We start from the raw sequence: 72,089 nt of genomic DNA on the forward strand, positions 1-72,089 counted from the left end.
CAATGTTCTTGAAGGACAGTGTTGACACGGTTCAGGGAGCATTGTGGTGAGAAAGGCGATGGAGAATTGTGCTGACAGGGATCATGGGGCATTGTGATGACAAGGGTCATGGAACATTGTGATGAAAGCGGTCATGGAACATTGTGATGAGAAAGTTCTTGAAGCAGTGTGATGGCAAGGGCATGGAGCATTGTGATGACATTGTTAATATAGAATAGAGATGGCAGGTGGCGTGGAGCATTGTGTTGACACGGGCTTGGGGCATTGTGATGAGAAGTGATCTAGAGCATTGTGCTGACAAGCACATGGTGCATTGTGAGGACAGGGGTCCTGGAGCATTGTGATGACAATTGTTGTAGAACATTGTGATGACAGGGATCATGCAGCATAGTGATGAAAGGGGCCATGGAGCATTGTGATGTCAGGGGACATGGAGCATTGTGATGACAAGTGTCATGGATCATTGTGATGACACGGCCATGGAACATTATGATGACAAGAATTCTGGAGCATTGTGATAAAAAGGGCATGGAGCATTGTGATTAGAGTGGCCATGGAGCATTCTGATGACAACGGCATGGAGCATTGTGATGACAAGGGTCATCGAGCATTGTGATGACAGTGGTCATGAAGCATTGTGATGAATGTGGTCATGGATAATTGTGATGACAAGTGTCCTGGAATATTGTGATGACACCAGTCATGTAGCATTGTGATGACAAGGGCCATGGCGAGTTGTGCTGACAGCTTTCATGGGGCATTGTGATGACAGTGGTCATCTAGAATTGTGAAGATAGATATCATGGAGCACTGTGATGACAGGGGCCATGGAGCCTTGTGATGACAGGGGTCATGGGACATTGTAATGACAAGTGTCATGGAGCATTGTGATGACAAGGACATGGAGCATTATAATGACAAGAGTTCGGGAGCATTGTGATGATATTTGTCATATAGCATTGTGATAACAGGTGTCATGGAACATTGTGATAACAAGGTACTTGAAGCACTGTGTTGGCACGGTTCAGGGAGCATTGTGATGGGAAAGGCCATGGAGCATTGTGATGACAGGTGTCATGGGGCATTGTGATGACAAGTGTCATGGAACATTGTGATGAAAGGGGTCATGGAACATTGTGATGACAAAGTTCTTGAAGCAGTGTGATGACAAGGGCATGGAGCATTGTGATGACATGGGTAATATAGAATTGTGATGGCAGGGGGCGTGGAGCATTGTGTTGACACGGGCATGGGGCATTGTGATGGGAAGTGATCTAGAGCATTGTGATGACAAGTGCATGAAGCATTTTGATGACAGGGGCCAAGGAGCATTGTGCTGACAAGGGCATGGTGCATTGTGATGACAGGGGTACAGGAGCATTGTGATGACAATTGTCGTAGAACATTGTGATGACAGGGATCATGGAGCATAGTGATGAAAGGGGCCATGGAGCATTGTGATGTCAGGGGACATGGAGCATTGTGATGACAAGTGTCATGGATCACTGTGATGACACGGCCATGGAACATTATGATGACAAGAATTCTGGAGCATTGTGATTAAAAAGGGCATGGACCATTGTGATTAGTGGGGCCATGCAGCCTTCTGATGACAACGGCATGGAGCATTGTGATGACAAGGGTCATCGAGCATTGTGATGACCGTGGTCATGAAGCATTGTGATGAATGTGGGCATGGATCATTGTGATGCCAAGTGTCGTGGAATGTTGTGATGACACCATTCATGTAGCATTGTGATGACAAGGGCCATGGCGAGTTGTGCTAACAGGTTTCATGGCGCATTGTGATGACAGTGGTCATCTAGAATTGTGAAGAAAGATATCATGGAGCACTGTGATGACAGGGGCCATGGAGCATTGTGATGACAGGTGTCATGGGACTTTGTGTTGACAGTGGTCATGGAGCATTGTGAAGAAAGGGAGCATGGAGCAATTGGATTTCAGGGGCCATGAAAAATTGTGAATACATAGGCCATGGAGTATTCAGATGAATGTGGTCAAGGATCATCGTGACGACAAGTGTCTTGGAATATTGTGATGACAAGGTTCATGGAGCATTGTAATTACAAGGGCCATGGCGAAATGTGAAGACAGGTGTCCTTGGGCATTGTGATGACAGTGGTCATCTAGAATTGTGAAGAATGTTATCATGGAGCACTGTGATGACAGGGGCCATGGAGCATTGTGATGACAGGTGTCATGGGGCATTGTGATGACAAGTGTCATGGAGCATTGTGATGACAAGAATTCTTGAGCATTGTGATAAAAAGGTCATGGAGCATTGTGATTAGAGGGGCCATGGAGCATTCTGATGACAACGGCATGGAGCATTTTGAGGACAAGGGTCATCGAGCATTGTGATGACAGTGGTCATGAAGCATTGTGATGAATGTGGTCATGGATCATTGTGATGACAAGTGTTCTGGAATATTATGATGACACCATTCATGTAGCATTGTGATGACAAGGGCAATGGCGAGTTGTGCTGACAGGTTTCATTGGGCATTGTGATGACAGTGGTCATCTAGAATTGTGAAGATGGATATCATGGAGCACTGTGATGAAAGGGGCCATGGAGCCTTGTGATGACAGGGGTCATTTGACATTGTAATGACAAGTGTCATGGAGCATTGTGATGACAAGGACATGGAGCATTACAATGACAAGAGTTCTGGAGCATTGTGATGACAACGGCAGGGAGCATTGTGATGCCAAGGGTCATCGAGCATTGTGATGACAGGAGTCATGGGGCATTGTGATGTCAAGGGGCATAGAGCATTTTGATGAATAGGGTCCTGGGGCCATGGGATGATAGTGGTTATGGAAAATTTTGATGACAGTGGTCATGCAACATTGTGATGACAAGGGTCATGGATCATTTTGAATACAGGGATCATTGAACATTGTGATGACAAGTGTCATGCAGCATTGTGATGACAGGCGTCATGGAGCATTGTGAAAACAAGGGCATGGAGCATTGTGATAATATGGGTCATATAGCATTGTTATAACAGGTGTCACGGAACATTTTGATAAGAAGGTTCTTGAAGCACTGTGTTGACACGGTTCAGGGAGCATTGTGATGAGAAAGGCCATGGAGCATTGTGATGACAGGGGCCATGGGGCATTGTAACGACAAGGGTCATGGCACATTGTGATGAAAGGTGTCATGGAACATTGTGATGACAAAGTTCTTGAAGCAATGTGATGACAAGGGCATGGAGCATTGTGATGACATGGGTAATATAGAATTGTGATGGCAGGGGGCGTGGAGCATTGTGTTGACACGGGCTTGGGGCATTGTGATGAGAAGTGGTCTAGAGCACTGTGATGACAAGGGCATGAAGCATTTTGATGACAGGGGCCAAGGAGCATTGTGCTGACAAGGGCATGGTGCATTGTGATGACAAGTGGCATGGAGCAGTGTGATGAAAGGTGCACAGGAGCATTGTGAGGAAAGGGGTCATGGATCATTGTGATTGGAAGAGCCATGGAACTTTGTGATGACAAGGGTCATGGAGAAATGTGACGTCATGGATCATGGACACTTGTGTTGACACGGTCATGGATCTTTGTGATGACAAGAGTTCTAGAACATTGTGATGGAAAGGGCATAGAGAATTGTGATGAAGGGGGTCTTGGAGCACTGTGATTAAAGGGGTCATGGAGCATTGTGATGAAAGCCTTCATGGTCATTGCGATTACAGGCGTCAGGGGTATTGTGATGATAAGGGCATGGTGCATTGTGATGACAATGGTCATGGAGCATTTTGATGAAAGGGTACATGTGGCATTGTAACGACAAGACCCTTGGAGCATTGTGATGAAAAATGTCATGGAGCATGGTGATGAATGTTGTCATGGAGCACTGTGATGAAAAGCACCAGGGATCACTGTGATGACAAGGGCCATGGAGCATTGTGATGACAAGTGTCGTGGAGCATTGTGATGACAGGGGTCATGGGGCATTGTGATGACACGGTTATGGAATATTGTGATGACAAGAGTTCTGTAGCACTGTGATGAAAAGGGAATGGAGCATTGTGATGACATGTGTCATGGAGCATTGTGATGACAATTGTTCTAGAACATTGTGATGACAGGGATCATGGAGCATATTGATGAAAGGGGCCATGGAGCATTGTGATGACAGGCGTCATGGGACATTGTGTTGACAGTGGTCATGGCACATTGTGAAGAAAGGGAACATGGAGCAATTGGATATCATGGGCCATGAAAAATTGTGAATACATAGGCCATGGAGTATTCAGACGGATGTGGTCAAGGATCATTGTGATGAGAAGTGTCCTGGAATATTGTGATGACACGGTTCATGGAGCATTGCGATGACAGGGGCCATGGCGAAATGTGAAGACAGGTGTCATGGGGCATTGTGATGACAGTGGTCATCTAGAATTGTGAAGAAAGATATCATGGAGCACTGGGATGACAGGGGCCATGGAGCATTGTGATGACAGGGGTCATGGGATATTGTGATGAAAAGTGTCATGGAGCATTGTGATAATAAGGACATGGAGCATTATGATGACAAGAGTTCTGGAGCATTGTGATGCCAAGGTTCATCGAGCATTGTGATGACAGAGGTCATGGAGCATTGTGATGATAAATGCCATGGAGCATTGTGATGACAGGAGTCATGGGGCATTGTGATGTCAAGGAGCATGGAGTATTTTGATGAATAGGGTCCCGGAGCCATGGGATGAGAGTGGTTATGGAAAATTTTGATGACAGTGATCATGCATCATTGTGATGACAAGGGTCAGGGATCATTGTGATTACAGGGATCTTAGAATATTCTGATGCCAAGTGTCATGCAGCATTGTGATGACAGGCGTCATGGAGCATTGTGATAACAAGGGCATGGAGCATTGTGATGAAGGGGGTCTTGGAGCACTGTGATTTTAGGGGCCATGGAGCATTGTGATGACAAATCCATGGCACATTGTGGTGAAAGGCTTCATAGTCATTGTGATTACTGGCGTCAGGGAGGACTGTGATGATAGAGGCATGGTGCTTTTTGATGACAATGGTCATGGAGCATTTTGATGAAAGGGGACATGAGGCATTGTAACGAAAAGACCCTTGGAGCATTGTGAAGAAAAAGGTCATGGAGCATGAGGATGAATGCTGTCATGGAACACTGTGATGAAAAGCACCAGGGGTCACTGTGATGACAAGGGCCAGGGAGCATTGTGATGGCAAGTGTCGTGGAGCATTGTGATGACAGGGGTCATGGAGCATTGTGATGACACGGTTATGGAATATTGTGATGACAAGAGTTCTGTAGCACTGTGATGAAAAGGGAATGGAGCATTGTGATGACAGGGGTCATGGAGCATTGTGATGACAATTGTTCTAGAACATTGTGATGACAAGGATCATGCAGCATAGTGATGAAAAGGGCCATGGAGCATTGTGATCACAGGGGTCATGGAGAATTTTGATGACAAGTGTCATGGATCATTGTGATGACACGGCCATGGAACATTATGATGACAAGAATTCTGGAGCATTGTGAAAAAAAGGGCAAGGACCATTGTGATTAGAGGGGCCATGCAGCATTCTGATGACAACGGCATGGAGCATTGTGATGACAAGGGTTATCGAGCATTGTGATGACAGTGGTCATTAAGCATTGTGATGAAAGTAGTCATGGATTATTGTGATGGCAAGTGTCTTGGAATATTGTGATGACACCATTCATGTAGCATTGTGAAGACAAGGGCCATGGCGAGTTGTGCTGACAGGATTCATGGCACATTGTGATGACAGTGTTCATCTAGAATTGTGAAGAAAGATATCATGGAGCACTGTGATGACAGGGGCCATGGAGCATTGTGATGACAGGGGTCATGGGACATTGTGATGACAAGTGTCATGGAGCATTGTGATGACAGGGACATGGAGCATTATGATGACAAGAGTTCTGGAGCATTTTGATGACAACAGCAGGGAGCATTGTGATGCCAAGGGTCATCGAGCATTGTAAGGCCGGGGTCATGGAGCATTGTGATGACAAATGCCATGGAGCATTTTGATGACAGGAGTAATGGGGCATTGTGATGTCAAGGGGCAGCGAGCATTTTGATGAATAGGTTCCTGGAGCCATGGGATATGAGTGGTTATGGAAAATTTTGATGTCACGGATCATGCAACATTGTGATGACAAGGGTCATGAATCATTGTGATTACAGGGATCATTGAACATTGTGATGCCAAGTGTCATGCAGCATTGTGATGACAGGCGTCATGGAGCTTTGTGATAAAAAGGGCATGGAGCTTTGTGATGATATGGATCATATAGCATTGTCATAACTGGTGTCATGGAACATTGTGATAATAAGGTCGTTGAAGCACTGTGTTCACACGGTTCAGGGAGCATTGTTATGTCTAAGGCCATGGTGCATTGTGATGTCAGGAGTCATGGGGCATTGTGATGACAAGTGGTCATGGATCATTTTGATGACAATTGTTCTAGAACATTGTGATGACAGGGATCATGGAGCATATTGAAGAAATGGACCATGGGGCATGGTGATCACAGGGGTCATGGGGAATTGTGATAAGTGTCATGGATCATTGTGATGACACGGCCATGGAACATTATGATGACAAGAATTCTGGAGCATTGTGATAAAAAGTGCATGGACCATTGTGATTAGAGGGTCCATTCAGCATTGTGATGACAACGGCATGGAGCATTGTGATGACAAGAGCATGGAGCATTGTGATGATATGGGTCATATAGCATTGTGATAAAGGTGTCATGGAACATTGTGATAACAATGTTCTTGAAGGACAGTGTTGACACGGTTCAGGGAGCATTGTGGTGAGAAAGGCGATGGAGAATTGTGCTGACAGGGATCATGGGGCATTGTGATGACAAGGGTCATGGAACATTGTGATGAAAGCGGTCATGGAACATTGTGATGAGAAAGTTCTTGAAGCAGTGTGATGGCAAGGGCATGGAGCATTGTGATGACATTGTTAATATAGAATAGAGATGGCAGGTGGCGTGGAGCATTGTGTTGACACGGGCTTGGGGCATTGTGATGAGAAGTGATCTAGAGCATTGTGCTGACAAGCGCATGGTGCATTGTGAGGACAGGGGTCCTGGAGCATTGTGATGACAATTGTTGTAGAACATTGTGATGACAGGGATCATGGAGCATAGTGATGAAAGGGGCCATGGAGCATTGTGATGTCAGGGGACATGGAGCATTGTGATGACAAGTGTCATGGATCATTGTGATGACACGGCCATGGAACATTATGATGACAAGAATTCTGGAGCATTGTGATAAAAAGGGCATGGAGCATTGTGATTAGAGTGGCCATGGAGCATTCTGATGACAACGGCATGGAGCATTGTGATGACAAGGGTCATCGAGCATTGTGATGACAGTGGTCATGAAGCATTGTGATGAATGTGGTCATGGATAATTGTGATGACAAGTGTCCTGGAATATTGTGATGACACCAGTCATGTAGCATTGTGATGACAAGGGCCATGGCGAGTTGTGCTGACAGGTTTCATGGGGCATTGTGATGACAGTGGTCATCTAGAATTGTGAAGATAGATATCATGGAGCACTGTGATGACAGGGGCCATGGAGCCTTGTGATGACAGGGGTCATGGGACATTGTAATGACAAGTGTCATGGAGCATTGTGATGACAAGGACATGGAGCATTATAATGACAAGAGTTCGGGAGCATTGTGATGATATTTGTCATATAGCATTGTGATAACAGGTGTCATGGAACATTGTGATAACAAGGTACTTGAAGCACTGTGTTGGCACGGTTCAGGGAGCATTGTGATGGGAAAGGCCATGGAGCATTGTGATGACAGGTGTCATGGGGCATTGTGATGACAAGTGTCATGGAACATTGTGATGAAAGGGGTCATGGAACATTGTGATGACAAAGTTCTTGAAGCAGTGTGATGACAAGGGCATGGAGCATTGTGATGACATGGGTAATATAGAATTGTGATGGCAGGGGGCGTGGAGCATTGTGTTGACACGGGCATGGGGCATTGTGATGGGAAGTGATCTAGAGCATTGTGATGACAAGTGCATGAAGCATTTTGATGACAGGGGCCAAGGAGCATTGTGCTGACAAGGGCATGGTGCATTGTGATGACAAGTGGCATGGAGCAGTGTGATGAAAGGGCTCATGGATCATTGTGATTGGAAGAGCCATGGAACATTGTGAGGACAAGGGTCATGGAGAATTGTGATGTCATGGATCATGGACCCTTGCGTTGACACGGTCATGGAACATTGTGATGACAAGAGTTCTAGAGCATTGTGATGAAAAGGGCCTGGAGCATTGTGATGAAGGGGGTCTTGGAGCACTGTGATTATAGGGGCCATGGAGCATTGTGATGACAAAGCCATGGCGCATTGTGAGGAAAGGCTTCATGGTCATTGCGATTACAGGCGTCAGGGAGCTTTGTGATGATAGGGGCATGGTGCAATGTGATGACAATGGTCATGGCGCATTGTGAAGAAAGGGGACATGGAGCAATTGGATTTCAGGAGCCATGAAAAATTGTGAATACATAGGCCATGGAGTATTCAGATGAATGTTGTCTAGGATCCTTGTGACGACAGGTGTCCAGGAATATTGTGATGACACGGTTCATGGAGCATTGTGATGACAAGGGCCATGGCGAAATGTGAAGACAGGTGTCATGAGACATTGTGATGACAGTGGTCATCTAGAATTGTGAAGAAAGATATCATGGAACACTGTGATGACAGGGGCCATGGAGCATTGTGATGACTAGTGTCGTGGAGAATTGTGATGAGAGGTGTCATGGAGCATGGTGATGACACGGTAATGGAATATTGTGATGACAAGAATTCTGTAGCACTGTGATGAAAAGGGAATGGAGCATTGTGATGACAAGCATCATGGAGCATTTTGATGGCAATTGTTCTAGAACATTGTGATGACAGGGATCATGGAGCATAGTTCTGAAAGCAGCCATGGATCATTTTGATGACAAAGCCATGGTGCATTGTGATGAAAGGCTTCATGGTCATTGCGATTACAGGCGTCAGGGAGTATTGTGATGATTGGGGCATGGTGCATTGTGATGACAAAGGTCATGTAGCATTTTGATGAAAGGGGAAATGTGGCATTGTAACGACAAGACCCTTGGAGTATTGTGATGAAAAAGGTCATGGAGCATGGTGATGAATGTTGTAATGGAGCACTGTGATGAAAAGCACCAGGGATCACTGTGATGACAGGGGTCATGGAACATTGTGATGACAAGTGTCGTAGAGCATTGTGATGACAGGGCTCATGGAGCATTGTGATGACACGTGTCATGGAGCATTGTGATGACAATTGTTCTAGAACATTGTGAAGACAGGAGCCATGGAGCATTGTGATGACAGGCGTCATGGGACATTGTTTTGACAGTGGTCATGGCGCATTGTGAAGAAAGGGAACTTGGAGCAAGTGGATTTCAGGGGCCATGAAAAATTGTGAATACCTAGGCCATGGAGTATTCAGATGAATGTGGTCATGGATCATTGTGATGACAAGTGTCCTGGAATATTGTGATGACAAGGTTCATGGAGCATTGTGATCACAAGGGCCATGGCGAAATGTGAAGACAGGTGTCATGGGAAATTGTGATGACAGTGGTCATATAGAATTGTGAAGAAAGATATCATGGATCACTGGGATGACAGGGGCCATGGAGCATTATGATGACAGGTGTCATGTGGCTTTGTGATGACAAGTGTCATGGAGCATTGTGATGACAAGAATTCTGGAGCATTGTGATAAAAAGGGCATGGAGCATTGTGATTAGAGGGGCCATGGAGCATTCTGATGACAACGGTATGGAGCATTTTGATGACAAGGGTCATCGAGCATTGTGATGACTGTGGTCATGAAGCACTGTGATGAACGTGGTCATGGATCATTGTGATGGCAAGTGTCCTGGAATATTGTGATGACACCATTCATGTAGCATTGTGATGACAAGGGCAAAGGCGAGTTGTGCTGACAGGTTTCATGGGGCATCGTGATGACAGTGGTCATCTAGAATTGTGAAGAAAGATATCATGGAGCACTGTGATGACAGGGCCATGGAGCCTTGTGATGAGAGGGGTCATGGAACATTGTGATGACAAGTGTCATGGAGCATTGCGATGACAAGGACATGGAGCATTATAATGACAAGAGTTCTGGAGCATTGTGATGACAACGGCAGGGAGCATTGTGATGCCAAGGGTCATCGAGCATTGTGATGACAGTGTTCATTGAGCATTGTGATGATAAACGCCATGGAGCATTGTGATGACAGGAGTCATGGGGCATTGTGATGTCAAGGGGCATGGAGCATTTTGATGAATAGGGTCCTGGGGCCATGGGATGAGAGTGGTTATGGAAAATTTTGATGACAGTGATCATGCCACATTGTGATGACAAGGGTCATGAATCATTGTGATTACAGGGATCATTGAACATTGTGATGCCAAGTGTCATGCAGCATTGTGATGACAGGCGTCATGGAGCATTGTGATAACAAGGGCATAGAGCATTGTGATGATATGGTTCATATAGCATTGTGATAACAGGGGTCATGGAACATTGTGATAACAAGGTACTTGAAGCACTGTGTTGACACGGTTCAGGGAGCATTGTGATGAGAAAGGCCATGGAGCATTGTGATGACAAGTGTCATGGAACATTGTGATGAAAGGGGTCATGTAACATTGTGATGACAAAGTTCTTGAAGCAGTGTGATGACAAGGGCTTGCAGTATTGTGATGACATGGGTAATATAGAATTGTGATGGCAGGGGGGGTGGAGCTTTGTGTTGACACGGGCATGGGGCATTGTGATGAGTAGTGATCTAGAGCATTGTGATGACAAGGGCCTGAAGCATTTTGATGACAGGGGCCAAGGAGCATTGTGCTGACAAGGGAATGGTGCATTGTGATGACAGGGGTCCTGGAGCATTGTGATGACAATTGTTCTAGAACATTTTGATGACAGGGATCATGGAGCATAGTGATGAAAGCGGACATGGAGCATTGTGATGTCAGGGGACATGGAGCATTGTGATGACAAGTGTCATGGATCATTGTGATGACACGGCCATGGAACATTATGATGACAAGAATTCTGGAGCATTGTTGTTAAAAAGGGCATGGACCATTGTGATTAGTGGGGCCATGCAGCCATCTGATGAAAACGGCATGGAGCATTGTGATGACTAGGGTCATCGAGCATTGTGATGACAGTGGTCATGAAGCATTGTGATGAATGTGGTCATGGATCAATGTGATGGCAAGTGTCGTGGAATATTGTGATGACACAATTCATGTAGCATTGTGATGACAAGGGACATGGCGAGTTGTGCTGACAGGTTTCATGGTGCATTGTGATGACAGTGGTCATCTAGAATTGTGAAGAAAGATATCATGGAGCACTGTGATGACAGGGGCCATGGATCATTGTGATGACAGGTGTCATGGGACATTGTGTTGACAGTGGTCATGGAGCATTGTGAAGAAAGGGAGCATGGAGCAATTGGATTTCAGGGGCCATGAAAAATTGTGAATACATAGGCCATGGAGTATTCAGATGAATGTGGTCAAGGATCATTGTGACGACAAGTGTCCTGGAATATTGTGATGACAAGGATCATGGAGCATTGCGATGACAAGGGCCATGGCGAAATGTGAAGACAGGTGTCCTTGGGCATTGTGATGACAGTGGTCATCTAGAATTGTGAAGAACGTTATCATGGAGCACTGTGATGACAGGGGCCATGGAGCATTGTGATGACAGGTGTCAGGGGCATTGTGATGACAAGTGTCATGGAGCATTGTGATGACAAGAATTCTGGAGCATTGTGATAAAAAGTTCAGGGAACATTGTGATTAGAGGGGCCATGGAGCATTCTGATGACAACCGCATGGAGCATGTTGATGACAAGGGTCATCGAGCATTGTGATGACAGTGGTCATGAAGCATTGTGATGAATGTGGTCATGGATCATTGTGATGACAAGTGTCCTGGAATATTGTGATGACACCATTCATGTAGCTTTGTGATGACAAGGGCAAAGGCGAGTTGTGCTGACAGGTTTCATGGGGCATTGTGATGACAGTGGTCATATAGAATTGAGAAGAAAGACATCATGGAGCACTGTGATGACAGGGCCATGGAGCCTTGTGATGACAGGGGTCATGGGACATTGTGATGACAAGTGTCATGGAGCATTGTGATGACAACGACATGGAGCATTATAATGACAAGAGTTCTGGAGCATTGTGATGACCACGGCAGGGAGCATTGTGATGCCAAGGGTCATCGAGCATTGTGATGACAGGGTTCATGGAGCATTGTGATGATAAACGCCCTGGAGCATTGTGATGACAGCAATCATGGGGCATTGTGATGTCAAGGGTCATGGAGCATTTTGATGAATAGGGTCCTGGGGCCATGGGTTGACAGTGGTTAAGGAAAATTTTGATGACAGTGATCATGCAACATTGTGATGACAAGGGTCATGGATCATTGTGATTACAAGGATCATTGAACATTGTGATGCCAAGTGTCATGCAGCATTGTGATGACAGGCGTCATGGAGCATTGTGATAACAAGGGCATGGAGCATTGTGATGAGATGGGTCATATAGCATTGTGATAACAGGTGTCACGGAACATTTTGATATGAAGGTTCTTGAAGCACTGTGTTGACACGGTTCAGGGAGCATTGTGATGAGAAAGGCCATGGAGCATTGTGATGACAGGGGTCATGGGGCATTGTGATGACACGGGTCATGGATCATTGTGATGAAATGGGTCATGGAACATCGTAATGACAAAGTTCTTGAAGCAGTGTGATGACAAGGGCATGGAGCATTGTGCTGACATGGGTAATATAGAATTGTGATGGCAGGGGGCGTGGAGCATTGTGTTGACACGGGCATGGGGCATTGTGATGAGAATTGATCTAGAGCATTGTGATGACAAGGGCATGAAGCATTTTGATGACAGTGGCCAAGGAGCATTGTACTGACAGGGCATGGTTCATTGTGATGACAAGTGGCATGGAGCAGTGTGATGAAAGGGGCACAGGAGCATTGTGACGAAAGGGCTCATGGATCATTGTGATTGGAAGAGCCATGGAACATTGTGATGACAAGGGTCATGGCGAATTGTGATGTCATGGATCATGGACCCTTGTGTTGACACGGTCATGGAACATTGTGATGACAAGAGGTCTAGAGCATTGTGATGAAAAGGGCATGGAGCATTGTGATGAAGGGGGTCTTGGAGCACTGTGATTATAGGGGCCATGGAGCATTGTGATGACAAGTGTCATGGGACATTGTGTTGACAGTGGTCATGGAGCATTGGGAAGAAAGGGAACATGGAGCAATTGGATTTCAGGGGCCATGAAATATTGTGAATACATAGGCCATGGAGTATTCAGATGAATGTGGTCAAGATTCATTGTGACGAAAAGTGTCCTGGAATATTGTGATGACACGGTTCATGGAGCATTGCGATGACAAGGGCCATGGCGAAATGTGAAGACAGGTGTCATGGGGCATTGTGATGACAGTCATCATCTAGAATTGTGAAGAAAGTTATCATGGAGCACTGTGATGACAGGGGCCATGGAGCATTGTGATGACAGGTGTCATGGGACATTTTGATGACAAGTGTCATGGAGCATTGTGATGACAAGGACATGGAGCATTATGATGACAAGAGTTCTGGAGCATTGTGATGACAACGGCAGGGAGCATTGTAATGCCAAGGGTCATCGAGCATTGTGATGACAGGGGTCATGGAGCATTGTGATGCCAAATGCCAGGGAGCATTGTGATGACAGGATTCATGGGGCATTGTGATGTCAAGGGTCATGGAGCATTTTGATGAATAGGGTCCTGGGGCCATGGGTTGACAGTGGTTAAGGAAAATTTTGATGACAGTGATCATGCAACATTGTGATGACAAGGGTCATGGATCATTGTGATTACAAGGATCATTGAACATTGTGATGCCAAGTGTCATGCAGCATTGTGATGACAGGCGTCATGGAGCATTGTGATAACAAGGGCATGGAGCATTGTGATGATATGGGTCATATAGCATTGTGATAACAGGTGTCACGGAACATTGTGATAAGAAGGTTCTTGAAGCACTGTGTTGACACGGTTCAGGGAGCATTGTGATGAGAAAGGCCATGGAGCATTGTGATGACAGGGGTCATGGGGCATTGTGATGACACGGGTCATGGATCATTGTGATGAAATGGGTCATGGAACATCGTAATGACAAAGTTCTTGAAGCAGTGTGATGACAAGGGCATGGAGCATTGTGCTGACATGGGTAATATAGAATTGTGATGGCAGGGGGCGTGGAGCATTGTGTTGACACGGGCATGGGGCATTGTGATGAGAATTGATCTAGAGCATTGTGATGACAAGGGCATGAAGCATTTTGATGACAGTGGCCAAGGAGCATTGTACTGACAGGGCATGGTGCATTGTGATGACAAGTGGCATGGAGCAGTGTGATGAAAGGGGCACAGGAGCATTGTGACGAAAGGGCTCATGGATCATTGTGATTGGAAGAGCCATGGAACATTGTGATGACAAGGGTCATGGCGAATTGTGATGTCATGGATCATGGACCCTTGTGTTGACACGGTCATGGAACATTGTGATGACAAGAGGTCTAGAGCATTGTGATGAATAGGGCATGGAGCATTGTGATGAAGGGGGTCTTGGAGCACTGTGATTATAGGGGCCATGGAGCATTGTGATGACAAGTGTCATGGGACATTGTGTTGACAGTGGTCATGGAGCATTGGGAAGAAAGGGAACATGGAGCAATTGGATTTCAGGGGCCATGAAATATTGTGAATACATAGGCCATGGAGTATTCAGATGAATGTGGTCAAGATTCATTGTGACGAAAAGTGTCCTGGAATATTGTGATGACACGGTTCATGGAGCATTGTGATGACAAGGGCCATGGCGAAATGTGAAGACAGGTGTCATGAGACATTGTGATGACAGTGGTCATCTAGAAATGTGAAGAAAGATATCATGGAACACTGTGATGACAGGGGCCATGGAGCATTGTGATGACAGGTGTCATGTGGCATTGTGATGACAAGTGTCATGGAGCATTGTGATGACAAGAATTCTGGAGCATTGTGATAAAAAGGGCATGGCGCATTGTGATTAGACGGGCCATGGAGCAATCTGATGACAACGGCATGGAGCATTTTGATGACAAGGGTCAACGAGCATTGTGATGACTGTGGTCATGAAGCACTGTGATGAACGTGGTCATGGATCATTGTGATGGCAAGTGTCCTGGAATATTGTGATGACACCATTCATGTAGCATTGTGATGACAAGGGCAAAGGCGAGTTGTGCTGACAGGTTTCATGGGGCATCGTGATGACAGTGGTCATCTAGAATTGTGAAGAAAGATATCATGGAGCACTGTGATGACAGGGCCATGGAGCCTTGTGATGAGAGGGGTCATGGAACATTGTGATGACAAGTGTCATGGAGCATTGTGATGACTAGGACATGGAGCATTATGATGACAAGAGTTCTGGAGCATTGTGATGACAACGGCAGGGAGCATTGTGATGCCAAGGGTCATCGAGCATTGTGATAACAGGGGCCATGGAGCATTGTGATGACAATTGTTCTAGATCATTGTGATGACAATTGTTCTAGATCTTTGTGATGACAGGGATCATGGAGCATAGTAATGAAAGAGGAAATGGAGCATTGTGATGACAGGGGACATGGAGCATTGTGATGACAAGTGTCATGGATCACTGTGATGACACGGCCATGGAACATTATGATGACAAGAATTCTGGAGCATTGTGATAAAAAGGGCATGGACCATTGTGATTAGAGGGGCCATGGAGCATTCTGAAGACAACGGCATGGAGCATTGTGATGACAAGGGTCATCGAACATTGTGATGACAGTGGTCATGAAGCATTGTGATGAATGTGGTCATGGATCATTGTGATGACAAGAGTTCTAGAGCATTGTTTTAAAAATGGCATTGAGCATTGTGATGAAGGGGGTCTTGGAGCACTGTGATTATAGGGGCCATGGAGCATTGTGATGAAAGGCTTCATGGTGATTGCGATTACAGGCGTCAGGGGTATTGTGATGATAGGGGCATGGTGCATTGTGATGACAATGGTCATGGAGCATTTTGATGAAAGGGGACATGTGGCATTGTAACGACAAGACCCTTGGAGCATTGTGATGAAAAAGGTCATGGAGCATGGTGATGAATGTTGTCATGGAGCACTGTGATGAAAAGCACCAGGGATCACTGAGATGACAAGGGCCATGGACCATGGTGATGACTACTGTCGTGGAGCATTCTGATGACAGGTGTCATGGAGCATGGTGATGACACGGTTATGGAATATTGTGATGACAAGAATTCTGTAGCACTGTGATGAAAAGGGAATGGAGCATTTTGATGACAAGCATCATGGAGCATTTTGATGACAGATGTAATGGGACATTGTGTTGACAGTGGTCATGGAGCATTGTGAAGAAAGGGGGCATGGAGCAATTGGATTTCAGGGGCCATGAAAAATTTTGAATACATAGGCCATGGAGTATTCAGATGAATGTGGTCAAGGATCATTGTGACGCCAAGTGTCCTGGAATATTGTGATGACAAGATTCACGGAGCATTGCGATGACAAGGGCCACGTCGAGTTGTGCTGACAGGTTTCATGGGGCATTGAGATGACAGTGGTCATCTAGAATTGTGAAGAAAGATATCATGGAGCAGTGTGATGACAGGGACCATGGAGCCTTGTGATGACAAGAGTTTTGGAGCATTGTGATGACAAAGCCATCGCGCATTGTGATGAAAGGCTTCATGGTCCTTGCGATTACAGTCGTCAGGGAGTATTGTGATGATAGGGGCATGATGCATTGTGTTGACAATGGTCATGGAGCATTTTGATTAAACGGGACATGTGGCATTGTAACGACAAGACCCTTGGAGCATTGTGATGAAAAAGATCATGGAGCATGGTGATGAATGTTGTCATTGTGCACTGTGATGAAAAGCACCAGGGATCACTGTGATGACAAGGGCCATGGAGCATTGTGATGACAGGTGTCATGGAGCATTGTGATGACAATTGTTCTAGAACATTGTGTTGACACGGATCATGGAGCATAGTGATGAAAGCGGCCATGGAGCATTGTGATGACAGGCGTCATGGGACATTGTATTGACAGTAGTCATGGCGCATTGTGAAGAAAGGGAACATGGAGCAATTGGATTTCAGGGGCCATGAAAAATTGTGAATACATAGGCCATGGAGTATTCAGATGAATGTGGTCAAGGATCATTGTGACGACAAGTGTCCTGGAATATTGTGATTACACGGTTCTTGGAGCATTGTGATGACAAGGGCCATGGCGAAATGTGAAGACAGGTTTCATGAGACATTGTGATGACAGAGGTCATCTAGAATTGTGAAGAAAGATATCATGGAACACTGTGATGACAGGGGCCATGGAGCATTGTGATGACTAGTGTCGTGGAGCATTGTGATGACAGGTGTCATGGAGCAGGGTGATGACACGGTTATGGAATATTGTGATGACAAGAATTCTGTAGCACTGTGATGAAAAGGGAATGGAGCATTGTCATGACAAGCATCATGGATCATTTTGATGGCAATTGTTCTAGAACATTGTGATGACAGGGATCATTTAGCATAGTTCTGAAAGCAGCCATGGAGCATTTTGATGACAAAGCCATGGCGCATTGTGATGAAAGGCTTCATGGTCATTGCGATTACAGGCGTCAGGGAGTAATGTGATGATAGGGGCATGGTGCATTGTGTTGACAATGGTCATGGAGCACTTTGATGAAAGGGGACATGTGGTATTGTAACGACAAGAACCTTGGAGCATTGTGATGAAAAAGGTCATGGGGCAGGGTGATGAATGTTGTCGTGGAGCACTGTGATGACAAGCGCCATGGAGCATTGTGATGACAAGTGTCGTGGAGCATTGTGATGACAGGGGTCATGGAGCATTGTGATGAAACGGTTAAGGAATATTGTGATGACAAGAATTCTGTAGCACTGTGATGAAAAGGGAATGGGGCTTTGTGATGACAATTGTGCTAGAACATTGTGATGACAGGGATCATGGATCATAGTGTTGAAAGTGGCCATGGAGTATTGTGATGTCAGGGGACATGGAGCATTGTGATGAGAAGTGTCATGGATCATTGTGATGACACGGCCATGGAACATTATGATGACAAGAATTCTGGAGCATTGTGATAAAAAGGGCATGGACCATTGTGATTAGAGTGGCCTTGGAGCATTCTGATGACAACGGCATGGAGCATTGTGATGACAAGGGTCATCGAACATTGTGATGACAGTGGTCATGAAGCATTGTGATGAATGTGGTCATGGATCATTGTGATGACAAGTGTCGTGGAATATTGTGGTGACACCATTCATGTAGCATTGTGATGACAAGGGCCATGTCAGGTTGTACTGGCAGGTTTCATGGCACATTGTGATGACAGTGGCCATCTAGAATTGTGAAGAAAGATATCATGGAACACTGTGATGAAAAGGGCCATGGATCATTGTGATGACAGGGATCATGGGACATTGCGATGACAAGTGTCATGGAGCATTGTGTTGACAAGTACATGGAGCATTATGATGACAAGATTCCTGGAGCATTGTGATGACAACAGCAGGGAGCAATGTGATGCCAAGAGTCATTGAGCATTGTGATGACAGGGGTCATGGAGCATTGTAATGACAAATGCCATGGAGCATTGTGATGACAGGAGTCATGGGGCATTGTGATGTCAAGGGGCATGGAGCATTTTGATGACTACGGTCCTGGAGCCATGGGATGAGAGTGGTTATGGAAAATTTTGATGACAGGGATCATGCAACATTCTGATGACAAGGTTCATGAAACATTGTGATTACAGGGATCATTGAACATTGTGATGCCAAGTGTCATGCAGCATTGTGATGACAGGCGTCAAGGAGCATTGTGATAACAAGGGCATGGAGCATTGTGATGATATGGGTCATATAGCATTGTGATAACAGGTGTCATGGAACATTGTGATAACAAGGTTCTTGAAGCACTGTGTTGACACAGTTCAGGGAGCATTGTGGTGAGAAAGGCCATGGAGCATTGTGATGACAGGGATCACGGGGCATTGTGATGACAAGTGTCATGGAACATTGTGATGAAAGGGGTCATTGAACATTGTGATGACAAAGTTCTTGAAGCAGTGTGATGACAAGGGCATGGAGCATTGTGATGACATGGGTAATATAGAATTGTGATGGCAGGTGGCGTGGAGCATTGTGTTGACACGGGCATGGAACATTGTGATGACAAGAGTTCTAGAGCATTGTGATGACAAGGGCATGAAACATTTTGATGACAGGGGCCAAGGAGCATTGTGCTGACAAGGCATGGTGCATTGTGATGCCAAGTGGCATGGAGCAGTGTGATGAAAGGTGCACAGGAGCATTGTGAGGAAAGGGGTCATGGATTATTGTGAGTGGAAGAGCCATGGAATATTGTGATGACAAGGGTCATGGAGAATTGTGATGTCATGGATCATGGAACCTTGTGTTGACACGGTCATGGAACATTGTGATGACAAGAGTTCTGGAGCATTGTGATGAAAATGGCATGGAGCATTGTGATGAAGGTGGTCTTGGAGCACTGTGATTATAGGGGCCATGGAGCATTGTGATGACAAAGCCATGGTGCATTGTGATGAAAGCCTTCATGGTCATTGCGATTACAGGCGTCAGGGAATATTGTGATAATAGGGGCATGGTGCATTGTGATGACAATGGTCATGGAGCATTTTGATGAATGGGGACATGTGGCATTGTAACAACAAGACCCTTGGAGCATTGTGATGAAAAAGATCATGGAGCATGGTAATGAATGTTGTCATGGAGCACTGTGATGAAACGCACCGGGGGTCAATGTGATGACAAGGGCCTTGAAGCATTGTGATGACAAGTGTCATGGAGCATTGTGATGACAGGGGTCATGGAGCATTGAGATGACACGGTTATGGAATATTGTGATGACCAGAATTCTGTAGCACTGTGATGAAAAGGGAATGGAGCATTGTGATTACAGGGATCATGGAGCATAGTGATGAAAGGGGCCATGGAGCATTGTGATGACAGGCATCATGGGACATTGTGTTGACAGTGGTCATGGAGCATTGTTAGAAAGGGAACATGGAGCAATTTGATTTCAGGGGCCATGAAAAATTGTGAATACATAGGCCATGGAGTATTCAGATGAATGTGGTCAAGGATTATTGTGACGAAATGTGTCCTGGAATATTGTGATGACACGGTTCATGGAGCATTGCGATGACAAGGGCCATTGCGTAATGTGAAGACAGGTGTCATGGGGCATTGTGATGACAGTGGTCATCTAGAATTGTGAAGAAAGATATCATGGAGCACTATGATGACAGGGGTCATGCAGCATTGTGATGACAGGTGTCATGGGGCATTGTGATGACAAGTTTCATGGATCATTGTGATGACAATTTTATGGAACATTATGATGAAAGGAATTCTGGAGCATTTTTATAAAAAGGGCATGGACCATTGTGATTAGAAGGGCCATGCAGCATTCTGATGACAACGGCATGTAACATTGTGATGACAAGGTCATCGAGCATTGTGATGACAGTGGTCATGAAGCTTTGTGATGAATGTGATCATGGATCATCGTGATGACAAGTTTCGTGGAATATTGTGATGACACCATTCATGTAGCATTGTGAAGACAAGGGCCATGGCGAGTTGTGCTGACAGGTTTCATGGCGCATTGTGATGACTGTGGTCATCTAGAACTGTAAAGAAAGATATCATGGAGCACTGTGATGACAGGGGTCCGGGAGCATTGTGTTTACAGGGGGCATGGGACATTGAGATGACAAATGTCATGGAGCATTATGATGAGAAGGACATGGAGCATTATGATGACAAGAATTCTGGAGCATTGTGATGACAACGGCAGAGGGCATTTTGATGCCAAGGGTCATCGAGCATAGTGAAGACATGGGTCATGGAGCATTGTGATTACAAATGCCATGGAGCATTGTGATGACAGGAGTCATGGGGCATTGTGATGTCAAGGGGCATGGAGTATTTTGATGAATAGTGTCCTGGAGCCTTGGGATGAGAGTGGTGATGGAAAATTTTGATGACAGGGATCATGCAACATTGTGATGACAATACTCATGTATCATTGTTATTACAAGGATCATGGAACATTGTGATGCCAAGTATCATGCAGCTTTGTGATGACAGGCGTCTTGGAGCATTGTGACAACAAGATTCTTGAAGCACTGTGTTGACACGGTTCAGGGAGCATTGTGATGAGAAAGGCCATGGAGCATTGTGATGACAGGGGTCATGGGGCATTGTGATGACAAGTGTCATGGAACATTGTGATGAAAGGGGTCATGGAACATTGTGATGACAAAGTTCTTGAAGCAGTGTGATGACAAGGGCATGGAGCACTGTGATGACATGGGTAATATAGAATTGTGATGGCAGGGGGCGAGGAGCATTGTGTTGACACGGGCATGGAACATTGTGATGACAAGAGTTCCAGAGCATTGTGATGAAAAGGGCATGGAGCATTGTGATGAAGCGGGTCTTGGATCACTGTGATTATAGGGGCCATGGAGCATTGTGATGACAAAGCCATGGCGCATTGTGTTGAAAGGCTTCAGGGTCATTGTGATTACAGGCGTCAGGGAGTATTGTGATGATAGGGGCAGGGTGCAATGTGATGACAATGGTCATGGAGCATTTTAATGAAATGGGACATGTGGCATTGTAACGACAAGAACCTTGGAGAATTGTGATGAAAAAGGTCATGGAGCATGGTGATGAATGTTGTCATGGAGCACTGTGATGAAAAACACCAGGGGTCACTGTAATGACAAGGGCCATGGAGCATAGTGATGACAAGTGTCGTGGAGCATTGTGATGACAGGTGTCATGGAGCATTGTGATGACACGGTTATGGAATATTGTGATGACAAGAATTCTGTAGCACTGTGATGAAAAGGGAATGGAGCGTTTTGATGACAGGGGTCATGGAGCATTGTGATGACAATTGTTCCAGAACACTGTGATGACAGGGATCATGGTACATAGTGATGAAAGGGGCCATGGAGCATTGTGATCATACGGGTCATGGAGCATTTTGATGACAAGTGTCATGGATCATTGTAATGAAACGGCCATGGAACATTATGATGACAAGAATTCTGGAGCATTGTGATAAAAAGGGCATGGACCATTGTGATTAGAGGGGCCATGCAGCATTCTGATGACAATGGCATGGAGCATTGTGATGACAAGGGTCATCGAGCATTGTGATGACAGTGGTCATGAAGCATTGTGATGAATGTGGTCATGGATCATTGTGATGGCAACTGTCCTGGAATATTGTGATGACACCATTCATTTTGCATTGTGATGACAAGTGCCATGGCGAGTTGTGCTGACAGGTTTCATGGCACATTGTGATGACAGTGGTCATCTAGAATTGTGAAGTAAGATATCATGGAGCACTGTGATGACAGGGGACATGGAGCATTGTGATGACAGGTGTCATGGGACATTGTGATGACAAGTGTCATGGAGCATTGTGATGACAAGAACATGGAGCATTATGATGACAAGATTTCTGAAGCATTGTGATGACAACGGCAGGTAGCACTGTGATGCCAAGTTTCATCGAGCATTGTGATGACAGTGGTCATGGAGCATTGTGATGACAAATGCCATTGATCATTGTGATGACACGGCCATGGAACATTATGATGACAAGAATTCTAGAGCATTGTTATAAAAAGGGCATGGACCATTGTGATTAGAAGGGCCATGGAGCATTCTGATGACAACGGCGTGGAGCATTGTGATGACAAGGGTCATCGAACATTGTGATGACAGTGGTCATGAAGCATTGTGATGAATGTGGTCATGGATCATTGTGATGGCAAGTGTCCAGGAATACTCTGATGACACCATTGATGTAGCATTGTGATCACAAGGGCCATGGCGAATTGTGCCGACAGGTTTCATGGTGCATTGTGATGACAGTGGTCATCTAGAATTGTGAAGAAAGATATCATGGAGCACTGGGATGACAGGGGTCATGGAGCATTGTGATGACAGGGGTCATGGGACATTGTGATGACAAGTGTCATGGAGCATTGTGATGACAAGGACATGGAGCATTATGATGACAAGAGTTCTGGAGCATTTTGATGAAAATGGCCGGGAGCATTGTGTTGCCAAGGGTCATCGAGCATTCTGATGACAGGAGTCATGGGACATAGTGATGACAAGGGCATGGAGCATTATGATGACAAAGCCATGGTGCATTATGATGAAAGGCTTCATGGTCATTGCGATTACAGGCGTCAGGGAGTATTTTGATGATAGGGGCATGGTGCATTGTGATGACAATAGTCATGGAGCATTTTGATGAAAGAGGACATGTGGCTTTGTAACGACAAGAACCTTGGAGAATTGTGATGAAAAAGGTCATGGAGCCTGGTGATGAATGTCGTCATGGAGCACTGTGATGAAAAGCATCAGGGGTCACTGTGATGGCAAGGGCCATGGAGTATTGTGATCACAGGTGTCATGGAGCATTGTGATGACAAGGACATGGAGCATTATGATGACAAGAGTTCTGGAGCATTGTGATGACAACGGCAGGGAGCCCTGTGATGCCAAGGGTCATCAAGCATTGTAATGACAGGGGACATGGAGCATTGATATGAAAAATGCCATGGAGCATTGTGATGACAGGATTCATGGGGCATTGTGATGTCAAGGGGCACAGAGCATTGTGATGAATAGGGTCCTGGAGCCATGGGATGAGAGTGGTGATGGAAAATTTTGATGACAGGGATCATGCAACATTGTGATGTCCAGGGTCATGGATCATTGTGATTACATAGATCATTGAACATTGTGATGCCAAGTGTCATGCAGCATTGTGATGACAGGCGTCATGGAGCATTGTGATATGAAGGGCATGGAGCATTGTGATGATATGGGTCATATAGCATTGTGATAACAGGTGTCATGGAACATTGTGATAACAAGGTTCTTGAAGCACTGGGTTGACACGGTGCAGGGAGCATTGTGATGAGCAAGGCCATGGAGCATTGTGATGACAGGTGTCATGGGGCATTGTGATGACAAGTGTCATGGAACATTGTGATGAATGGGGTCATGGAACATTCTGATGACAAAGTTCTTGAAGCAGTGTGATGACAAGGGCATGGAGCATTGTGATGACATGGGTCATATAGAATTGTGATGGCAGGGGGCGTGGAGCATTGTTTGGACACGGGCATGGGGCATTGTGATTAGAAGTGATCTAGAGCATTGTGATGACAAGGGCATGAAGCATTTTGATGACAGGGGCCAAGGAGCATTGTGCTGACAAGGGCATGGTGCATTGTGATGACAAGTGGCATGGAGCAGTGTGATGAAAGGGGCACAGTAGCATTGTGAGGAAAGGGGTCATGGATCATTGTGATTGGAAGAGCCATGGAACATTGTGATGACAAGTGTCATGGAGAATTGTGATGTCACGGATCATTGACCCTTGTGTTGACACGGTCATGGAACATTGTGATGACAAGAGTTCTAGAGCATTGTGAAGAAAAGGGCATTGAGCATTGTGATGAAGGGGGTTTTGGAGCACTGTGATTATAGTGGCCATGGATCATTGTGATGACAAAGCCATGGAGCATTGTGGTGAAAGGCTTCATGGTCATTGTGATTACAGGTGTCAGGGAGTATTGTGATGATAGGGGCATGGTGCATTGTGATGACAATGGTCATGGAGCATTTTGATGAAAAGGGACATGTGGTTTTGTAACGACAAGACCCTTGGAACATTGTGATGAAAAAGGTCATGGTGCATGGTGATGAATGTTGTCATGGAGCACTGTGATGAAAAGCACCAGGGGTCACTGTGATGACAAGGGCCAAGGAGCATTGTGATGACAAATGTCGTAGAGCATTGTGATTCCAGTGGTCATGGAGAATTGTGATGACAAGGTTATGGATATTGTGACGATCAGAGTTCTGTAGCACTGTGATGAAAATGGAATGGAGCATTGTAATTACAGTGGTCATGGAGCATTGTGATGACAATTGTTCTAGATCATTGTGATGACAGGGATCATGGAGCATAGTGATGAAAGGGGCCATGGAGCATTGTGATGACAGGGGTCATGGGGCATTGTGATGACAAGTGTCATGGAGCATTGTGATGACACGGCTATGGAACATTATGATGACAATAATTCTGCAGCATTGTGATCATAAGGGCATGGAACATTGTGATTAGAGGGGCCATGCAGCATTCTGATGACAACGGCATGGAGCATTGTGATGACAATTTTCATTGAGCATTGTGATGACAGTGGTCATGAAGCATTGTGATGAATGTGGTCATGGATCATTGTGATGGCAAGTGTCATGGAATACTCTGATGACACCATTGATGTAGCATTGTGATGACAAGGGCCATGGCGAATTGTGCCAACAGGTTTCATGGTGCATTGTGATGACAGTGGTCATCTAAAATTGTGGAGAAAGATATCATGGAGCACTGTGATGACAGGGGCCATGGAGCATTGTGATGACAGGGGTCATGGGACATTGTGATGACAAGTGTCATGGAGCATTGTGATGAAAAGGACATGGAGCATTATGATGACAAGAGTTTTGGAGCATTTTGATGACAACGGCAGGGAGCATTGTGTTGCCTAGGGTCATCGAGCATTGTGATGACAGTGGTCATGGGACATAGTGATGACAAGGGCATGGAGCATTATGATGACAAAGCCAAGGTGCATTGTGATGAAAGGCTTCATGGTCATTGCGATTACAGGCGTCAGGGAGTATTTTGATGATAGGGGCATGGTGCATTGTGATGACAATGGTCATGGAGCATTTTGATGAAAGAGGACATGTGGCTTGGTAACGACAAGATCCTTGGAGCATTGTGATGAAAAAGGTCATGGAGCATGGTGATGAATGTCGTCATGGAGCACTGTGATGAAAAGCACCAGGGGTCACTGTGATGACAAGGGCCATGGAGCATTGTGAGGACAAGTGTCATGGAGCATTGTGATGACAGGGGTCATGGAGCATTGTGATGAAAATTGTTCTAGAATATTGTGATGACAGGGATCATGGAGCATAGTGATGAAAGTGTCCATGGAACATTGTGATGACAGGCCTCATGGGACATTGTGTTGACAGTGGTCATGGAGCACTGTGAAGAAAGGGAACATGTAGCAATTTGAATTCAGGGGCCATGAAAAATTGTGAATATATAGGCCATGGAGTACTCAGATGAATGTGGTCAAGGATCATTGTGACGACAAGAGTCCTGTAATATTGTGATGACACGGTTCATGGAGCATTGCGATGTCAAGGGCAATGGAGAAATGTGAAGACAGGTGTCATGGGGCATTGTGATGACAGTGGTCATCTAGAATTGTGAAGAAAGATATCATGGAGCAGTGTGATGAGAGGGGCCATGGAGCATTGTTATGAGAGGTGTCATGGGGCATTGTGATGACACGGCCATGGAACATTATGATGACAAGAATTCTGGAGCATTGTGATAAAAAGGGCATGGACCATTGTGATTAGAGGGGCCATGGAGCATTCTGATGACAACCGCATGGAGCAATGTGATGACATGTGTCATCGAGCATTTTGATGACAGTGGTCATGAAGCATTGTGATGAATGTGGTCATGGATCATTGTGATGACAAGTGTCGTGGAGCATTGTGATGACAGGGGTCATAGAGCATTGTGATGACACGGTTATGGAATATTGTGATGACCAGAATTCTGTAGCAATGTGATAAAAAGGGAATGGAGGATTGTGATTACACGGGTCATGGGGCATTGTGATGACAAGTGTCATGGAACTTTGTGATGAAAGGGGTCATGGAACATTGTGATGACAAAGTTCTTGAAGCAGTCTGATGACAAGGGCATGGAGCATTGTGATGACATGGGTAATATAGAATTGTGATGGCAGGGGCCGTGGAGCATTGTGTTGACACGGGTATGGGGAATTGTGATTAGAAGTGATCTAGAGCATTGTGATGACAAGGGCATGAAGCATTTTGATGACAGGCGTCAAGGAGCATTGTGCTGATAAGGGCATGGTGCATTGTGATGACAAGTGGCATGGAGCAGTGTCAGGAAAGTGTCACAGGAGCATTGTTAGGAATGGGGTCATGGATCATTGTGTTTGGAAGAGCCATGGAACATTGTGATGACCAGGGTCATGTAGAATTGTGATGTTATGGATCATGGACCCTTGTGTTGACACGGTCATGGAACATTGTGATGACAAGAGTTCTAGAGCTTTGTGATGAAAAGGGCATGGAGCATTGTGATGAAGGGGGTCTTGAAGCACTGTGATTATTGGGGCCATGGAGGATTGTGACGACAAAGCCATGGCACATTGTGATGAAAGGCTTCATGGTCATTGCGATTACAGGCGTCAGGGAGTATTGTGATGACAAGGGTCATCGAGCATTGGGAAGACAGGGGCCATGGAGCATTGTGATGACAATTGTTCTAGATCATTGTGATGACAGGGATCATGGAGCATAGTAATGAAAGAGGAAATGGAGCAATGTGATGAGAGGTGTCATGGGGCATTGTGATGACAAGTGTCATGGAGCATTGTGATGACACGGCCATGGAACATTATGATGACAAGAATTCTGGAGCATTGTGATAAAAAGGGCATAGACCATTGTGATTAGAGGGGCCATGGAGCATTCTGATGACAACCGTATGGAGCAATATGATGACAAGAGTCATCGAGCATTTTGATGACAGTGGTCATGAAGTATTGTGATGAATGTGGTCATGGATCATTGTGATGACAAGTGTCCTGGAATATTGTGATGACACCATTCATGTAGCACTGTGATGACAAGGGCCATGGCGAGTTGTGCTGACAGGGTTCATGGCACATTGTGATGACAGTGGTCATCTAGAATTGTGAAGAAAGATATCATGGAGCACTGTGATGACAGGGGCCATGGAGCATTGTGATGACAGGGGTCATGGGACATTGTGATGACAAGGAAATGGAGCATTATGATGACAAGAGTTCTGGAGACTTGTGATGACAACGGCAGGGAGCACTGTGATGCCAAGTGTCATCGAGCATTGTGATAACAGGGGCCATGGAGCATTGTGATGACAAATGCCATGGAGCATTGTGATGACAGGAGTCATGGGGCATTGTGATGTCAAGGGGCACAGAGCATTGTGATGAATAGGGTCCTGGAGCCATGGGATGAGAGTGGTGATGGAAAATTTTGATGACAGGTATCATGCAACATTGTGATGAAAAGGGTCATGGATCATTGAGATTACAGGGATCACTGAACATTGTGATGCCAAGTGTCATGCAGCATTGTGATGACAGGCGTCATGGAGCATTGTGATGCCAAGGGCATGGAGCATTGTGATGATATGTGTCATATAGCATTGTGATAACAGGTGTCATGGAACATTGTGATAACAAGGTTCTTGAAGCACTGGGTTAAAACGGTTCAGGGAGCATTGTGATGAGAAAGGCCATGGAGCATTGTGATGAGAGGTGTCATGGGGCATTGTGATGACAAGTGTCATGAAACATTGTGAAGAAAGTGATCATGGAACATTTTGAGGACAATGATCTTGAAACAGTGTGATGACAAGGGCATGGAGCATTGTGATGACATGGGTAATATAGAATTGTGATGGCAGGGGGCGTGGAGCATTGTGTTGACACGGGTATGGGGCATTGTGATTAGAAGTGATCTAGAGCATTGTGATGACAAGGGCATGAAGCATTTTGATGACAGGGGTCAAGGAGCATTGTCCTGACAAGCGCATGGTGCATTGTTTTGACAAGTGGCATGGAGCAGTGTCAAGAAAGTGGCACAGGAGCATTGTTAGGAATGGGGTCATGGATCATTGTGATTGGAAGAGCCATGGAACATTGTGATGACCAGGGTCATGGAGAATTGTGATGTCATGGATCACGGACCCTTGTGTTGACACGGTCATGGAACATTGTGATGACAAGAGTTCTAGAGCATTGTGATGAAAAGGGCATGGAGCATTGTGATGAAGGGGGTTTTGGAGCACTGTGATTATAGGGGCCATGGATCATTGTGATGACAAAGCCACGGCGCATTGTGATGAAAGGCTTCATGGTCATTGCGATTACAGGCATCAGGGATTATAGTGATGATAGGGGCATGGTACATTGTGATGACAATGGTCATGGAGCATTTTGATGAAAGGGGACATGTGGCATTGTAACGAGAAGACCCTTGGAGCACTGTGATGAAAAAGGTCATGGAGCATGGTGATGAATATTGTCATGGAACACTGTGGTGAAAAGCTCCAGGGGTCACTGTGATGACAAGGGCCAAGGAGCATTGTGATGACAAGTGTCGTAGAGCATTGTGATTCGAATGGTCATGGAGAATTGTGATGACACGGTTATGGAATATTGTGATGACCCGAATTCTATAGCACCGTGATGAAAATGGAATGGTGCATTGTGATTACAGGGGTCATGGAGCATTGTGATGACAATTGTTCTAGATCATTGTGATGACAGGGATCATGGAGCATAGTGATGAAAGGGGCCATGGAGCATTGTGATGACAGAGGTCATGGGGTATTGTGATGACAAGTGTCATGGAACATTGTGATGACACGGCTATGGAACATTATGATGACAAGAATTCTGGAGCATTGTGATAATAAGGGCATGGAACATTGTGATTAGAGGGGCCATGCAGCATTCTGATGACAATGGCATGGAGCATTGTGATGACAATTTTCATTGCGCATTGTGATGACAGTGGTCATGAAGCATTGTGATGAATGTGATCATGGATCATTGTGATGGCAAGTGTCCTGGAATACTCTGATAACACCATTGATGTAGCATTGTGATGACAAGGGCCATGGAGAATTGTGCCGACAGGTTTCATGGTGCATTGTGATGACAGTGGTCATCTAGAATTGTGAGGAAAGATATCATGGAGCACTGTGATGACAGGGGCCATGGAGCATTGTGATGACAGGGGTCATGGGACATTGTGATGACAAGTGTCATGGAGCATTGTGATGACAAGGACATGGAGCATTATGATGACAAGAGTTCTGGAGCATTTTGATGACAATGGCAGGGAGCATTGTGTTGCCAAGGGTCATCGAGCATTGTGATGACAGGGGTCATGGGACATAGTGATGACAAGGGCATGGAGCATTATGATGACAAAGCCATGGTGCATTGTGATGAAAGGCTTCATGGTCATTGCGATTACAGGCGTCAGGGAGTATTTTGATGATAGGGGCATGGTGCATTGTGATGACAATGGTCATGGAGCATTTTGATGAAAGAGGACATGTGGCTTTTTAACGACAAGACCCTTGGAGCATTGTGATGAAAAAAGTTCATGGAGCCTGGTGATGAATGTCGTCATGGAGCACAGTGATGAAAAGCACCAGGGGTCACTGTGATGACAAGGGCCATGGAGCATTGTGATGACAAGTGTCATGGAGCATTGTGATGACAGGGGTCATGGAGCATTGTGATGACACGGTTATGGAATATTGTGATGACCAGAATTCTGTAGCACTGTGATGAAAAGGGAATGGAGCATTGTGATTACAGGGGTCATGGAGCATTGTGATGAAAATTGTTCTAGAATATTGTGATGACAGGGATCATGGAGTATAGTGATGAAAGGGTCCATGGAACATTGTGATGACAGGCCTCATGGGACATTGTGTTGACAGTGGTCATGGATCACTGTGAAGAAAGGGAACATGTAGCAATTTGATTTCAGGGGACATGAAAAATTGTGAATACATAGGCAATGGAGTACTCAGATGAATGTGGTCAAGGATCATTGTGACGACAAGAGTCCTGTAATATTGTGATGACACGGTTCATGGAGCATTGCGATGTCAAGGGCAATGGAGAAATGTGAAGACAGGTGTCATGGGGCATTGTGATGACAGTGGTCATCTAGAATTGTGAAGAAAGATATCATGGAGCAGTGTGATGAGAGGGGCCATGGAGCATTGTGATGAGAGGTGTCATGGGGCATTGTGATGATAAGTGTCATGGAGCATTGTGATGACACGGCCATGGAATATTATGATGACAAGAATTCTGGAGCATTGTGATAAAAAGGGCATGGACCATTGTGATTAGAGGGGCCATGGGGCATTCTGATGACAACCGCATGGAGCATTGTGATGACAAGTGTCATCGAGCATTTTGATGACAGTGGTCATGAAGCATTGTGATGAATGTGGTCATGGATCATTGTGATGACAAGTGTCCTGGAATATTCTGATGACACCATTCATGTAGCATTGTGATGACAAGGGCCATGGCGAGTTGTGCTGACAGGTGTCATGGCGCATTGTGATGACAGTGGTCATCTAGAATTGTGAACAAAGATATCATGGAGCACTGTGATGACAGGGGCCATGGAGCATTGTGATGACAGGGGTCATGGGACATTGTGATGACAAGGAAATGGAGCATTATGATGACAAGAGTTCTGGAGCATTGTGATGACAACGGCAGGGAGCATTGTGATGCCAAGTATCATCGAGCATTGTGATGACAGGGGCCATGGAGCATTGTGATAACAAATGCCATGGAGCATTGTGATGACAGGAGTCATGGGGCATTGTGATGTCAAGGGGCACAGAGCATTTTGATGAATAGGGTCCTGGAGCCATGGGATGAGAGTGGTTATGGAAAATTTTGAAGACAGGTATCATGCAACATTGTGATGACAAGGGTCATGGATCATTGTGATTACAGGGATCATTGAACATTGTGATGCCAAGTGTCATGCAGCATTGTGATGACAGGCGTCATGGAGCATTGTGATACCAAGGGCATGGAGCATTGTGATGATATGGGTCATATAGCATTGTGATAACAGGTGTCATGGAACATTGTGATAACAATGTTCTTGAAGCACTGGGTTGACACGGTTCAGGGAGCACTGTGATGAGAAAGACCATGGAGCATTGTGATGACAGGTGTCATGGGGCATTGTGATGACAAGTGTCATGGAACATTGTGATGAAAGTGGTCATGGAACATTTTGAGGACAAAGTTCTTGAAGCAGTGTGATGACAAGGGCATGGAGCATTGTGATGACATGGGTAATATAGAATTGTGATGGCAGGGGGCGTGTAACATTGTGTTGACACGGGTATGGGGCATTGTGATTAGAAGTGATCTAGAGCATTGTGATGACAAGGGCAAGAAGCATTTTGATGACAGGGGTCAAGGAGCATTGTGCTGACAAGGGCATGGTGCATTGTGATGACAAGTGGCATGGAGCAGTGTCAGGAAAGTGGCACAGGAGCATTGTTAGGAATGGGGTCATGGATCATTGTGATTGGAAGAGCCATGGAACATTGTGATGACAAGGGTCATGGCGAATTGTGATGTCATGGATCATGGACCCTTGTGTTGACACGGTCATGGAACATTGTGATGACAAGAGTTCTAGAGCTTTGTGATGAAAAGGGCATGGAGCATTGTGATGAAGGGGTTCTTGAAGCACTGTGATTATAGGGGCCATGGAGCATTGTGATGACAAAGCCATGGCACATTGTGATGAATGGCTTCATGGTCATTGCGATTACAGGCGTCAGGGAGTATTGTGATGACAAGGGTCATCGAGCATTGTGATGACAATTTTCATGAAGCATTCTGATGAATGTGGTCATGGATCGTTGTGATGACAAGTGTCCTGAAATATTGTGATGACACCATTCATGTAGCATTGTGATGACATGGGCCATGGCGATTTGGGCTGACAGGTTTCATGGCGCATTGTGATGACAGTGGTCATCTAGAATCATGAAGAAAGATATCATAGAGCACTGTGATGACAGGGGTCATGGAGCATTGTGATGACAGCGTTCATGGGACATTGTGATGAAAAGTATCACGGAGCATTGTGATGACAAGGACATGGAGCATTATGATGACAAGAGTTCTGGAGCATTGTGATGACAACGGCAGGGGGTATTGTGATTCCAAGTGTCAACGAGCATTGTGATGACAGGGGTTATGGAGCATTGTGATGACAATTGTTCTAGAACATTGTGAAGACAGGGATCATGGAGCATAGTGATGAAAGGGGCCATGGAGCATTGTGATGACAGGCCTCATGGGACAATTTGTTGACAGTGGTCATGGAGCATTGTTAGAAAGGGAACATGGAGCAATTTGATTTCATGGGCCATGAAAAATTGTGAATACATAGGCTATGGAGTATTCAGATGAATGTGGTCAAGGATCATTGTGACAAAAAGTGTCCTGGAATATTGTGATGACACGGTTCATGGAGCATTGCGATGACAAGGGCCATGGCGAAATGTGAAGGCAGGTGTCATGGGGCTTTGTGATGACAGTGGTCATGTAGAATTGTGAAGAAAGATATCATGGAGCACTGGGATGACAGGGGCCATGGAACATTGTGATGACAGGGGTCATGGGGCATTGTGATGACACGGCCATGGAACATTATGATGACAAGAATTCTGGAGCATTGTGATAAAAAGGGCATGGACCATTGTGATTAGAGGGGCCAAGGAGCATTCTGATGACAACGGCATGGAGCAATGTGATGACAAGTGTCATCGAGCATTTTGATGACAGTGGTCATGTAGCATTGTGATGAATGTGGTCATGGATCATTGTGATGACAAGTGTCCTGGAATATTGTGATGACATCATTCATGTAGCATTGTGATGTCAAGGGCCATGGCGAGTTGTGCTGATAGGTTTCAGAGCGCATTGTGATGACAGTGGTCATCTAGAATTGTGAAGAAAGATATCATGGAGCACTGTGATGACAGGGGCCATGGAGCATTGTGATGACAGGGGTCATGGGACATTGTGATGACAAGGAAATGGAGCATTATGATGACAAGAGTTCTGGAGCATTGTGATGACAACGGCATGGAGCATTGTGATGCCAAGTGTCATCGAGGATTGTGATGACAGGGGCCATGGAGCATTGTGATGACAAATGCCATGGAGCATTGTGATGACAGGAGTCATGGGGCATTGTGATGTCAAAGGGCACCGAGCATTTTGATGAATAGGGTCCTGGAGCTATGGGATGAGAGTGGTTATGGAAAATTTTGATGACAGGGATCATGCGACATTGTGATGACAAGGGTCATGGATCATTGAGATTACAGGGATCATTGAACATTGTGATGCCAAGTGTCATGCAGCATTGTGATGACAGGCGTCATGGAGCATTGTGATACCAAGGGCATGGAGCATTGTGATGATATGGGTCATAAAGCATTGTGATAACAGGTGTCATGGAACATTGTGATAACAAGGTTCTTGAAGCACTGGGTTGACACGGTTCAGGGAGCATTGTGATGAGAAAGGCCAAGGAGCATTGTGATGACAGGGGTCATGGGGCATTGTGATGACAAGTGTCATGGAACATTGTGATGAAAGTGGTCATGGAACATTTTGAGGACAAAGTTCTTGAAGCAGTGTGATGACAAGGGCATGGAGCATTGTGATGACATGGGTAATATAGAAATATGATGGCAGCGGGCGTGGAGCATTGTGTTGACACGGGTATGGGGCATTGTGATTAGAAGTGATCTAGAGCATTGTGATGACAAGGGCATGAAGCATTTTGATGACAGGGGCCAAGGAGCATTGTGCTAACAAGGGCATGGTGCATTGTGATGAAAGGGGCAGAGGAGCATTGTGAGGAAAGGGGTCATGGATCTTTGTGATTGGAAGAGCCATGGAACATTGTGATGACAAGTGTCATGCGGAATTGTGATGTCACGGATCATGGACCCTTGTGTTGACACGGTCATGGAACATTGTGATGACAAGAGTTCTAGAGCATTGTGATGAAAAGGGCATGGAGCATTGTGATGAAGGGGGTTTTGGAGCACTGTGATTATAGGGGCCATGGAACATTGTGATGAAAAAGCCATGGCGCATTGTGATGAAAGTCTTTATGGTCATTGTGATTACAGGCGTCAGGGAGTATTGTGATGATAGGGGCATGGTGCATTGTGATGACAATGGTCATGGAGCATTTTGATGAAAAGGGACATGTGGTTTTGTAACGACAAGACCCTTGGAACATTGTGATGAAAAAGGTCATGGTGCATGGTGATGAATGTTGTCATGGAGCACTGTGATGAAAAGCACCAGGGGTCACTGTGATGACAAGGGCCAAGGAGCATTGTGATGACAAGTGTCGTAGAGCATTGTGACTCCAGGGGTCATGGAGAACTGTGATGACACGGTTATGGAATTTTGTGATGACCAGAATTCTGTAGCAGTGTGATGAAAATGGAATGGAGCATTGTGATTACAAGGGTCATGGAGCATTGTGATGACAATTGTTCTAGATCTTTGTGATGACAGGGATCATGGAGCATAGCGATGAAAGGGGCCATGGAGCATTGTGATGACAGGGGTCATGGGGCACTGTGATGACAAGTGTCATGGAGCATTGTGATGACACGTCTATGGAATATTATGATGAAAAGAATTCTGGAGCATTGTGATAATAAGGGCATGGAACATTGTGATTAGAGGGGCCATGCAGCATTCTGATGACAACGGCATGGAGCATTGTGATGACAATTTTCATTGAGCATTGTGATGACAGTGGTCATGAAGCATTGTGATGAATGTGGTCAAGGATCATTGTGATGGCAAGTGTCCTGGAATATTGTGATGAAACCATTCATGTAGCATTGTGATGACAAGGGCCATGGCGAGTTGTGCTGACAGGATTCATGGTGCATTGTTCTGTCAGTCGTCATCTAGAATTGTGAAGAAAGATATCATGGAGCACTGTGATGACAGGGGCCATGGAGCATTGTGATGACAGGGGTCATGGGACATTGTGATGACAAGTGTCATGGAGCATTGTGATGACAAGGACATGGAGCATTATGATGACAAGAGTTCTAGAGCATTGTGATGTCAATGGCAGGGAGCATTGTGAAGCCTAGTGTCATCGAGAATTGTGATGACAGGGGTCATGGGACACTGTGATGACAAGGACATGGAGCATGATGATGACAAAGCCATGGCGCATTGCGATGAAAGGCTTCATGGTCATTGCGATTACAGGCGTCAGGGAGTATTGTGATGATAGGGGCATGGTGCATTGTGATGAAAATGGTCATGGAGCATTTTGATGAAAGGGGACTTGTGGCATTGTAACGACAAGACCCTTGGAGCATTGTGGTGAAAAAGGTCATGGAGCATGGTGATGAATGTTGTCATTGAGCACTGTGATGAAAAGCACCAGGGGTTACTGTGATGACATGGGCCATGGAGCATTGAGAGGACAAGTGTCGTGGAGCATTGTGATGACACGGTTATGGAATACTGTGATGACAAGAATTCTGTAGCACTGTATTGAAAAGGGAATGGAGCATTGTGATGACAGGGGTCATGGAACTTTGTGATGGCAATTGTTCTAGAACATTGTGATGACAGGGATCATGGAGCATAGTGATGAAAGGGGCCATGGAGCATTGTGATGACAAAGCCATGGCGCCTTGTGATGAAAGGCGTCATGGTCATTGCGATTACAGTCGTCAGGGAGTATTGTGATGATAGGGGCATGGTGCATTGTGATGACAATGGTCATGGAGCATTTTGATGAAAGAGGACATGTGGCTTTGTAACGACAAGACCCTTGGAGCATTGTGATGAAAAAGGTCATGGAGCATGGTGATGAATGTTGTCATGGAGCACTGTGATGAAAAGCACTAGGGGTCACTGTGATGACAAGGGACATGGAGCATTGTGATGACAAGTGTCGTGGAGCATTGTGATGACAGGGGTCATGTAGCATTGTGATGGCAAGTGTCCTGGAATATTGTGATGACACCATTCATGTAGCATTGTGATGACAAGGGCCATGGCGAGTTGTGCCGACAGGTTTCATGGCGCATTGTCATGACAGTGGTCATCTAGAATTGTGAAGAAAGATATCATGGAGCACTGTGATGACAGGGGCCATGGAGCATTGTTATGACATGGGTCATGGGACATTGCGATGACAAGTGTCATGGAGCTTTGTGATGACAGGGGTCATGGAGCATTGTGGAGACAAGGTTCTTGAAGCACTGGGTTGACACGGTTCAGGGAGCATTGTGATGAGAAAGGCCATGTAGCATTGTGATGACAAGGGTCATGGGGAATTGTGATGCCATGGATCATGGACCCTTGTGTTGACACGGTCATGGAACATTGTGATGACAAGAGTTCTAGAGCATTGTGATGAAAAGGGCATGGAGCATTGTGATGAAGGGGGTTTTGGAGCACTGTGATAATAGGGGCCATGGATCATTGTGATGACAAAGCCATGGCGCATTGTGATGAAAGGCTTCATGGTCATTGTGATTACAGGCGTCAGGGATTATTGTGATGATAGGGGCATGGTGCATTGTGATGAAAGGGGTCATGGAGAATTGTGATGACACGCTTATGGAATATTGTGATGATCAGAATTCTGTAGCACTGTGATGAAAAGGGAATGGAGCATTGTGATGACAGGGGTCATGGAACTTTGTGATGGCAATTATTCTAGGATATTGTGATGACAGGGATCATGAAGCATAGTGATGAAAGGTGCCATGGAGCATTGTGATGACAGACGTCATGGGATATTGTGTTGACAGTGGTCATGGATCACTGTGAAGAAAGGGAACATGTAGCAATTTGATTTCAGGGGACATGAAAAATTGTGAATACATAGGCAATGGAGTACTCAGATGAATGTGGTCAAGGATCATTGTGACGACAAGAGTCCTGTAATATTGTGATGACACGATTCATGGAGCATTGCGATGTCAAGGGCAATGGAGAAATGTGAAGACAGGTGTCATGGGGCATTGTGATGACAGTGGTCATCTAGAATTGTGAAGAAAGATATCATGGAGCAGTGTGATGAGAGGGGCCATGGAGCATTGTGATGAGAGGTGTCATGGGGCATTGTGATGATAAGTGTCATGGAGCATTGTGATGACACGGCCATGGAACATTATGATGACAAGAATTCTGGAGCATTGTGATAAAAAGGGCATGGACCATTGTGATTAGAGGGGCCATGGGGCATTCTGATGACAACCGCATGGAGCAATGTGATGACAAGTGTCATCGAGCATTTTGATGACAGTGGTCATGAAGCATTGTGATGAATGTGGTCATGGATCATTGTGATGACAAGTGTCCTGGAATATTCTGATGACACCATTCATGTAGCATTATGATGACAAGGGCCATGGCGAGTTGTGCTGACAGGTTTCATGGCGCATTGTGATGACAGTGGTCATCTAGAATTGTGAAGAAAGATATCATGGAGCACTGTGATGACAGGGGCCATGGAGCTTTGTGATGACAGGGGTCTTGGGACATTGTGATGACAAGGAAATGGAGCATTATGATGACAAGAATTCTGGAGCATTGTGATGACAACGGCAGGGAGCATTGTGATGCCAAGTATCATCGAGCATTGTGATGACAGGGGCCATGGAGCATTGTGATAACAAATGCCATGGAGCATTGTGATGACAGGAGTCATGGGGCATTGTGATGTCAAGGGGCACAGAGCATTTTGATGAATAGGGTCCTGGAGCCATGGGATGAGAGTGGTTATGGAAAATTTTGAAGACAGGTATCATGCAACATTGTGATGACAAGGGTCATGGATCATTGTGATTACAGGGATCATTGAACATTGTGATGCCAAGTGTCATGCAGCATTGTGATGACAGGCGTCATGGAGCATTGTGATACCAAGGGCATGGAGCATTGTGATGATATGGGTCATATAGCATTGTGATAACAGGTGTCATGGAACATTGTGATAACAATGTTCTTGAAGCACTGGGTTGACACGGTTCAGGGAGCACTGTGATGAGAAAGGCCATGGAGCATTGTGATGACAGGTGTCATGGGGCATTGTGATGACAAGTGTCATGGAACATTGTGATGAAAGTGGTCATGGAACATTTTGAGGACAAAGTTCTTGAAGCAGTGTGATGACAAGGGCATGGAGCATTGTGATGACATGGGTAATATAGAATTGTGATGGCAGGGGGCGTGTAACATTGTGTTGACACGGGTATGGGGCATTGTGATTAGAAGTGATCTAGAGCATTGTGATGACAAGGGCATGAAGCATTTTGATGACAGGGGTCAAGGAGCATTGTGCTGACAAGGGCATGGTGCATTGTGATGACAAGTGGCATGGAGCAGTGTCAGGAAAGTGGCACAGGAGCATTGTTAGGAATGGGGTCATGGATCATTGTGATTGGAAGAGCCATGGAACATTGTGATGACAAGGGTCATGGCGAATTGTGATGTCATGGATCATGGACCCTTGTGTTGACACGGTCATGGAACATTGTGATGACAAGAGTTCTAGAGCTTTGTGATGAAAAGGGCATGGAGCATTGTGATGAAGGGGTTCTTGAAGCACTGTGATTATAGGGGCCATGGAGCATTGTGATGACAAAGCCATGGCGCATTGTGATGAATGGCTTCATGGTCATTGCGATTACAGGCGTCAGGGAGTATTGTGATGACAAGGGTCATCGAGCATTGTGATGACAATTTTCATGAAGCATTCTGATGAATGTGGTCATGGATCGTTGTGATGACAAGTGTCCTGGAATATTGTGATGACACCATTCATGTAGCATTGTGATGACAAGGGCCATGGCGAGTTGGGCTGACAGGTTTCATGGCGCATTGTGATGACAGTGGTCATCTAGAATCATGAAGAAAGATATCATAGAGCACTGTGATGACAGGGGTCATGGAGCATTGTGATGACAGGGTTCATGGGACATTGTGATGAAAAGTATCACGGAGCATTGTGATGACAAGGACATGGAGCATTATGATGAGAAGAGTTCTGGAGCATTGTGATGACAACGGCAGGGGGCATTGTGATTCCAAGTATCAACGAGCATTGTGATGACAGGGGTTATGGAGCATTGTGATGATAAATGCCATGGAGCATTGTGATGACAGGAGTCATGGGGCATTGTGATGTCAAAGGGCATGGAGTATTTTGATGAATAGGGTCCTGGAGCCATGGGATGAGAGTGGTTATGGAAAATTTTGATGACAGGGATCATGCAACATTGTGATGACAAGGGTCAGGGATCACTGTGATTACAGGGATCATTGAACATTGTGATGCCAAGTGCCATGAAGCATTGTGATGACAGGCGTCATGGAGCATTGTGATAACAAGGGCATGTAGCATTGTGATGAAGGGGGTCTTGGAGCACTGTGAATATAGGGGCCATGGAGCATTGTGATGACAAATCCATGGCACATTTTGATGAAAGGCTTCATGGTCATTGCGATTACAGGCGTCAGGGAGGATTGTGATGATAGAGGCATGGTGCATTGTGATGACAATGGTCATGGAGCATTTTGATGAAAGGGGACATGAGGCATTGTAACGACAAGACCCTTGGAGCATTGTGATGAAAAAGGTCATGGGGCAGGGTGATGAATGTTGTCATGGAGCACTGTGATGAAAAGCACCAGGTGTCACTGTTATGACAAGGGCCATGGAGCATTGTGATGACAAGTGTCGTGGAGCATTGTGATGACAGGGGTCATGGAGCATTGTGATGACACGGTTATGGAATACTGTGATGACCAGTATTCTGTAGCACTGTGATGAAAAAGGAATGGAACATGTTGATGACACGGGTCATGGAGCATTGTGATGACAATTGTTCTATAACATTGTGATGAAAGGGATCCTGGAGCATAGTGATGAAATGGGCCATGGAGCATTGTGTTGACAGGGGTCATGGGACATTGTGATGACAAGGACATGGAGCATTATGATGACAATAGTTCTGGAGCATTGTGATGACAATGGCACGGAGCATTGTGATGCCAAGTGTCATCGAGCATTGTAATGACAGGGGCCATCAAGCACTGTGATGACACGGTTATGGAATATTGTGATGACAAGAATACTGTAGCACTTTGATGAAAAGGGAATGGAGCATTGTGATGACAGGGGTCATGGAGCATTTGATGTAAATTGTTCTAGAACATTGTGATGACAGGGAACATGGAGCATAGTGATGAAAGGGGCTATGGAGCATTGTGATGACAGGCCTCATGGTACATTGTGTTGACAGTGGTCATGGAGCATAGTGAAGAAAGGGAACAGGGAGCAATTGGATTTCAGGGGCCATGGAAAATTGTGAATACATAGGCCGTGGAGTGTTCAGATGAATGTGGTCAGGGATCATTGTGATGACAAGTGTCCTGGAATATTGTGATGACACGGTTCATGGAGCATTGCGATGACAAGGGTCATGGCGAAATGTGAAAACAGGTGTCATGGGGCATTGTGATGACAGTGGTCATCTAGAATTGTGAAGAAAGATATCATGGAGAACTGTGATGACAGGGGCCATGGAGCATTGTGATGACAGGGGTCATGGGACATTGTGATGACAAGGAAATGGAGCATTATGATGACAAGAGTTCTGGAGCATTGTGATGACAATGGCAGGGAGCATTGTGATGACATGAGGCATGGGGCATTGTTATGTCAAGGGGCACAGGGCATTTGGATGAATAGGGTCCTGGAGCCATGGGATGACAGTGGTTATGGAAAATTTTGATGACAGGTATCATGCAACATTGTGATGAGAAGGGTCATGGAACATTGTGATTACAGGGATCATTGAACATTGTGATGCCAAGTGTCATGCAGCATTGTGATGACAGGCGTCATGGAGCATTGTGATACCAAGGGCATGGAGCATTGTGATGATATGGGTCATATAGCATTGTGATAACAGGTGTCATGGAACATTGTGATAACAAGGTTCTTGAAGCACTGGGTTGACACGGTTCAGGGAGTATTGTGATGAGAAAGGCCATGGAGCATTGTGATGACAGGTGTCATGGGGCATTGTGATGCCAAGTGTCATGGAACATTTTGATGAAAGGGGTCATGGAACATTGTGATGACAAAGTTCTTGAAGCAGTGTGATGACAAGGTCATAGAGCATTGTGATGACAAGGGTAATATTGAATTGTGATGGCAGGGGGCGTGGAGCATTGTGTTGACATGGGCTTGGGGCATTGGGATGAGAAGTGATCTAGAGCATTGTGATGACAAGGGCATGAAGCATTTTGATGACAGGGGCCAAGGAGCATTGTGATGAAAAGGGCATGGTGCATTGTGATGACAAGTGGCATGGAGAAGTGTGATGACAAGGACATGGAGCATTATGCTGACAAGAGTTCTGGAGCATTGTGATGACAACGACATGGAGCATTATGATGACAAGAGTTCTGGAGAATTGTGATGACAACGGCAGGGGGCATTGTGAAGCCAAGGGTCATCGAGCATTGTGATGAAAGGGGTCATGGAGCATTGTGATGATAAATGCCATGGAGCATTGTGATGACAGGAGTCATGGGGCATTGTGATGTCAAGGGGCACCGTACATTTTGATGAATGGGGTCCTGGAGCCATGGGATGAGAGTGGTTATGGAAAATTTTGATGACAGGGATCATGCAACATTGTGATGACAAGGGTCATGGATCATTGTGATTACAGGGATCATTGAACATTGTGATGCCAAGTGTCATGTAGCATTGTGATGACAGGCATCATGGAGCATTGTGATAACAAGGGCATGGAGCATTGTGATGAAGGGGGTCTTGGAGCACTGTGATTATAGGGGCCATGGAGCATTGTGATGACAAATCCATGGCACATTGTGATGAAAGGCTTACTGGTCATTGCGATTACAGGCGTCAGGGAGTATTGTGATGATAGGGGCATGGTGCATTGTGTTGACAATGGTCATGGAGCATTTTGATGAAAGGGGACATGTGGCATTGTAACGACAAGATCCTTGGAGCATTGTGATGAAAAAGGTCATGGGGCAGGGTGATGAATGTTGTCATGGTGCACTGTGATGGAAAGCACCAGGGATCACTGTGATGACAGGGGTCATGGAGCACTGTGATGACACGGTTATGGAATATTGTGATGACAAGAATTCTGTAGCACTGTGATGAAAAGGGAATGGAACATTGTGATTACAGGGGACATGGAGCATTGTGATGACAATTGTTCTAGAACATTGTGATGACAGGGATCATGAAGCATAGTGATGAAAGGTGCCATGGAGCATTGTGATGACAGACGTCATGGGACATTGTGTTGACAGTGGTCATGGAGCACTGTGAAGAATGGGAACATGTAGCAATTTGATTTCAGGGGCCATGAAAAATTGTGAATACATAGGCCATGGTGAATTCAGATTAATGTGGTCAAGGATCATTGTGACGACAAGTGTCCTGGAATATTGTGATGACAAGGTACATGGAGCATTGCGATGACAAGTTCCATGGCAAAATGTGAAAACAGGTGTCATTGGGCATTGTGATGACAGTCGTCATCTAGAATTGTGAAGAAAGATATCATTGAGCAGTGTGATGAGAGGGGCCATGGAGCATAGTGATGAGAGGTGTCATGGGGCATTGTGATGACAAGTGTCATGGAGCATTGTGATGACACGGCCATGGAAGATAATGACGACAAGAATTCAGGAGCATTGTGATAAAAAGGGCATGGACCATGGTGATTAGAGGGACCATGGAGCATTCTGATGACAACGGCATGGAGCTATGTGATGACAAGTGTCATCGAGCATTGTGATGACAGTGGTCATGAAGCATTGTGATGAATGAGGTCATGGATCATTGTGATGACAGTGCCATGGCGAGTTGTGCTGACAGGTTTCATGGCGCATTGTGATGACAGTGGTCATCTAGAATTGTGAAGAATGATATCATGGAGCACTGTGATGACAGGGGCCATGGAGCATTGTGTTGACAGGGGTCATGGGACCTTGTGTTGACAAGTGTCATGGATCATTGTGATGACACGGCTATGGAACATTATGATGACATGAATTCTGGAGCATTGTGATAATAAGGGCATGGACCATTGTGATTAGAGGGGCCATGCAGCATTCTGATGACAACGGCATGGAGCATTGTGATGACAATTTTCATCGAGCATTGTGATGACAGTTGTCATGAAGCATTGTGATGAATGTGGTCATGGATCATTGTGATGGCAAGTGTCCTGGAATATTGTGATGACACCATTCATGTAGCATTGTGATGACAAGGGCCATGGCGATTTGTGCTGACAGGTTTCACGGCACATTGTGATGACAGTGGTCGTCTAGAATTGTGAAGAACGATATCATGGAGCAGTGTGATGAGAGGGGCCATGGAGCATTGTGATGAGAGGTGTCATGGGGCATTGTGATGACAAGTGTCATGGAGCATTGTGATGACACGGCCATGGATCATTATGATGAAAAGAATTCTGAAGCATTGTGATAAAAAGGGCATGGACCATTGTGATTAGAGGGGCCATGGAGCATTCTGATGACAACCGCATGGAGCAATGTGATGACAAGTGTCATCGAGCATTTTGATGACAGTGGTCATGTAGCATTGTGATGAATGTGGTCATGGATCATTGTGATGACAAGTGTCCTGGAATATTGTGATGACATCATTCATGTAGCATTGTGATGTCAATGGCCATGGCGAGTTGTGCTGATAGGTTTCAGGGCGCATTGTGATGACAGTGGTCATCTAGAATTGTGAAGAAAGATATCATGGAGCACTGTGATGACAGGGGCCATGGAGCATTGTGATGACAGGGGTCATGGGACATTGTGATGACAAGGAAATGGAGCATTATGATGACAAGAGTTCTGGAGCATTGTGATGACAACGGCATGGAGCATTGTGATGCCAAGTGTCATCGAGTATTGTGATGACAGGGGCCATGGAGCATTGTGATGACAAATGCCATGGAGCATTGTGATGACAGGAGTCATGGGGCATTGTGATGTCAAAGGGCACCGAGCATTTTGATGAATAGTGTCCTGGAGCCATGGGATGAGAGTGGTTATGGAAAATTTTGATGACAGGGATCATGCAACATTGTGATGACAAGGGTCATGGATCATTGAGATTACAGGGATCATTGAACATTGTGATGCCAAGTGTCATGCAGCATTGTGATGACAGGCGTCATGGAGCATTGTGATACCAAGGGCATGGAGCATTGTGATGATATGGGTCATATAGCATTGTGATAACAGGTGTCATGGAACATTGTGATAACAAGGTTCTTGAAGCACTGGGTTGACACGGTTCAGGGAGCATTGTGATGAGAAAGGCCAAGGAGCATTGTGATGACAGGTGTCATGGGGCATTGTGATGACAAGTGTCATGGAACATTGTGATGAAAGTGGTCATGGAACATTTTGAGGACAAAGATCTTGAAGCAGTGTGATGACAAGGGCATGGAGCATTGTGATGACATGGGTAATATAGAATTGTGATGGCAGCGGGCGTGGAGCATTGTGTTGACCCGGGTATGGGGCATTGTGATTAGAAGTGATCTAGAGCATTGTGATGACAAGGGCATGAAGCATTTTGATGACAGGGGCCAAGGAGCATTGTGCTGACAAGGGCATGGTGCATTGTGATGAAAGGGGCAGAGGAGCATTGTGAGGAAAGGGGTCATGGATCTTTGTGATTGGAAGAGCCATGGAACATTGTGATGACAAGTGTCATGGGGAATTGTGATGTCACGGATCATGGACCCTTGTGTTGACACGGTCATGGAACATTGTGATGACAAGAGTTCTAGAGCATTGTGATGAAAAGGGCATGGAGCATTGTGATGAAGGGGGTTTTGGAGCACTGTGATTATAGGGGCCATGGAGCATTGTGATGAAAAAGCCATGGCGCATTGTGATGAAAGGCTTCATGGTCATTGTGATTACAGGCGTCAGGGAGTATTGTGATGATAGGGGCATGGTGCATTGTGATGACAATGGTCATGGAGCATTTTGATGAAAAGGGACATGTGGTTTTGTAACGACAAGACCCTTGGAACATTGTGATGAAAAAGGTCATGGTGCATGGTGATGAATGTTGTCATGGAGCACTGTGATGAAAAGCACCAGGGGTAACTGTGATGACAAGGGCCAAGGAGCATTGTGATGACAAGTGTCGTAGAGCATTGTGATTCCAGGGGTCATGGAGAACTGTGATGACACGGTTATGGAATTTTGTGATGACCAGAATTCTGTAGCAGTGTGATGAAAATGGAATGGAGCATTGTGATTACAAGGGTCATGGAGCATTGTGATGACAATTGTTCTAGATTTTTGTGATGACAGGGATCATGGAGCATAGCGATGAAAGGGGCCATGGAGCATTGTGATGACAGAGGTCATGGGGCACTGTGATGACAAGTGTCATGGAGCATTATGATGACACGGCTATGGAACATTATGATGACAAGAATTCTGGAGCATTGTGATAATAAGGGCATGGAACATTGTGATTAGAGGGGCCATGCAGCATTCTGATGACAACGGCATGGAGCATTGTGATGACAATTTTCATTGAGCATTGTGATGACAGTGGTCATGAAGCATTGTGATGAATGTGGTCAAGGATCATTGTGATGGCAAGTGTCCTGGAATATTGTGATGAAACCATTCATGTAGCATTGTGATGACAAGGGCCATGGCGAGTTGTGCTGACAGGATTCATGACGCATTGTGATGTCAGTGGTCATCTAGAATTGTGAAGAAAGATATCATGGAGCACTGTGATGACAGGGGCCATGGAGCATTGTGATGACAGGGGTCATGGGACATTGTGATGACAAGTGTCATGGAGCATTGTGATGACAAGGACATGGAGCATTATGATGACAAGAGTTCTAGAGCATTGTGATGTCAATGGCAGGGAGCATTGTGAAGCCTAGTGTCATCGAGCATTGTGATGACAGGGGTCATGGGACACTGTGATGACAAGGACATGGAGCATGATGATGACAAAGCCATGGCGCATTGCGATGAAAGGCTTCATGGTCATTGCGATTACAGGCGTCAGGGAGTATTGTGATGATAGGGGCATGGTGCATTGTGATGACAATGGTCATGGAGCATTTTGATGAAAGGGGACATGTGGCATTGTAACGACAAGACCCTTGGAGCATTGTGGTGAAAAAGGTCATGGAGCATGGTGATGAATGTTGTCATTGAGCACTGTGATGAAAAGCACCAGGGGTTACTGTGATGACATGGGCCATGGAGCATTGAGAGGACAAGTGTCGTGGAGCATTGTGATGACACGGTTATGGAATACTGTGATGACAAGAATTCTGTAGCACTGTATTGAAAAGGGAATGGAGCATTGTGATGACAGGGGTCATGGAACTTTGTGATGGCAATTGTTCTAGAACATTGTGATGACAGGGATCATGGAGCATAGTGATGAAAGGGGCCATGGAGCATTGTGATGACAAAGCCATGGCGCCTTGTGATGAAAGGCGTCATGGTCATTGCGATTACAGTCGTCAGGGAGTATTGTGATGATAGGGGCATGGTGCATTGTGATGACAATGGTCATGGAGCATTTTGATGAAAGAGGACATGTGGCTTTGTAACGACAAGACCCTTGGAGCATTGTGATGAAAAAGGTCATGGAGCATGGTGATGAATGTTGTCATGGAGCACTGTGATGAAAAGCACTAGGGGTCACTGTGATGACAAGGGACATGGAGCATTGTGATGACAAGTGTCGTGGAGCATTGTGATGACAGGGATCATGTAGCATTGTGATGGCAAGTGTCCTGGAATATTGTGATGACACCATTCATGTAGCATTGTGATGACAAGGGCCATGGCGAGTTGTGCCGACAGGTTTCATGGCGCATTGTCATGACAGTGGTCATCTAGAATTCTGAAGAAAGATATCATGGAGCACTGTGATGACAGGGGCCATGGAGCATTGTTATGACATGGGTCATGGGACATTGCGATGACAAGTGTCATGGAGCATTGTGATGACAGGGGTCAGGGAGCATTGTGATGACACGGTTATGGAATATTGTGATGACCAGAATTCTGTAGCACTGTGATGAAAAGGGAATGGAGCATTGTGATTACAGGGGTCATGGAGCATTGTGATGAAAATTGTTCTAGAATATTGTGATGACAGGGATCATGGAGCATAGTGATGAAAGGGTCCATGGAACATTGTGATGACAGGCCTCATGGGACATTGTGTTGACAGTGGTCATGGAGCACTGTGAAGAAAGGGAACATGTAGCAATTTGATTTCAGGGGACATGAAAAATTGTGAATACATAGGCAATGGTGTACTCAGATGAATGTGGTCAAGGATCATTTTGACGACAAGAGTCCTGTAATATTGTGATGACACGGTTCATGGAGCATTGCGATGTCAAGGGCAATGGAGAAATGTGAAGACAGGTGTCATGGGGCGTTGTGATGACAGTGGTCATCTAGAATTGTGAAGAAAGATATCATGGAGCAGTGTGATGAGAGGGGCCATGGAGCATTGTGATGAGAGGTGTCATGGGGCATTGTGATGATAAGTGTCATGGAGCATTGTGATGACACGGCCATGGAACATTATGATGACAAGAATTCTGGAGCATTGTGATAAAAAGGGCATGGACCATTGTGATTAGAGGGGCCATGGGGCATTCTGATGACAACCGCATGGAGCAATGTGATGACAAGTGTCATCGAGCATTTTGATGACAGTGGTCATGAAGCATTGTGATGAATGTGGTCATGGATCATTGTGATGACAAGTGTCCTGGAATATTCTGATGACACCATTCATGTAGCATTGTGATGACAAGGGCCATGGCGAGTTGTGCTGACAGGTTTCATGGCGCATTGTGATGACAGTGGTCATCTAGAATTGTGAAGAAAGATATCATGGAGCACTGTGATGACAGGGGCCATGGAGCATTGTGATGACAGGGGTCATGGGACATTGTGATGACTAGGAAATGGAGCATTATGATGACAAGAGTTCTGGAGCATTGTGATGACAACGGCAGGGAGCATTGTGATGCCAAGTGTCATTGAGCATTGTGATTACAGGGGCCATGGAGCATTGTGATGACAAATGCCATGGAGCATTGTGATGACAGGAGTCATGGGGCATTGTGATGTCAAGCGGCACAGTGCATTTTGATGAATTGGGTCCTGGAGCCATGGGATGAGAGTGGTTATGGAAAATTTTGATGACAGGTATCATGCAACATTGTGATGACAAGGGTCATGGATCATTGTGATTACAGGGATCATTGAACATTGTGATGCCAAGTGTCATGCAGCATTGTGATGACAGGCGTCATGGAGCATTGTGATACCAAGGGCATGGAGCATTGTGATGATAATGGTCATATAGCATTGTGATAACAGGTGTCATGGAACATTGTGATAACAAGGTTCTTGAAGCACTGGGTTGACACGGTTCAGGGAGCACTGTGATGAGAAAGGCCATGGAGCATTGTGATGACAGGGGTCATGGGGCATTGTGATGACAAGTGTCATGGAACATTGTGATTAAAGTGGTCATGGAACATTTTGAGGACAAATTTCTTGAAGCAGTGTGATGATAAGGGCATGGAGCATTGTGATGACATGGGTAATATAGAATTGTGATGGCAGGGGGCGTGTAGCATTGTGTTGACACGGGTATGGGGCATTGTGATTAGAAGTGATCTAGAGCATTGTGATGACAAGGGCATGAAGCATTTTGATGACAGGGGCCAAGGAGCATTGTGCTGACAAGGGCATGGTGCATTGTGATGACAAGTGGCATGGAGCAGTGTCAGGAAAGTGGCACAGGAGCATTGTTAGGAATGGGGTCATGGATCATTGTGATTGGAAGAGCCATGGAACGTTGTGATGACAAGGGTCATGGCGAATTGTGATGTCATGGATCACGGACCCTTGTGTTGACACGGTCATGGAACATTGTGATGACAAGAGTTCTAGAGCTTTGTGATGAAAAGGGCATGGAGCATTGTGATTAAGGAGGTCTTGAAGGACTGTGATTATAGGGGCCATGGAGCATTGTGATGACAAAGCCATGGCGCATTGTGATGAAAGGCTTCATGGTCATTGCGAATACAGGCGTCAGGGAGTATTGTGATGACAAGGGTCATCGAGCATTGTGATGACAATTTTCATGAAGCATTCTGATGAATGTGGTCATGGATCGTTGTGATGACAAGTGTCCTGGAATATTGTGATGACACCATTCATGTAGCATTGTGATGACAAGGGCCATGGCGAGTTGGGCTGACAGGTTTCATGGCGCATTGTGATGACAGTGGTCATCTAGAATCATGAAGAAAGATATCATAGAGCACTGTGATGACAGGGGTCATGGAGCATTGTGATGACAGGGTTCATGGGACATTGTGATGAAAAGTATCATGGAGCATTGTGATGACAAGGACTTGGAGCATTATGATGACAAGAGTTCTGGAGCATTGTGATGACAACGGCAGGGGGCATTGTGATTCCAAGTGTCAACGAGCATTGTGATGACAGGGGTTATGGAGCTTTGTGATGATAAATGCCATGGAGCATTGTGATGACAGGAGTCATGGGGCATTGTGATGTCAAAGGGCATGGAGTATTTTGATGAATAGGGTCCTGGAGCCATGGGATGAGAGTGGTTATGGAAAATTTTGATGACAGGGATCATGCAACATTGTGATGACAAGGGTCAGGGATCACTGTGATTACAGGGATCATTGAACATTGTGATGCCAAGTGCCATGAAGCATTGTGATGACAGGCGTCATGGAGCATTGTGATAACAAGGGCATGTAGCATTGTGATGAAGGGGGTCTTGGAGCACTGTGAATATAGGGGCCATGGAGCATTGTGATGACAAATCCATGGCACATTTTGATGAAAGGCTTCATGGTCATTGCGATTACAGGCGTCAGGGAGGATTGTGATGATAGAGGCATGGTGCATTGTGATGACAATGGTCATGGAGCATTTTGATGAAAGGGGACATGAGGCATTGTAACGACAAGACCCTTGGAGCATTGTGATGAAAAAGTTCATGGGGCAGGGTGATGAATGTTGTCATGGAGCACTGTGATGAAAAGCACCAGGTGTCACTGTGATGACAAGGGCCATGGAGCATTGTGATGACAAGTGTCGTGGAGCATTGTGATGACAGGGGTCATGGAGCATTGTGATGACACGGTTATGGAATATTGTGATGACCAGAATTCTGTAGCACTGTGATGAAAAAGGAATGGAGCATGTTGATGACACGGTCTTGGAGCATTGTGATGACAATTGTTCTATAACATTGTGATGAAAGGGATCCTGGAGCATAGTGATGAAATGGGCCATGGAGCATTGTGTTGACAGGGGTCATGGGACATTGTGATGACAAGGACATGGAGCATTATGATGACAATAGTTCTGGAGCATTGTGATCACAATGGCACGGAGCATTGTGATGCCAAGTGTCATCGAGCATTGTAATGACAGGGGCCATCGAGCACTGTGATGACACGGTTATGGAATATTGTGATGACAAGAATACTGTAGCACTTTGATGAAAAGGGAATGGAGCATTGTGATGACAGGGGTCATGGAGCATTTGATGTAAATTGTTCTAGAACATTGTGATGACAGGGAACATGGAGCATAGTGATGAAAGGGGCTATGGAGCATTGTGATGACAGGCCTCATGGTACATTGTGTTGACAGTGGTCATGGAGCATAGTGAAGAAAGGGAACAGGGAGCAATTGGATTTCAGGGGCCATGGAAAATTGTGAATACATAGGCCATGGAGTATTCAGATGAATGTGGTCAGGGATCATTGTGATGACAAGTGTCCTGGAATATTGTGATGACACGGTTCATGGAGCATTGCGATGACAAGGGTCATGGCGAAATGTGAAGACAGGTATCATGGGGCATTGTGATGACAGTGGTCATCTAGAATTGTGAAGAAAGATATCATGGAGCACTGTGATGACAGGGGCCATGGAGCATTGTGATGACAGGGGTCATGGGACATTGTGATGACAAGGAAATGGAGCATTATGATGACAAGAGTTCTGGAGCATTGTGATGACAATGGCAGGGAGCATTGTGATGACAGGAGGCATGGGTCATTGTGATGTCAAGGGGCACAGGGCATTTTGATGAATAGGGTCCTGGAGCCATGGGATGACAGTGGTTATGGAAAATTTTGATGACAGGTATCATGCAACATTGTGATGACAAGGGTCATGGAACATTGTGATTACAGGGATCATTGAACATTGTGATGCCAAGTGTCATGCAGCATTGTGATGACAGGCGTCATGGAGCATTGTGATACCAACGGCATGGAGCATTGTGATGATATGGGACATATACCATTGTGATAACAGGTGTCATGGAACATTGTGATAACAAGGTTCTTGAAGCACTGGGTTGACACGGTTCAGGGAGTATTGTGATGAGAAAGGCCATGGAGCATTGTGATGACAGGGGTCATGGGGCATTGTGATGACAAAGTTCTTGAAGCAGTGTGATGACAAGGTCATAGAGCATTGTGATGACATGGGTAATATTGAATTGTGATGGCAGGGGGCGTGGGGCATTGTGTTGACACGGGCATGGGGCATTGGGATGAGAAGTTATCTAGAGCATTGTGATGACAAGGGCATGAAGCATTTTGATGACAGGGGCCAAGGAGCATTGTGATGAAAAGGGCATGGTGCATTGTGATGACAAGTGGCATGGAGCAGTGTGATGACAAGGACATGGAGCATTATGCTGACAAGAGTTCAGGAGCATTGTGATGACAACGGCAGGGGGCATTGTGAAGCCAAGGGTCATCGAGCATTGTGATGACAGGGGTCATGGAGCACTGTGACGATAAATGCCATGGAGCATTGTGATGACAGGAGTCATGGGGCATTGTGATGTCAAGGGGCACCGAACATTTTGATGAATGGGGTCCTGGAGCCATGGGATGAGAGTGGTTATGGAAAATTTTGATGACAGGGATCATGCAACATTGTGATGACAAGGGTCATGGATCATTGTGATTACAGGGATCATTGAACATTGTGATGCCAAGTGTCATGTAGCATTGTGATGACAGGCATCATGGAGCATTGTGATAACAAGGGCATGGAGCATTGTGATGAAGGGGGTCTTGGAGCACCGTGATTATAGGGGCCATGGAGCATTGTGATGACAAATCCATGGCACATTGTGATGAAAGGCTTACTGGTCATTGCGATTACAGGCGTCAGGGAGTATTGTGATGATAGGGGCATGGTGCATTGTGTTGACAATGGTCATGGAGCATTTTGATGAAAGGGGACATGTGGCATTGTAACGACAAGACCCTTGGAGCATTGTGATGAAAAAGGTCATGGGGCAGGGTGATGAATGTTGTCATGGAGCACTGTGATGGAAAGCACCAGGGATCACTGTGATGACAGGGGTCATGGAGCACTGTGATGACACGGTTATGGAATATTGTGATGACAAGAATTCTGTTGCACTGTGATGAAAAGGGAATGGAACATTGTGATTACAGGGGACATGGAGCATTGTGATGACAATTGTTCTAGAACATTGTGATGACAGGGATCATGAAGCATAGTGATGAAAGGTGTCATGGAGCATTGTGATGACAGACGTCATGGGACATTGTGTTGACAGTGGTCATGGAGCACTGTGAAGAATGGGAACATGTAGCAATTTGATTTCAGGGGCCATGAAAAATTGTGAATACATAGGCCATGGTGTATTCAGATGAATGTGGTCAAGGATCATTGTGACGACAAGTGTCCTGGAATATTGTGATGACAAGGTACATGGAGCATTGCGATGACAAGGTCCATGGCAAAATGTGAAGACAGGTGTCATGGGGCATTTTGATGACAGTCGTCATCTAGAATTGTGAAGAAAGATATCATGGAGCAGTGTGATGAGAGGGGCCATGGAGCATAGTGATGAGAGGTGTCATGGGGCATTGTGATGACAAGTGTCATGGAGCATTGTGATGACACGGCCATGGAAGATTATGACGACAAGAATTCTGGAGCATTGTGATAAAATGGCATGGACCATGGTGATTAGAGGGGCCATGGAGCATTCTGATGACAACGGCATGGAGCTATGTGATGACAAGTGTCATCGAGCATTGTGATGACAGTGGTCGTGAAGCATTGTGATGAATGTGGTCATGGATCATTGTGATGACAAGGGGCATGGCGAGTTGTGCTGACAGGTTTCATGGTGCATTGTGATAACAGTGGTCATCTAGAATTGTGAAGAATGATATCATGGAGCACTGTGATGACAGGGGCCATGGAGCATTGTGTTGACAGGGGTCATGGGACCTTGTGTTGACAAGTGTCATGGATCATTGTGATGACACGGCTATGGAACATTATGATGACATGAATTCTGGAGCATTGTGATAATAAGGGTATGGACCATTGTGATTAGAGGGGCCATGCAGCATTCTGGTGACAACGGCATGGAGCATTGTGATGACAATTTTCATCGAGCATTGTGATGACAGTGGTCATGAAGCATTGTGATGAATGTGGTCATGGATCATTGTGATGGCAAGTGTCCTGGAATATTGTGATGACACCATTCATGTAGCATTGTGATGACAAGGGCCATGGCGATTTGTGCTGACAGGTTTCACGGCACATTGTGATGACAGTGGTCATCTAGAATTGTGAAGAAAGATATCATGGAGCAGTGTGATGAGAGGGGCCATGGAGCATTGTGATGAGGTGTGTCATGGGGCATTGTGATGACAAGTGTCATGGAGCATGGTGATGACACGGCCATGGATCATTATGATGACAAGAATTCTGAAGCATTGTGATAAAAAGGGCATGGACCATTGTGATTAGAGGGGCCATGGAGCATTCTGATGACAACCGCATGGAGCATTGTGATGACAAGTGTCATCTAGCATTTTGATGACAGTGGTCATGTAGCATTGTGATGAATGTGGTCATGGATCATTGTGATGACAAGTGTCCTGGAATATTGTGATGACATTATTCATGTAGCATTGTGATGTCAAGGGCCATGGCGAGATGTGCTGATAGGTTTCAGGGCGCATTGTGATGACAGTGGTCATCTAGAATTGTGAAGAAAGATATCATGGAGCACTGTGATGACAGGGGCCATGGAGCATTGTGATGACAGGGGTCATGGGACATTGTGATGACAAGGAAATGGAGCATTATGATGACAAGAGTTCTGGAGCATTGTGATGACAACGGCATGGAGCATTGTGATGCCAAGTGTCATCGAGTATTGTGATGACAGGGGCCATGGAGCATTGTGATGACAAATGCCATGGAGCATTGTGATGTCAGGAGTCATGGGGCATTGTGATGTCAAAGGGCACCGAGCATTTTGATGAATAGTGTCCTGGAGCCATGGGATGAGAGTGGTTATGGAAAATTTTGATGACAGGGATCATGCAACATTGTGATGACAAGGGTCATGGATCATTGAGATTACAGGGATCATTGAACATTGTGATGCCAAGTGTCATGCAGCATTGTGATGACAGGCGTCATGGAGCATTGTGATACCAAGGGCATGGAGCATTGTGATGATAATGGTCATATAGCATTGTGATAACAGGAGTCATGGAACATTGTGATAACAAGGTTCTTGAAGCACTGGGTTGACACGGTTCAGGGAGCATTGTGATGAGAAAGGCCAAGGAGCATTGTGATGACAAGTGTCATGGAACATTGTGATGAAAGTGGTCATGGAACATTTTGAGGACAAATTTCTTGAAGCAGTGTGATGACAAGGGCATGGAGCATTGTGATGACATGGGTAATATAGAATTGTGATGTCAGCGGGCGTGGAGCATTGTGTTGACACGGGTATGGGGCATTGTGATTAGAAGTGATCTAGAGCATTGTGATAACAAGGGCATGAAGCATTTTGATGACAGGGGCCAAGGAGCATTGTGCTGACAAGGGCATGGTGCATTGTGATGAAAGGGGCAGAGGAGCATTGTGAGGAAAGGGGTCATGGATCATTGTGATTGGAAGAGCCATGGAACATTGTGATGACAAGTGTCATGTAGAATTGTGATGTCACGGATCATGGACCCTTGTGTTGACACGGTCATGGAACATTGTGATGACAAGAGTTCTAGAGCATTGTGATGAAAAGGGCATGGAGCATTGTGATGAAGGGGGTTTTGGAGCACTGTGATTATAGGGGCCATGGATCATTGTGATGAAAAAGCCATGGCGCATTGTGATGAAAGCCTTCATGGTCATTGTGATTACAGGCGTCAGGGAGTATTGTGATGATAGGGGCATGGTGCATTGTGATGACAATGGTCATGGAGCATTTTGATGAAAAGGGACATGTGGTTTTGTAACGACAAGACCCTTGGAACATTGTGATGAAAAAGGTCATGGTGCATGGTGATGAATGTTGTCATGGAGCACTGTGATGAAAAGCACCAGGGGTCACTGTGATGACAAGGGCCAAGGAGCATTGTGATGACAAGTGTCGTAGAGCATTGTGATTCCAGGGGTCATGGAGAACTGTGATGACACGTTTATGGAATTTTGTGATGACCAGAATTCTGTAGCAGTGTGATGAAAATGGAATGGAGCATTGTGATTACAAGGGTCATGGAGCATTGTGATGACAATTGTTCTAGATCTTTTTGATGACAGGGATCATGGAGCATAGCGATGAAAGGGGCCATGGAGCATTGTGATGACAGGAGTCATGGGGCACTGTGAAGACAAGTGTCATGGAGCATTGTGATGACACGGCTATGGAACATTATGATGACAAGAATTCTGGAGCATTGTGATAATAAGGGAATGGAACATTGTGATTAGAGGGGCCATGCAGCATTCTGATGACAACGGCATGGAGCATTGTGATGACAATTTTCATTGAGCATTGTGATGACAGTGGTCATGAAGCATTGTGATGAATGTGGTCAAGGATCATTGTGATGGCAAGTGTCCTGGAATATTGTGATGACACCATTCATGTAGCATTGTGATGACAAGGGCCATGGCGAGTTGTGCCGACAGGATTCATGGCGCATTGTGATGACAGTGGTCATCTAGAATTGTGAAGAAAGATATCATGGAGCACTGTGATGACAGGGGCCATGGAGTATTGTGATGACAGGGGTCATGGGACATTGTGATGACAAGTGTCATGGAGCATTGTGATGACAAGGACATGGAGCATTATGATGACAAGAGTTCTAGAGCATTGTGATGTCAATGGCAGGGAGCATTGTGAAGCCAAGTGTCATCGAGCATTGTGATGACAGGGGTCATGGGACACTGTGATGACAAGGACATGGAGCATGATGATGACAAAGCCATGGCGCATTGCGATGAAAGGCTTCATGGTCATTGCGATTACAGGCGTCAGGGAGTATTGTGATGATAGGGGCATGGTGCATTGTGATGACAATGGTCATGGAGCATTTTGATGAAAGGGGACATGTGGCATTGTAACAAGACCCTTGGAGCATTGTGGTGAAAAAGGTCATGGAGCATGGTGATGAATGTTGTCATTGAGCACTGTGATGAAAAGCACCAGGGGTCACTGTGATGGCATGGGCCATGGAGCATTGTGAGGACAAGTGTCGTGGAGCATTGTGATGACAGGGTTCATGGAGCATTGTGATGACACGGTTATGGAATACTGTGATGACAAGAATTCTGTAGCACTGTATTGAAAAGGGAATGGAGCATTGTGATGACAGGGGTCATGGAACTTTGTGATGGCAATTGTTCTAGAACATTGTGATGACAGGGATCATGGAGCATAATGATGAAAGGGGCCATGGAGCATTGTGATGACAAAGCCATGGCGCATTGTGATGAAAGGCTTCATGGTCATTGTGATTACAGGCGTCAGGGAGTATTGTGATGATAGGGGCATGGTGCATTGTGATGACAGGGGTCATGGAGAATTGTGATGACACGCTTATGGAATATTGTGATGATCAGAATTCTGTAGCACTGTGATGAAAAGGGAATGGAGCATTGTGATGACAGGGGTCATGGAACTTTGTGATGGCAATTGTTCTAGAATATTGTGATGACAGGGATCATGGAGCATAGTGATGAAAGGGGCCATGGAGCACTGTGACGACAAAGCCATGGCGCATTGTGATGAAAGGCGTCATGGTCATTGCGATTACAGGCGTCAGGGAGTATTGTGATGATAGGGGCATGGTGCATTGTGATGACAATGGTCATGGAGCATTTTGATGAAAGGGGACATGTGGCATTGTAACGACAAGACCCTTGGAGCATTGTGGTGAAAAAGGTCATGGAGCATGGTGATGAATGTTGTCATTGAGCACTGTGATGAAAAGCACCAGGGGTCACTGTGATGACATGGGCCATGGAGCATAGTGAGGACAAGTGTCGTGGAGCATTGTGATGACAGGGTTCATGGAGCATTGTGATGACACGGTTATGGAATACTGTGATGACAAGAATTCTGTAGCACTGTATTGAAAAGGGAATGGAGCATTGTGATGACAGGGATCATGGAGCATAGTGATGAAAGGGGCCATGGAGCATTGTGATGACAAAGCCATGGCGCATTTGTGATGAAAGGCGTCATGGTCATTGCGATTACAGTCGTCAGGGAGTATTGTGATGATAGGGGCATGGTGCGTTGTGATGACAATGGTCATGGAGCATTTTGATGAAAGAGGACATGTGGCTTTGTAACGACAAGACCCTTGGAGCATTGTGATGAAAAAGGTCATGGAGCATGGTGATGAATGTTGTCATGGAGCACTGTGATGAAAAGCACTAGGGGTCACTGTGATGACAAGGGACATGGAGCATTGTGATGACAAGTGTTGTGGAGCATTGTGATGACAGGTGTCATGTTACATTGTGATGGCAAGTGTCCTGGAATATTGTGATGACACCATTCATGTAGCATTGTGATGACAAGGGCCATGGCGAGTTGTGCCGACAGGTTTCATGGTGCATTGTCATGACAGTGGTCATCTAGAATTGTGAAGAAAGATATCATGGAGCACTGTGATGACAGGGGCCATGGAGCATTGTTATGACATGGGTCATGGGACATTGCGATGACAAGTGTCATGGAGCTTTGTGATGACAGGGGCCATGGAGCATTGTGAAGACAAGGTTCTTGAAGCACTGGGTTGACACGGTTCAGGGAGCATTGTGATGAGAAAGGCCATGGAGCATTGTGATGACAAGGGTCATGGGGAATTGTGATGCCATGGATCATGGACCCTTGTGTTGACACGGTCATGGAACATTGTGATGACAAGAGTTCTAGAGCATTGTGATGAAAAGGGCATGGAGCATTGTGATGAAGGGGGTCTTGGAGAACTGTGATTATAGGGGCCATGGAGCATTGTGATGACAAAGCCATGGCGCATTGTGATGAAAGGCTTCATGGTCATTGTGATTACAGGCGTCAGGGAGTATTGTGATGATAGGGGCATGGTGCATTGTGATGACAGGGGTCATGGGGAATTGTGATGACACGCTTATGGAATATTGTGATGATCAGAATTCTGTAGCACTGTGATGAAAAGGGAATGGAGCATTGTGATGACAGGGGTCATGGAACTTTGTGATGGCAATTGTTCTAGAATATTGTGATGACAGGGATCATGGAGCATAGTGATGAAAGGGGCCATGGAGCACTGTGACGACAAAGCCATGGCGCATTGTGATGAAAGGCGTCAAGGTCATTGCGATTACAGGCGTCAGGGAGTATTGTGATGATAGGGGCATGGTGCATTGTGATGACAATGGTCATGGAGCATGTTGATGAAAAGGGACATGTGGTTTTGTAACGACAAGACCCTTGGAACATTGTGATGAAAAAGGTCATGGTGCATGGTGATGAATGTTGTCATGGAGCACTGTGATGAAAATCACCAGGGGTCACTCTGTTGACAAGGGCCAAGGAGCATTGTGATTACAAGTTTCGTAGAGCATTGTGATTCCAGGGGTCATGGAGAATTGTGATGACACGGTTATGGAATTTTGTGATGACCAGAATTCTGTAGCACTGTGATGAAAATGGAATGGAGCATTGTGATTACAAGGGTCATGGAGCATTGTGATGACAATTGTTCTAGATCTTTGTGATGACAGGGATCATGGAGCATAGCGATGAAAGAGGCCATGGAGCATTGTGATGACAGGGGTCATGGGGCATTGTGATGACAAGTGTCATGGAACATTGTGATTAAAGTGGTCATGGAACATTTTGAGGACAAAGATCTTGAAGCAGTGTGATGACAAGGGCATGGAGCATTGTGATGACATGGGTAATATACAATTGTGATAGCAGGGGGCGTGGAGCATTGTGTTGACACAGGTATGGGGAATTGTGATTAGAAGTGATCTAGAGCATTGTGATGACAAGGGCATGAAGCATTTTGATGACAGGGGTCAAGGAGCATTGTGCTGACAAGGGCATGGTGCATTGTGATGACAAGTGGCATGGAGCAGTGTGAGGAAAGTGGCACAGGAGCATTGTTAGGAATGGGGTCATGGATCATTGTGATTGGAAGAGCCATGGAACATTTTGATGACAAGGGTCATGGAGAATTGTGATGTCATGGATCATGGACCCTTGTGTTGAGACGGTCATGGAACATTGTGATGACAAGAGTTCTAGAGCTTTGTGATGAAAAGGGCATGGAGCATTGTGATCAAGGGGGTCTTGAAGCACTGTGATTATAGGGGCCATGGCGCATTGTGATGAAAGGCTTCATGGTCATTGCGATTACAGGCGTCAGGGAGTATTGTGATGATAGGGGCATGGTGCACTGTGATGACAGGGGTCATGGGGCATTGTGATGACAAGTGTCATGGTTCATTGTGAGGACACGGCTATGGAACATTATGATGACAAGAATTCTGGAGAATTGTGATAATAAAGGCATGGACCATTGTGATTAGAGGGGCCATGCCGCATTTTGATGACAACGGCATGGAGCATTGTGATGACAATTGTCATCAAGCATTGTGATGACAGTGGTCATGAAGCATTGTGATGAATGTGGTCATGGATCATTGTGTTGGCAAGTGTTCTGGATTATTTTGATGACACCATTCATGTAGCATTGTGATGACAAGGGCCATGGCGAGTTGTGCTGACAGGATTCATGGCGCATTGTGATGACAGGGGTCATGGGACGTTGTGATGACAAGTGTCATGGAGCATTATGATGACAAGTGTTCTAGAGCATTGTGATGTCAATGGCAGGGAGCATTGTGATTAGAGGGGCCAAGGAGCATTCTGATGACAACGGCATGGAGCATTGTGATGACAAGGGTCATCGAGCATTGTGATGATAGTGGTCATGAAGCATTGTGATGAATGTGGTCATGGATCATTGTGATGACAAGTGTCCTGGAATATTGTGATGACAGGGGTCATAGAGCATTGCGATGACAAGGGCCATGGCGAAATGTGAAGACAGGAGTCATGGGGCATTGTGATGACAGTGGTCATCTAGAATTGTGAAGAAAGATATCATGGAGCACTGGGATGACAGGGGCCATGGAGCATTGTGATGACAGGGGTCATGGGGCACTGTGATTATAGGGGCCATAGAGCATTGTGATGACAAAGCCATGGTGCATTGTGATGAAAGGCTTCATGGCCATTGCGATTACAGGCGTCAGGGAGTATTGTGATGATAGGGGCATGGTGCATTGTGATGACAATGGTCATGGAGCATTTTGATGAAAGGGGACATGTGGCTTTGTAACGACAAGACCCTTGGAGCATTGTGATGAGAAAGGTCATGGAGCATGGTGATGAATGTTGTCATGGAGCACTGTGATGAAATGCACCAGGGGTCACTGTGATGACATGGGCCATGGAGCATTGTGAGGAAAAGTGTCGTGGAGCATTGTGATGACAGGGTTCATGGAGCATTGTGATGACACGGTTATGGAATATTGTGATGACAAGAATTCTGTAGCACTGTATTGAAAAGGGAATGGAGCATTGTGATGACAGGGTTCATGGAACTTTGTGATGGCAATTGTTCTAGAACATTGTGATGACAGGGATCAAGGAGCATAGTGATGAAAGGGGCCATGGAGCATTGTGATGAAAAAGGTCATGGAGCATGAAGGTTAATGTTGTCATGGAACACTGTGATGAAAAGCACCAGGGGTCACTGTGATGACAATGACCATGGAGCATTGTGATGACAAGTGTCGTGGAGCATCGTGAAGACAGGGGTCATGGAGAATTGTCATGACACGCTTATGGAATATTGTGATGACCAGAATTCTGTAGCACTGTGATGAAAAGGGAATGGAGCATTGTGATTACAGGGGTCATGGAGCATTGTGATGAAAATTGTTCTAGAATATTGTGATGACAGGGATCATGGAGCATAGTGATGAAAGGGTCCATGGAACATTGTGATGACAGGCCTCATGGGACATTGTGTTGACAGTGGTCATGGAGCACTGTGAAGAAAGGGAACAAGTAGCAATTTGATATCAGGGGCCTTGAAAATTTGTGAATACATAGGCCATGGTGTACTCAGATGAATGTGGTCAAGGATCATTGTGACGACAAGAGTCCTGTAATATTGTTATGACACGGTTCATGGAGCACTGCGATGTCAAGGGCAATGGCGAAATGTGAAGACAGGTGTCATGGGGCATTGTGATGACAGTGGTCATCTAGAATTGTGAAGAAAGATATCATGGAGCAGTGTGATGAGAGGGGCCATGGAGCATTGTGATGAGTGGTGCCATGGGGCATTGTGATGACATGTGTCATGGAGCATTGTGATGACACGGCCATGGAACATTATGATGACAAGAATTCTGGAGCATTGTGATAAAAAGGGCATAGACCATTGTGATTAGAGGGGCCATGGAGCATTCTGATGACAACGGCATGGAGCATTGTGATGACAAGTGTCATCGAGCATTTTGATGACATTGGTCATGTAGCATTGTGATGAATGTGGTCATGGATCATTGTGATGACAAGTGTCCTGGAATATTGTGATGACACCATTCATGTAGCATTGTGATGACAAGGGCCATGGCGAGTTGTGCTGACAGGTTTCATGGCGCATTGTGATGACAGTGGTCATCTAGAATTGTGAAGAAAGATATCATGGAGCACTGTGATGACAGGGGCCATGGAGCATTGTGATGACAGGGGTCATGGGACATTGTGATGTCAAGTGTCATCGAGCATTGTGATGACAGGGGCCATGGAGCATTGTGATGACAAATGCCATGGAGCATTGTGATGACAGGAGTCATGGGGCATTGTGATGTTAAGGGGCACAGAGCATTTTGATGAATAGGGTCCTGAAGCCATGGGACGAGAGTGGTTATGGAAAATTTTCATGACAGGTATCATGCAACATTGTGATGACAAGGGTCATGGATCATTGTGATTACAGGGATCACTGAACATTGAGATGCCAAGTGTCATGCAGCATTGTGATGACAGGCGTCATGGAGCATTGTGATGATATGGGTCATATAGCATTGTGATAACAGGTGTCATGGAACATTGTGATAACAAGGTTCTTGAAGCCCTGTTTTGACACGGTTCAGGGAGCATTGTGATGAGAAAGGCCATGGAGCATTGTGATGACTGGTTTCATGGGGCATTGTGATGACAAGTATCATGGAACATTGTGATGAAAGTGGTCATGGAACATTCTGATGACAAAGTTCTTAAAGCAGTGTGATGACAAGTGCATGGAGCATTGTGATGACATGGGTCATATAGAATTGTGATGGCAGGGGGCGTGGAGCATTGTTTTGACACGGGCATGGGGCTTTGGGATGAGAAGTGATCTAGAGCATTGTGATGACAAGGGCATGATGCATTTTGATGACAGGGGCCAAGGAGCATTGTGCTGACAAGGGCATGGAGCATTATGATGACAAGAGTTCTGGAGCATTTTGATGATAATGGCCGGGAGCATTGTGTTGCCAAGGGTCATCGAGCATTGTGATGACAGTGGTCATGGGACATAGTGATGACAAGGGCATGGAGCATTATGATGACAAAGCCATGGTGCATTGTGATGAAAGGCTTCATGGTCATTGCGATTACAGGCGTCAGGGAGTATTGTGATGATAGAGGCATGGTGCATTGTGATGACAATGGTCATGGAGCATTTTGATGAAAGAAGACATGTGCCTTTGTAACGACAAGACCCTTGGAGCATTGTGATGAAAAAGGTCATGGAGCCTGGTGATGAATGTCGTCATGGAGGACGGTGATGAAAAGCACCAGGGGTCACTGTGATGACAAGGGCCATGGAGCATTGTGATGACAAGTGTCATGGAGCATTGTGATGACATGTTTATGGAATATTGTGATGACCAGAATTTTGTAGCACTGTGATGAAAAGGGAATGGAATATTGTGATGACAGGGGTCATGGAGCATTGTGATGACAATTGTTCTAGAACATTGTGATGACAGGAATCATGGAGCATAGTGATGAAAGTGGCCATGGAACTTTGTGATTACAGGTCTCATGGGACATTGTGTTGACAGTGGTCATGGAATATTGTGAAGAAAGGGAACATGGAGCAATTTGATTTCAGGGGCCATGAAAAATTGGGAATACATAGGCCATGGAGTATTCAGATGAATGTGGTCAAGGATCATTGTGACGACAAGTGTCCTGGAATATTGTGATGACACGGTTCATGCAGCATTGCGATGACAAGGGCCATGTCGAAATGTGAAGACAGGTGTCATGGGGCATTGTGATGACAGTGGTCATCTAGAATTGTGAAGAAAGATATCATGGAGCACTGGGATGACAGGGGCCATGGAGCATTGTGATGACAGGGGTCATGGGGCATTGTGATGACACGGCCATGGAACATTATGATGGCAAGTATTCTGGAGCATTGTGATAAAAAGGGCATGGACCATTGTGATTAGAGGGGCCAAGGAGCATTCTGATGACAACGGCATGGAGCATTGTGATGAATGTGGTCATGGATCATTGTGATGACAATTGTCGTGGAGCATTGTGATGACAGGGGTCATAGAGCATTGTGATGACACGGTTATGGAATATTGTGATGACCAGAATTCTGTAGCACTGTGATGAAAAGGGAATGGAGCACTGTGATTACAGGGGTCATGGAACTTTGTGATGGAAATTGTTCTAGAATATTGTGATGACAGGGATCATGGAGCATAGTGATGAAAGGGTCCATGGAACATTGTGATGACAGGCCTCATGGGACATTGTGTTGACAGTGGTCATGGAGCACTGTGAAGAAAGGGAACATGTAGCAATTTGATTTCAGGGGCCATGAATAATTGTGAATACATAGGCCATGCAGTACTCAGATGAATATGGTCAAGGATCATTGTGACGACAAGAGTCCTGTAATATTGTGATGACACGGTTCATGGAGCATTGCGGTGTCAAGGGCAATGGAGAAATGTGAAGACAGGTGTCATGGGGCATTGTGATGACAGTGGTCATCTAGAATTGTGAAGAAAGATATCATGGAGCAGTGGGATGACAGGGGCCATGGAGCATTGTGATGACAGGGGTCATGGGGCATTGTGATGACACGGCCATGGAACATTATGATGACAAGAATTCTGGAGCATTGTGATAAAATGGGCATGGACCATTGAGATTAGAGGGGCCAAGGAGCATTCTGATGACAACGGCATGGAGCATTGTGATGACAAGGGTCATCGAGCATTGTGATGACAGTGGTCATGAAGCATTGTGATGAATGTGGTCATGGATCATTGTGATGACAAGTGTCGTGGAGCATTGTGATGACCGGGGTCATAGAGCATTGTGATGACACGGTTATGGAATATTGTGATGACCAGAATTCTGTAGCACTGTGATGAAAAGGGAATGGAGCATTGTGATTACAGGGGTCATGGAGCATTGTGATGAAAATTGTTCTAGAATATTGTGATGACAGGGATCATGGACCATAGTGATGAAAGGGTCCATGGAACATTGTGATGACAGTGGTCATCTAGAATTGTGAAGAAAGATATCATGGAGCACTGTGATGACAGGGGCCATGGAGCATTGTGATGACTGGGGTCATGGGGCATTGTGATGACAAGTGACATGGAGCATTGTGATGACACGGCCATGGAACATTATGATGACTAGAATTCTGGAGCATTGTGATAAAAAGGGCATGCACTATTGTGATTAGAGGGGTCATGGATCATTCTGATGACAACGGCATGGAGCATTCTGATGAAAAGGGTCATCGAGCATTGTGATGACAGTGGTCATGAAGCATTGTGATGAATGTGGTCATGGATCATTGTGATGACAAGTGTCCTGGAATTTTGTGATGACACCATTCATGTAGCATTGCGATGACAAGGGCCATGTCGAAATGAGAAGACAGGTGTCATGGGGCATTGTGATGACAGTGGTCATCTAGAATTGTGAAGAAAGATATCATGGAGCACTGTGATGACAGGGGCCATGGAGCATTGTGATGACAGGGGTCATGGGACATTGTAATGACAAGTGTCATGGAGCATTGTGATGACAAGGACATGGACCATTATGATGACAAGTGTTCAGGAGCATTGTGATGACAACGGCAGTGAGCATTGTGATGCCAATGGTCATCGAGCATTGTGATGACAGGGTCATGGAGCATTGTGATGACAAATGCCTTAGAGCATTGTGATGACAGGAGTCATGGGGCATTGTGATGTGAAGGGGCATGGAGCATTTTGATGAATAGCGTCCCGGAGCCATGGGATGAGAGTGGTGATGGAAAATTTTGATGACACGGATCATGCAACATTGTGATGACAAGGGTCATGGATCACTGTGATTACAGGGATCATGGAACATTGTGATGCCAAGTGTCATGCAGCATTGTGATTACAGGCGTCATGGAGCATTGTGATAACAAGGTTCTTGAAGCACAGTGTTGACACGGTTCAGGGAGCATTGTGATGAGTAAGGCCATGGTGCATTGTGATGACAGGGGTGATGGGGCATTGTGATGACAAGTGTCATGGAACATAGTGATGAAAGGGGTCATGGAACATTGTGATGACAAAGTTCTTGAAGCACTGTGATGACATGGGTAATATAGAATTGTGATGGCAGGGGGCGTGGAGCATTGTGTTGACACGGGCATGGGGCATTGTGATGAGAAGTGATTTAGAGCATTGTGATGACAAGAGCATGAAGCATTTTGATGACAGGGGCCAAGGAGCATTGTGCTGACAAGGGCATGGTGCATTGTGATGACAAGTGGCATGGAGCAGTGTGATGAAAGGGGCTCAGGAGCATTGTGAGGAAAGGGGTCATGGATCATTGTGATTGGAAGAGCCATGCAACATTGTGATGACAAGGGTCATGGAGAATTGTGATGTCATGGATCATGGACCCTTGTGTTGACACGGTCATGGAACATTGTGATGACAAGTGTTCTAGAGCATTGTGATGAAAAGGGCATGGAGCATTGTGATGAAGGGGGTCTTGGAGCACTGTGATTATAGGGGCCATGGAGCATTGTGATGACAAAGCCATGGTGCATTGTGATGAAAGGCTTCATGGTCATTGCGATTACAGGCGTCAGGGAGTATTGTGATGATAGGGGCATGGTGCATTGTGATGACAATGGTCATCGTGCATTGTGATGACAGTGGTCATGAAGCATTGTGATGAATGTGGTCATGGATCATTGTGATGACAAGTGTCATGGAGCTTTGTGATGACAGGGGCCATGGAGCATTGTGAAGACAAGGTTCTTGAAGCACTGGGTTGACACGGTTCAGGGAGCATTGTGATGAGGAAGGCCATGGAGCATTGTGATGACAAGCGTCATGGGGAAATGTGATGCCTTGGATCATGGACCCTTGTGTTGACACGGTCATGGAACATTGTGATGACAAGTGTTCTAGAGCATTGTGATGAAAAGGGCATGGAGCATTGTGATGAAGGGGGTTTTGGAGCACTGTGATTATAGGGGCCATGGATCATTCTGATGACAAAGCCATGGCGCATTGTGATGAAAGGCTTCATGGTCATTGTGATTACAGGCGTCAGGGAGTATTGTGATTATAGGGGCATGGTGCATTGTGATGACAGGGGTCATGGAGAATTGTGATGACACGCTTATGGAATATTGTGATGATCAGAATTCTGTAGCAATGTGATGAAAAGGGAATGGAGCATTGTGATGACAGGGGTCATGGAACTTTGTGATGGCAATTGTTCTAGAATATTGTGATGACAGGGATCATGGAGCATAGTGATGAAAGGGGCCATGGAGCATTGTGACGACAAAGCCATGGCGCATTGTGATGAAAGGCGTCATGGTCATTGCGATTACAGGCGTCAGGGAGTATTGTGATGATAGGGGCATGGTGCATTGTGATGACAATGGTCATGGAGCATTTTGATGAAAGGGGACATGTGGCTTTGTAACGACAAGACCCTTGGAGCATTGTGATGAGAAAGGTCATGGAGCATGGTGATGAATGTTGTCATGGAGCACTGTGATGAAATGCACCAGGGGTCACTGTGATGACATGGGCCATGGAGCATTGTGAGGAAAAGTGTCGTGGAGCATTAAGATGACAGGGTTCATGGAGCATTGTGATGACACGGTTATGGAATATTGTGATGACAAGAATTCTGTAGCACTGTATCGAAAAGGGAATGGAGCATTGTGATGACAGGGTTCATGGAACTTTGTGATGGCAATTGTTCTAGAACATTGTGATGACAGGGATCATGGAGCATAGTGATGAAAGGGGCCATGGAGCATTGTGATGAAAAAGGTCATGGAGCATGATGATTAATGTTGTCATGGAGCACTGTGATGAAAAGCACCAGGGGTCACTGTGATGAGAATGGCCATGGAGCATTGTGATGACAAGTGTCGTGGAGCATCGTGATGACAGGGGTCATGGAGAATTGTGATGACACGCTTATGGAATATTGTGATGACCAGAATTCTGTAGCACTGTGATGAAAAGGGAATGGAGCATTGTGATTACAGGGGTCATGGAGCATTGTGATGAAAATTGTTCTAGAATATTGTGATGACAGGGATCATGGAGCATAGTGATGAAAGGGTCCATGGAACATTGTGATGACAGGCCTCATGGGACATTGGGTTGACAGTGGTCATGGAGCACTGTGAAGAAAGGGAACATGTAGCAATTTGATTTCAGGGGCCATGAAAATTTGTGAATACATAGGCCATGGTGTACTCAGATGAATGTGGTCAAGGATCATTGTGACGACAAGAGTCCTGTAATATTGTGATGACACGGTTCATGGAGCACTGTGATGCCAAGGGCAATGGAGAAATGTGAAGACAGGTGTCATGGGGCATTGTGATGACAGTGGTCATCTAGAATTGTGAAGAAAGATATCATGGAGCAGTGTGATGAGAGGGGCCATGGAGCATTGTGATGAGAGGTGCCATGGGGCATTGTGATGACATGTGTCATGGAGCACTGTGATGACACGGCCATGGAACATTATGATGACAAGAATTCTGGAACATTGTGATAAAAAGGGCATAGACCATTGTGATTAGAGAGGCCATGGAGCATTCTGATGACAACGGCATGGAGCAATGTGATGAAAAGTGTCATCGAGCATTTTGATGACATTGGTCATGTAGCATTGTGATGAATGTGGTCATGGATGATTGTGATGACAAGTGTCCTGGAATATTGTGATGACACCATTCATGTAGCATTGTGATGACAAGGGCCATGGCGAGTTGTGCTGACAGGTTTCCTGGCGCATTGTGATGACAGTGGTCATCTAGAATTGTGAAGAAAGATATCATGGAGCACTGTGATGACAGGGGCCATGGAGCATTGTGATGACAGGGGTCATGGGACATTGTGATGTCAAGTGTCATCGAGCATTGTGATGACAGGGGCCATGGAGCATTGTGATGACAAATTCCATGGAGCATTGTGATGACAGGAGTCATGGGGCATTGTGATGTCAAGCGGCACAGAGCATTTTGATGAATAGGATCCTGGAGCCATGGGACGGGAGTGGTTATGGAAAATTTTCATGACAGGTATCATGCAACATTGTGATGACAAGGGTCATGGATCATTGGGATTACAGGGATCACTGAACATTGTGATGCCAAGTGTCATGCAGCATTGTGATGACAGGCGTCATGGAGCATTGTGATACGAAGGGCATGGAGCATTGTGATGATATGGGTCATATAGCATTGTGATAACAGGTGTCATGGAACATTGTGATAACAAGGTTCTTGAAGCACTGTTTTGACACGGTTCAGGGAGCATTGTGATGAGAAAGGCCATGGAGCATTGTGATGACTGGTGTCATGGGGCATTGTGATGACAAGTATCATGGAACATTGTGATGAAAGTGGTCATGGAACATTCTGATGACAAAGTTCTTGAAGCAGTGTGATGACAAGTGCATGGAGCATTGTGATGACATGGGTCATATAGAATTCTGATGGCAGGGGGCGTGGAGCATTGTTTTGACACGGGCATGGGGCTTTGGGATGAGAAGTGATCTAGAGCATTGTGATGACAAGGGCATGATGCATTTTGATGACAGGGGCCAAGGAGCATTGTGCTGACAAGCACATGGTGCATTGTGATGACAAGTGGCATGGAGCAGTGTGATGAAAGGGGCACAGGAGCATTGGGAGGAAAGGGGTCATGGATCATTGTGATTGGAAGAGCCATGGAACATTGTGATAACAAGTGTCATGTACAATTGTGATGTCACGGATCATGGACCCTTGTGTTGACACGGTCATGGAACATTTTGATGACAAGAGTTCTAAAGCATTGTGATGAAAAGGGCATGGAGCATTGTGATGAAGGTGGTTTTGGAGCACTGTGATTATACGGGCCATGGATCATTGTGATGACAAAGCCATGGCGCATTATGATGAAAGTCTTCATGGTCATTGTGATTACAGGCGTCAGGGAGTATTGTGATGATAGGGGCATCGTGCATTGTGATGACAATGGTCATGGAGCATTTTGATGAAAAGGGACATGTGGTTTTGTAACGACAAGACCCTTGGAGCATTGTGATGAAAAAGGACATGGAGCATGGTGATGAATGTTGTCATGGAGCACTGTGATGAAAAGCACCAGGTGTCACTGTGATGACAAGGGCCAAGGAGCATTGTGATGACAAGTGTCGTAGAGCATTGTGATTCCAGGGATCATGGAGAATTGTGATGACAAGGTTATGGATATTGTGACGACCAGAATTCTGTAGCACTGTGATGAAAATGGAATGGGGCATTGTGATTACAGGGGTCATGGTGCATTGTGATGACAATTGTTCTAGATCATTGTGATGACAGGGATCATGGAGCATAGTGATGAAAGGGGCCATGGAGCATTGTGATGACAGGGGTAATGGGGCATTGTGATGACAAGTGTCATGGAGCATTGTGATGACATGGCTATGGAACATTATGATGACAAGAATTCTGGTGCATTGTGATAATAAGGACATGGAACATTGTGATTAGAGGGGCCATGCAGCATTCTGATGACAACAGCATGGAGCATTGTGATGACAATTTTCATTGAGCATTGTGATGACAGTGGTCATGAAGCATTGTGATGAATGTCGTCATTTATCATTGTGATGGCAAGTGTCCAGGAATACTCTGATGACACCATTGATGTAGCATTGTTATGACAAGGGCCATGGCGCATTGTGCCGACAGATTTCATGGTGC

The sequence above is a fragment of the Eschrichtius robustus genome, unplaced genomic scaffold (genome assembly GCF_028021215.1).
Source record: "Eschrichtius robustus isolate mEscRob2 unplaced genomic scaffold, mEscRob2.pri scaffold_26, whole genome shotgun sequence".
Classification (NCBI taxonomy): domain Eukaryota; kingdom Metazoa; phylum Chordata; class Mammalia; order Artiodactyla; family Eschrichtiidae; genus Eschrichtius; species Eschrichtius robustus.